Source organism: Ambystoma mexicanum, chromosome 11 (assembly GCF_040938575.1).
Source record: "Ambystoma mexicanum isolate Mex_15411 chromosome 11, UKY_AmexF1_1, whole genome shotgun sequence".
NCBI lineage: Eukaryota > Metazoa > Chordata > Amphibia > Caudata > Ambystomatidae > Ambystoma > Ambystoma mexicanum.
In genome coordinates this window covers 1,307,696,324-1,307,768,412 of record NC_090934.1, presented here as the reverse complement: position 1 = coordinate 1,307,768,412, position 72,089 = coordinate 1,307,696,324, and positions in this window count along the sequence as shown.

Below are 72,089 nucleotides of genomic sequence, written 5' to 3'. Positions count from 1 at the left end.
GCCCCGCATCATTGTAACTCCTTGGAATGGGGCACCTGTTCCCCCCACCATCCTGTTAAACTGTGTTCCCTCACCCTGCTGTAGTTGTTGGCCATGTTGCCCTTGCCGCTCAGCCCCATAAGGGAACTGATTTTGACTCCCTTGCCCAAATTGTTGTTATCCCATTCCTTGAGCCCCTTAGAATCCCTGCCCTGGAGGGGATGGCCCTTAATTAAATCCCATCCCAAGCCTGTCCCTGCATTGCCTTACAAAATGCCCCCATCTCCCGCAATACCAGCACTGTGATGTTCCCAATCCTCATCCCTGGGTCCCTATGCCCCCAAAGCCTCCTGGTTTTGCTCCTCGAAATCCTCCTCTTTCCCTTGGTGCTCCTTCATACTGCCACTGTGGGTTGGGGTACTGTCCCCGACCCCATTGCCCCTGTCCTCCTTCACTGAATAGTGCTGCAATTGTGGCATTCACAATTTGTTGAGTGTCTCCTGTCCTTTCCCCCTGAACCGGTGCCGTCACTGGTACTTGTACGACAGCCTTATTTAGTTTCTTTTCCACTAGTTTTGCCTCGTCCGTTTACCACTTCTAGACTGTCTCCCTGTCCCGCTCCTTCATTCTATTATAATTGTGGACTATTATACTTTGTATCTCTGCCAACCCTATGGCTTCAATTCCCACAATTTTATCTAGTGCCATCTGGACCTCTTTTGGTAATCCCCTCTTTACGATCAAATAGAAAAATGGTATTGTCTCAACTCTCCACATTTCCTGTAACTTAAGAATAAACCTAACTGGGTCCTCATCATCACCCATTGTGCACGGCATTAAAGAATGTATGTCAGGGGTATCTGGGTACATCCTTCATAGGGCATCCCATACCCTTGCCCTTACCTCATTAAAGGCTGTTCCATCATGTTCATTATCTGCAAGACTTACCCCAGAGTAACCAGCCCTGGCCCATATGTCCCAGCCTGGTCCCCAACTATGGTCACCAGTAAACATTTAAGGTCTCCTACTGCTAAGGCTACCCCTGCTGTTTGTTTTTCAAATTCATAGATCCATTTACTAGCCCAGGCTATAAGCTGGGGGAGAGCTTTAATCAAATGATTTGTGTCCATTTGAGACCATGGCACATACTCCTTTATTTATAAAAGGCATCTGCATATCTATTGTGTCTGCTACCCCTCTTTTCTTCTGATCTTGTACTACCACCATTAAATCTGGTCTATTTCTTGGCCTGTCTGTCCTTACTGCCTCTTGTCACAGGTACAGGTTTCTCACTGCCTCTTCTCCTTGATCTCCTTCTTGCCCTGCCTCTTCATTATTTCTACCACCTTGATCATTCCCCTTCATTACCTCTTGCTTGTTCTACTTGTTGTCTAAGGACCGTCCATACCCTCTACCCATCAACCTTTTCAACACACACATTTCTTATTGCCCCAGGGGTGAATCTAAGCAAAAAAAATCTCCTGACATCCAATCCCCTATTTTCTGCACCAGTACCTTTATTTCTGGTGATACTTCTTTGGGTTCTTTTAACCGAACTAACATTTTGTGCAATGCTCTTAACTCGTTGTCTATGTCTAGTCGTGGACCCTGGGGGTACACTAATGCTACGGGCATATTAGCGCTTGTGGATGGGTTATATGGAGGTGCAAAAGTTCTTGAGTGCCCCCCCTTTTTGCTAATCCTGATAATCACGTTGACACTCTACCACTGGTGGCTTATGGACTGGGTTTGTATACCCTACTGCAGGTTTAGGTGCTACGGGGTATATACCCTTACATTGGATCTTTTTTCACCTTCCTGATCTTCCTTATCCTGAAATACTTGCCAGAGATCTAGAATCTCTTTTTATTTTTTGGGATGTGTTCCCTTTGTATTTTGCTGCTAAGAAGATGGACATTTTTTCTAGCATGTTTCTGTTATGGGAGCCCTGCCATGGCCAGGAGCAGGACACCCCCCTCCTTTGTTTCCACTATCCACTGTTTATTTGTTCTGCCACAATACAGTGGCAGAACCCTATGCATGTATCTTATTGGTATTTCTTCCCCCATAATATGGGTGTCCCTAATGCTTCACTAAGACCGCATTGCTATGCTGTGCATGCTTCAGCTTTTTATACAAAAATACAGATAACCCACTTTTCCCCCACCCCTTTACACTTTTCCACTTTAATTTCACCCACACCGTGACTCATCTACCTTACTTCCATTTTTACCACAAAAGACAGCAAGAGAAAATATCCAAAAGTAATGGACTAAAATCCAGGCCCATTCCTTATAACAAGCCACTACTGGTTTTTCCTTATATCCTTTGTAATACCACTTTCCCAGCATTTTTTTAATATGCTAAGGATCCTATTGCTTCTATCGTCATAAAAGAATAATTCTTGGTACTACCTTTGCAACCTTTTATGGCGGAGGATCCCTGACCTCCCAGTCCTTATAAGAAGGAGCTCCCTTTTTATCTCAGTCTTTTATACACTGAGGATTCTTTCATCTCAGTGTTTTATATGATGGGGCTCCCCTTTTCCATTATAAAAAGTAGAAAAACAGAAATACGTGACAATTTCAATACATAACCCACCTCCTATCCAATCAACTCCTTAACACATCACCTGAAATCCTATCCAATCTATTCCTTATCACCAAAAGTCCTCTTCCATAATATATCACCAAAAGTCCTATTCCATAATACATCACCAAAAAGTCCTATTCCATCTATTCCATTGACCTTGTACATCATCCACATCACCATACTATCACTCACATCATCATACTATCATTCACAACACCATCCAATCATTCACATCACCGTACTTATCAGATATACATGTTCCCATGTTGTTATCACTTGCAAGTGTATACTCACATGCATGTTTCATTTGAGTTTTCCTCTGTTACGAAGCTGGCCTGTCTTTCTGGAGCCACATCCCGCTTTAGTAAGCAGAAAGGATTTCGGCTCCCACAAAAGTCGCTCAGGATACATGGGTTTTTTGATTTTGGGGTCTGATCACTATAGATGGGAGTGGCTCTTCTACTAGTGAATGGCCTAGAGCTTCGCAAAGTACAGGGGTAAAAACTAAGGTCACATCAGGTCATCACCACTGAAAGCTTTGCCCAATTTACAAGGGAACCTCTTAAGTATACGAGTACCCCTAATCACGCTCACACCAGATAAAAGTTCACCCCTCCAGGGAATTAAGGACAAGAGTCTTATCTTGAAAGGATAACACATTTAATCTGTACAGAAATGAGGATAGGGTAAAGAACTATGCTCCTGAATAGTGTATTCTGTACCTCAACCGCTCCCAGCTCCTACAGACTGGTGCCAAGCGTAAGCCTTATATACTGTTTAACTTGGTCACTGGATACTGGCATGGCTCATCCAAAACTGTCCTTCTTACCTTATAAGGGGTGCTGCAGTCTTCCTTATTTCATGGCTGGGTTTCCGTTTAGGGCAAACTACATCGCATACTGCTAGCCAATGCAAGAATACATTGTAACTTCATGTTTCATAATTTTGCTACATTATGAACATTTATATATCAATACACTTTTCCGCCATACTCTCCACACTTCACTGATTATACTCATACTTTTATCTGGTTTTACATTCTCTTTTAAACTTGATTTCATAATGTTGTATCTCGTGCAATGCATGTAGTCTATCTTTAGCACAAGCTGCATTCCTTTTGGCACAGAGCCTACTTCTGTCATGCGTTGAGATTTTAAAACTACATAGAATTTAACATTGTTACAAATATATTCAGCTAATAGTTATTTACACCTTATATTTAAATAACTGCCTTCTTTTTAGTGCCCCTCCTCCCCCCTGGACTCTTGCAGTGCTTAGAAATAGTTAAAAGAAGACTTGCCTAATTCTAAAGTGCTTGGCGGGTGCAGACAGGTGCTTGCTCCTCCCCAACATGTGCTTTATTGCCTCCCTGACTCCAAGAACTTTTTTCCTGTGTAATGGGGTACGTACTTCTGAGGTTATTGCATGTGTCCGAAAAGTAAACAGTGGGTAGGTTCCATGGTGTAGACAATGTTAAAATGATCAAATGTAAAATAAAACGTTAGTAGCCTGGATTGCTTGCTTATGTGTGTGTGTGTGTGTGTGTGTGTATCTTCAAAATGTTCAGTATACTTCCCAACATGCTACAAACGTGAAAGGTGGCATGTGGGAAGGTTCCATGGTGTAGATAATGTAAAAAGTATAACATATAAATATACCTTTGTGTAATTGTTATGGGAGGGGGGAATTTGTGGATATGTGTTTGTCTGTTCAACATGTTCAGAATACTTCACAACATGCTACAAACTTGAGATATGGCATGTGGGTAGGTTCTATGGTGTACACAATGTAAACAATATCAAATATAATTTTTTCCTGATTTTTGAAAAGCTTGAAGGGCCCTGCAATGCTTGAATATGTGTGTGTGTCTGTTTGAAATGTTCAGCATACTTCCCAACATGCTAGAACCCTGTAATTTGTCATGTGGGTAGCTTCCATCGTGTATACAATGTAAAAAGTATAACATATAAATATACCTTTTTCAATTTGTGTTGGTGTAGGAATTACCCTGCAGAGCATGGGTACAACTGCTAGTCATACATATATGAATTCACATACAACTTTCTTGTTTTAGAAAAAAATTGTCCAATATTATAAACGGTTGTAGTGTGTTGCCAATGCCCTGCACAACCTTCCAGGAGTTGTGCTTTAGCTGCTCAACCTCTCCTACTCTAGGTAAGAGGATATTCTAGGACAGGGGTCTGCTACCGTTGGCTCTCCAGATGTTTTGGACTACAACTCCCATCCGTCCTAGTCAAAATAGTCATTTGTGAGGGATCATGGGAGTGGTAGTCCAAATAATCTGGAGATTCACAGGTTGGAGACTTTTGTTCCTGGGGACCAAAGCTTGCTTAATTTGGAGAGAGACTTACCCAGGTAGTAAGCCCAGTGCCTGAACAGATTCCTTCCAATATTTACCAATATAAATATTTGTACTTCAAACACAGAACATAGCAAAATATGCACACAAGTTCATTTGTTCTTTGAATCTGTCTTGAAATACATGTTTAAAAAAATGTATTAAATTTAGCTTCTGCCATTTATTTTCATTCACTGGATTGGCAATGCAGTCCATTCTGATTATTGATTTTTTGCAGATGTATAGATCCAACGAAATGGTTAAGTCCATATTTTGTTTCAAATAATATTAGGTCATGTGCTGAAGCTATGAGGTTTATGATGATTTATAACAATGACTCTTTTATTCATAATGTTCATGAATTTGTGAAAAGTAATATTTGAGTAAAATGATTTTATTTTATACATCATAAACAACAGATGGTACATGACAACATTAAATTCAAACAATCGATGCAGAATCAAAGATGAACAATCAGAATTAATAATCAAATAAGAACTCACTAGAATGAAATTAAAAAAAATCAATGGAAAAAAAAGAAGATAGATGAGGGAAAGAGGAGAGGAAAAAAGCCAAAAATAATAATAATGGCAGACTCTTTATAGATGGCCTTCTCACATGTGGGTATGGTTAACAGTCATCAAAACAAAATGAGGTTGCTGAATTCCATACCCTTAGGATAATTTTTTTTTGCCACCATACAAGCTCGGAGTAGCCACACTTTTTTGCAGAATGGCACGTCTTCCAATGGAGATACATTTCCAAGAATCATAATAGAAACACACATTGTAATAGAGCTGTAGCTAATATTTAAAGACGTCTTGCACCCATTTTTTTGGCTAATGATATTTATTTTGCTTTTATTTTATCATGATTTTATTTTATTTCTGGTAATGGGAAAATCCTAATTTAATACAATGATTGATAGTTTATCTTTTTGTTAAATGCAAGAGACAAATATGTTTTAAATGCACTTAAATGGCCATAATGCAATGGTGAATATCTGCTATGGGACTGTAAAGATTCTCAATTAAAATATTTCTGAAATAACTGATATCAAACTTACAGTTTAGAGCTGTTGGGGGGGTGAGGAGAGGTGTTACAATTTCCTTTGTATGTTCATGGAAATTAAGGTCTAGCTCTACCCACACCACTCTTTTCGGTCACTCTAGAATATTCATGGATCACTTGGTGTCTGAGGAAGTGGGGCTGGCAGATGTACGTGTCCGAAACACCAACTGCTCTTCACTGAGTACACCTCCATGCTGCCCATTGTACATCCCTTTCCTCATATCACATGACAAATTATATAAACTCTCATGCTAACGAAAAAGGGGTACATAAATGCAAGTATGTCCATACCCTACCGTAACAGTGAATTCACTAGGAATGGCTTTTGTCAATTTTGTTGTCGTTACAAAACCTTATTCGGCGTAGAGCCATAAAAGCGTACATTGGAAGTCATTGTAAACTAAAACTATTTGAAATGGTTTAAAAAATCATTCAGGTAAAACTCACAGTTTGAAATACATTAAAATTCTCCTCAGCCGAATGTAATCATAACGTGCAAGTGCATATATATAGTGTACCGTTGAATCAGGAATTCAGTCGGCAACAAAAAACAAAACGCGGTTTGGCATCACCGTCTGGCTACTTTGTGCCCTCCTGATCCACGACCTTTGCAAAGCTTTTGACACAAATCGCACAACATTAAGATCTCCTGAATCGTTGCAGAATCTCAATGCTAACCCAGTTCCCCTTATGTTATTCAGTCTTAGAAGTGGGAAAAGATATATCACTCACAAATCTCTGTGTCCTACGCATAGCAACAGTAAATGAGAGACCGATTCCTCTGCTGCACAACAAACCAGGCAATTGGAGTTACCAGAAGATCAACATTTTGATGTAAAAGGTGCCATTCTCAGTGTATATAAAGTGCTTGTGCATACCCCGGCACAGTCACATCGAGGTACAATTCAAAACCCGGGTCAGATTTCAGATTTAAGTTCAAGCTGCCAGTGCTCAGCGACATCCATTTGGCACAAAGTTGCTTCACAACTTACACTCTTGAGTAAGTTCCTGGAAGCCATGTTAATGGATTCAGGGGATTTCCAAAAGTTAATCAACGGCAGCCTGCAAATCTCTGAGCGCACATGGCTAAACCAAGAGAGTTTGCTTGAGCCGTTCAGGCGTAACCCATGTTTTAACACTGCTTGATATTTCACCATATTTGCACCCAATATAACAATGGTTTGAGCCCAATTACACTGCTGATAGCATGAAGATTACTTTCCCAGCCTAGGCTGGCCATGGGTGCTGCAGAAGGTTGCATCAGCAATGATCTAATGAAGTTGCTCTCTGCCACGCTAAGGTGGGAAATGGTATGGTCCGAGAACTCAGCTCTGCATGTTGCTGGGGAAACGGCCTTTGTCCTGTACAAATGGAGGCCAGGTGATACAGCTCCTCTACCTTGTGTGCCATAAACCCTCCCAATACTCCCACTGTACTTTTCCAGAAACACAGTGGCTTTCAGACAGTGACCTGACCACAAGCAGGTCTCATCAAACCTTATGCACAAATAATCGTAAGTGCTCACTTGTTCCAAAACAATACTATTTGCTTCAATGTTTAGGTTTGGACGACTTGTGCCCGAACATTATGCTGTTAGTCTTCCCCACATTAATCATCATACCTAGTTGCTTACCCTTGTTTGCAAAGGTGACCACATTTTGGGGCTGATTCATGGAATTATTTGCGCCAAAAAACGTGGATTTGTGTGCCATTGTACCTGCAAATCCCCATTTGTTAAACAGGGATTTACGGGCAGAATGGCGCACAAATCCCCGTTTTTCGGCGCAGATAATTCCATGAATCAGCCCCTTTGTTTCAATCCCATTGGGCTAGTTGACAAGATCACCACAACGTCCCCGAAGAACAATGCAGGGAACCTGTCAAGGCACAATTTTGGACAGTTTATCAACAGCTCCCCGATCAGGCTGTTAACATATATACAAACGAGAAAGGGGCCCAACACACAACCTTGGTAGACCCCCCTTTCTAGCAGGGATGTCATTTCACCAAAATACCAGGTGTAGTGGAAGTGACATCACATGACCCTTGACCTCTGATGAAATCACAGGAAGGGATGTCATTTGAACCCAACCCCGAAGTGACATCATGGGAAGCACTAGAACATGACCTTTCACCCCTTTAATGAGTCTAGCAATTAGTGTATAGAATTACAGAAAGACACATTATTTGTTATTCCTATTCTTTCTGATTTAGGGTCACTACTCAAAGTGTTACATTTGTGGAACCCCCTGCTTTTTTCTATATAGAGAGGCCTCATCATAAATTCCAGCCACTCCAGAAACAAAGAGCCACATGGCCCTGGCCACAGCCCATGAGCTTTAATGTATTTTCTAGCGGTTGCAAGGGAGCCCATAGGGGTAGCAAGGAAAACCTCAAAGGATGGCCCTGTCTTCATAGCCCAATCGATTGTGTTACTTCTCCCAGCAGGCCCCACCTAAGTGTGGCCTTGTTACTGGTGTAGAGGGCCCTGATGTCAGAAAGGAAGTTCTGCAAAAAAGTTTCCTAAAATTAGCACATGTCCAATGGCTCATATCTGGCTGGGGCGTACAGTTCTCTCGGGTAGGCATGGGCCATTGGGCTTGCTGGCTAGGCCATTGGAGGGAGAGTGGGTGCTCCTGCACGAGCTCTTCTCTTTGCGCGCAATAGCAAACATCGGAGCATTGTAGTTTCAGAGCCCCTGACATGCGCAATGCACAATGGCTGGAACTTGATTCCGAGCTTCATGGTTGTTCCAGGGTGGGCTCCTCAAGACAAAGTAGCAGGAGGGACTGGGCCAAGCAAGCTGGCAAGTGAGATAGAAAATGGTGTGCATTTAGTATGCATGTGTGTCAGTCTGTGTACTGTGGGTGTGCGACGGAAGTATGGGTATCTGAGAGCCCGTTTCTATATGTAAACATATCTCTTTAAGTGTGTGTGCAGATGGTGAATGTCTATTCTCTTAATGGCCCGAGCACTGTGATTTAGAGTGAGGGGCTGCAACTTAAGGACAGGTTGCTCTTATACTGCTGGCTGAACGTGATTTTAAAACACGTTGAAAGTGCTTTTATTCAATTTTCTGATGCGGCTGCTATTAAGAATAGTGATCCCCAAATGTAATCAATTATTGGACATTTTCACCTGCTGGCGGAAGACGTACCTCTGAAAGGTGTCTACGTTACAGGTTTATAACACCCACAAGGGTCTGCTCGGAAAAGGTCAGTGCGGGAAGGGTGTGCAGGCAATTAATTCTCTTCGTACTTGAAAAATACCGATATTTGAAGTGTAGGTTGAGCTGATGCAAGACAGTACAGGGCCTCCTTACAAGTACAGCGGTGTTGGTAAAAAACGCAGTAAAGTGGCAGCAATTCTGTTACCGCCACTTTACTGCAACATTAATCCCCCGCCAGACTACGGGTTGGTGTTAAGGAGGAAGATTTTCCTCCAGAAAAAAGCTGGAAGTAAATCTTCCTCCTTACGGCCAAAAAGCAGCAGATTTACTGGTTTACTGTGCGGTAATGCCACCCAGCAGTAAATGTGCCGGAAAAATCTATATTGAGTCCAATGGACTTCAAATATTGGCAATTACCACCACATATAATCCACGTGACCAAGTGGAGGTAACAGTAATCTCATTTGGTGATTTACCACCGAATTACCACCAAACTCATAATGAGGCAAACTAGTGGTTGAGGCCGGTCCGTTCTCTCACTGAGTTGTAAATATAAGTTATGAGTGGCTCTAGGATGCTTTCCCAGTTAAAACAATTTAGTGTCCAGTTTTTATACAGCAAATAATCATACAGATCATCGTGTTTATACATTCTCCAAATGATGTCCGATTGGGGAATTCCATGTTGATATTAATGCAGTTTGTGCAGGGAACAAACACACCTGTGTTTCTTGGCCCTGTGCTACGCTAGGCATGGGAGAACAGTCTGAAAATCAGAAGCTACAAAGAACAAATAATTTACGCAGGGCTTTAAATTATACTGCAATGGTTCCCTAAAAATCAGGCTGCCGCCATCTCCTCAAGCCTAGATGGGGAGTACCACAAAGCAAATCCACTGCCTGACACACTATTTCTCTCCCTTTGCCAAATAACAATGCAGCAGATCAGATACCTTATATGCATGCCCCTCCCAATGTGAGGGTGAGTTGCAAAATAACTCTGTATATGCAAATATGTTGCCCAAAGACATTTGCTTACCCATGTTTCTTTGCAAACTCACCCTTATTTAATGGCATCTCGTTAAGGGATATCTCGTATTCAATTTAGCATCATTCAGCTTCTTTGCAATGTCTTGTGGCGCGAGGGAGGAGATTGAGCTATTCTTTGCAGTGCATCTTTGTGATCTTGGGCAAGGAATATGTATCCGCTCTTGTGTTGCATGTGGCAGAGAGCAGTAGGCCTTGGTAGATGAGTTAATAGTACTGTAGCCTTGCGGTCTTGGGGGAGTGCAGTATATCATTAGATCCTGTTATCCACGTAGAGGAAAGCTGCTAAGATTGGACCTGTAGCAGCCAAATGAATTATTGTCATGGGTAAGCATGCTATATACATAGATGACTCTCTTGTTGCTTTGCTGGTATGTCATCATCTTGGTAAAGGAAGCTTGCAATCACAAATCGGTCAAACTAACAGAAAGGAATGTTTGTTAGGTTAGGCCACTCCCTCACTTCATAGCCCCAGCTTTTAAACAGTTTCTTAATTATGTTATTTATGTCAAGTTCCCAAATAAATATTCTTCTATGGTTCCTTAAGGACCAGAACTATGTCATACTATTTAAAGAACTTCATGTAAGACACTGGTTGGTCTCTACTTTAAACCTATAATGGAATGGCTAAACTGGGCAGGCGTCACCTATTTTCCTTCCCTTCCCTTTCCTCATTTTATTAACTAATTAATCTTTTACAACACACTTGCCACCCGCGAGGGGTCTCCCATGAGCTATCCTCCCAGCCAAGTGTTATTGAACTCATGAAAACACTCTGAGCCTGCCTGCTATGGAGTGGATTTGATCCCGTGACCTTCAGGTTGCACGTCAGTTATTAACCTGCGCCCTCCAGAATTTCAGTATTTTTATGATGGCGATAGTTCACGAGCATTGGAGCTAGTAGAAGGCAGAATGATAGAAAAATACATTTTTATCATGCCCCACTGAAAATGCGATTTTTTGTTTCTTTCTCATTTTCTGTACAAGAGATATCAGCTTTCAATCTGTGCTGCTATTTTCCGATAATAAGAGACACTTGAAGTCGATTTCTGTTACATAAAAGAATGCATTTCGGATTTTTCAATCTCTGAAAGGGGATGCGATTATCTGGCAAGGAGAGATTTCGGGTGCTGCTGTATCAAAACGAGATGGAGACAAAATTCAAAACGTTACTTTGCAATAATTGATAGACACTGTGAGAGTATGGCTGTTTTGCAGGGAATGAATACTTTATTACACATCAGTTTCCAACTTCATAGCAGGCTCTGTGGAGGCAATCACCTGTATTCCAGCACCTCAAGAGACAGGTGACAGATTTATGCCATGCAAAGTCTCCTTGGTGCACGTGGAAGTCTGCAAACGAAAACAGCTTTCAAAACAGCCCTCGCGTGTCCTGCTTGCAAAGTGAGCTCAAGGAGAAGTCTTGCTGCCCTATTCTGGATTAGTTCAAGAGGGCGATGGGAGGAAAGAGGCAGATTGAGGAAGAGGATGTTACAGTAGTCAAGTTTAGAGAGAAAGAGAGCTCTGGCAAGATTGAGCTTCCATGGAGAGGTGAGGAAAGGGAGAATGCCTCTGAGGAGATGGAGCTGAAGGTTGGACTTCTTGGCTAAGTCTGTGATGTGAGGGGAGAAGGAGAGAGTCGAGTTGAAGATGACCCCAAGGTTTTTTGCCTCACAAGAGGGTGAAGGGAGGGGGCCCAAGAAGGGTGGCCAGAGAGTAGGAGGGAAGCATGGAGCAGGCCTCCCAATGAGAAGGATCTCTGTTTTACTGGTATTAAGGCAGAGATCATTAGCAGAAGGGCCCAAAAAACACCATGGGCCTCATTAGGAGTATGGCGGTAGGGCAACAACAGTGCTGGTATCACTACCGGCACCATTGCTACCGTACCGCCATACTAGGACTTCTGCTCGAAGGTGCCCTTGCAGCCACTTGGTCTGACCGGATGGCCGTACCAGCACCCGCGATCAGAAGCAACGGTACCGTCATAAATGGTACCACTGCCACCATTGTCCCCATTCCCATTGAGCCCTATGGGGGCTCAAATGGGAAGCGGGACGTACCGGCTCCGCCACCCGTGTAAGGGGAATTACCGGGTCGCTGAGGATGGATTGGCCCCGTGATTCTCCTTTCGCGGGTGCCGCAGCCAGATGTGGGTTTGGGGTAGCCTTGCCGGTAAAACCGACAAGGCTACCTCCAACCTCGTAATGAGGCCGTGTCTTGATAACTGTCAGGCAGCCAGGTATGAGAGAGGAAGAAGAGGAGGTAGACGAGGGAAGCTTAAAGTAGAGCTGTGTGCCATCGGCATAACACTGGACTGAGGCGAGAAGATGGAGATGAAGTGGGCCAGAGGGGCAAGGTAGATACTGAAGAGCCACAGTGATTGGATAGAGCCCTGAAGGACGCCACAGTTAGAGAGTGAGGTGGTGGAGAGGAAAGGGCCCAAATGCACTTGAGAAGGTCAGTTAGAAAGGAAGAAAGTCAGCCAGGCCAGTGCCCAGTCTCTCTGATTTCTAGGGTATCACAGAAACAATTTATGAGGATGGTATGATTGACTGTGTCAAAGGCAGATCGAGAAGGATCAGAACAGAGGGAGAGCTGGAATCAAGATTTGAGGTCCTCATAGGTGTTAAGGAGAACAGTTTCTGTGCCTCTGGATGCTGTGAAGCCGGACTGGTGGTTATGGAGAGAACCAGCAGATTTGGTGTGGTGATTCAGTTGGGGGATGACCAACTTCTAAAGGAGTTTGCCCAGGGAAGTGGTGATGGAGAAAGTTTGCCAGGCAAGAAGGGTCAGCAGATGGCTTTTTTAGGAGAGGGTGCAAATGGAAGTGCTTGAGGGGTTGTGGGAAAGAGCCAGTGGCAAAGGAATGGTTACAGAAGTCAGCCAAGGCAAGGGCGAGAGAGGAGATGTTGTCCTTGGTAGTTCTTGAAGAGAAGGGGAGCACCTGTTTGGAGGAGTCTTTCATAGAACAGACTACTGTAGAGACCATGTCCTGTGCAATGGGAGGAGTGAATGTGGAAGGGGTGAAGGGGTGAAGGTGCCAAGGGAGGCAAGAATGGTGGGTTGGTTGGTTTTGGGGAGAAGAGGAGAGTGAGGACAGCATGTCCTGACTTTTGGTGGAGAAGTGGGAGACCAGTGGAGTGCAGAGGGCCTGGGATGGAAGGGGAGAAGAGGAGACTACAGTTGGATTGGCAAGTTCCTTTCAGATTTTGAAAAGTTCAGTCATGTTATTGGTGTCTCCTGAAATGTGGGAGAGGACATGAGCCCTCTTCTTGGAGCAGATGGACAGTTGATATTACCTTTGGAGAAGGGGGCAGGCCAGTTTGTCAGAGGATGAGTTTGAGGCCCGCTACTTCTGCTCAGCAACTCTGCATTTGCGTTTCAGAGTGACTAAGTCAGAGTCATACTAAGAGTTGCATTTGGAGGCAGGCTTCATGAGGATCCTCATGACTGGGGCAAGGATCTCCAGAGGGTTGGAGATGGAGAGATGGAGGTTTGCATGTGCTGAGGCGAAATGATTGTCAATAGCAGGGGTGGGAGGAGGTTAGAGGCAGGCTTCATCATTGAATTCATCATCATTATGGATTAACGCAAAAAGCCACTACCCCTACACACTCTAAAGGTAGGACTCTAGATTGGGTTGCTGACTTGAACTGCAACATCAGTATCACCAGTATAACTTCTCAAATATGGACTGACCACCATTTAATCTCATTCTCTCCCTCGCTTGACTTTACACACCCTAAACCTATAATTATGGCCCTGCCACTCCCCACTAGAAGTAAAAAAGACATCACAGTGGAACAACTCCTTCCACATCTCCTCCCCACCCTTAACAATGTAGACAATATCACAGACCAACCTTACTTGTGGAAACCTATGATAGCACCATGACCAAGGCACTTGATCTGATCGCCCCTACCAAAATCCGTAAAGGCAAACAACTTTCACACCTGAATAACTGGTTCACACCTCAACTGAAAGACCTTAGAACTCAAAAAAGAAAACTGCAATCAATCTGGCGACACTCGCCTACTGAGGAGAACAAATTTAAGTTAGCCACCCATGATAAACGGTACAAATAGGAACTTATTAGCACAAAAAAGTACACTTACAACCACAGAATAGCTAAAGCCAAATCTGACACTAAGGATTTATTCTCCATCCTCCGTGAAATGGAATCACCCATACCGCAAACTGATAATACTCCCAAAAATAAGCTCCGGTGCACTAATATACTAAATTCCCTTGCAGGAAAAATTAACTGTCTTCAAACCAAATTGCAATCAAAAACGCTGGCTTGCTATTGCCAGAGGAGCCTACTCCTAAGGTACAGCCTTCCCTAAACCAGCCCAATAACACTCCTCATCCCTTTAGCTTCAAACCAATAACCACACTAGAGACAGAAAAAATCATACTCTCCCTAAAGCCTTCTAATTGTAAAGGAGATAATTGCCCTGCTCAAATTATAAAAGATGCAGTGAGAGACCTAGCTCCCTTCATCTCCAAACTGATCAACGCCTCCTTTAAGACTAACCTAGTGCCCAATAACCATAAACAGTCTTGGGTCCTACCTTTGCTAAAAAAAAAACTCTCGACCCTTCCATCCCGACAAATTACAGACCCATCACCACCATCCCATTCCTACTCAAAATCATCGACAGCGTAGCCTATCTGCAAATTCAGGATTACCTTGAAACTATCAACCTTCTAGGATCACGACAATCCGGTTTACGCCCCCTTCATGGCAGTGAAACAGCCTTGATTGATCTTAAGACTCAAATTGACGAGTTGAAGGATAATGGAAAATCAGCTATGCTACTCCCCCTTGACCTTTCGGCAGCCTTTGACCTGGTAGATCATGCAGTCTTATGCAATCATCTCGGCTCCACTGCCCATTATTCAAGCGATGCCATAACCTGGGTACAATCCTTCCTTGCTAACCAGACAATGAGAGTCTTCTCCCCCCTAGCAGCTGCTGATCCTATACAAGTCTCCTGCGGTGTCACCCGGGAATCATGTGTGCCTCCTACTATGTACAACATCTTTACCAAACCTTTGTTTGACAAGTTGGATAGACTAGGTGTCATCTACACTAACTACGCAGATGACACTCACATCCTCATCCCCCTTTCGGGTAACTTCTTGGAAGACTCAGCTTTGGCAAACAAGATATATCTCCTCATTCAGGCATGGATGGCATCACATGGCCTCTGTCTGAATGACGACAAAACAGAGATTCTGATCCTTGGCACAGAGACAGCGATTAAAAAACTTGACCCAAACTATGCCTCGTTTAACATTGACAACAATGTCATCAAAGTGATGCCTGCAGTCAAAACCCTTGGGGTCTATCTGGACTCAGCACTCACTTTTAAGAAACAAATTAACTCCCTAGCTTCCTCCACAGCCTATACTTGTAAACTGATCCGAGCATGTAGACCATTCCTAACAGAAGCTAGCTGTATTACCTTAGCTAATGCACTATCATATCCAGATTGGACTATTGTAATGCCCTATATGCGGGATCTAACAAGTATTTCCTCAACAAACTCCAAACACTCCAAAATAACGCTCTTAGAGTAGCCTTAAACATTCCTAACAGCGTCCATGTCTCTACCTCCAGAAGGAATATCCACTGGCTAAAAATTTAAGACAGGATCACCCTTAAAACTCTTTCGCTCACGTCCAAATGCCTCAACAATATAGCTCATCGCTATCTAGCAAATAGAATCAACAAGAGAATCTCAAACCGCCCCCACAAGAATGATTAACACTTATACCTTGATGGTGCCTAGATATACAAAGAGTACAGCTGGCGGCGCTAGCTTTCCAGTCATAGCTGCCCAAACCTGGAACAAACTCCCCTTAGAACTTAGAAAGGACCAACTCTACCTAAGTTTCAGGCGCAAGGTTCTTTCATGGATACAATCTAATGACATCTAATGTGATCACCCTCTTTTACTAGAACCACTCGTCCTGAGTGACACCTCCCAACTATGCCCTTTGTTAACTTTACTCCCCATAGGGACCTCCGACTACCGCTACTAGTATCAAGGAATTTCACTGGATCCTACCGGGACTACAAAACTGTGGTTGATTGTTACTTAGCTCTTTATGCTTCCGACACCTGGCATTAACTGTATAAGTATATTCAGACTGTAACGCTGCTGAACTGTCCAACTGGCTATTTTGCTTGTCACTGTAACTAAGTTCTCAAGTATCATTGTAATGTTTGCGCCCGGCTAGCTGCGGGTTTGGTTTTGCGCTATATTAAATAAACAAACAAATGACGAAGAACGGGCATGGCAGTGCAGCAGAGGCATTGCCGCGAGTCCTACAAATCCAGCAACACACCCCATCGTCCACAACACAGAAGAGGATGCTTGCCAGCGTCCACTCAGCTATCATCCATGCAACAGAAATTGCTGACCTCACAAAAACACAGAGCACCATGACTCCATCTTCATCATTTAGGCCTGGTTCACACCCACCTCCATACACATCCTAGAAGTCCTTGTCCCCGACAGCTACAGCATCCAATACAGAAACCAACCTAACAATTTAAGGTGGATGTCTTGCAGTGACTTATAGAGAGTAGCAACCCTACTTAACGTAATAGTAAACACACAGCCATTTTTTAGCTCAAGATGGCGGCGTATGACGACTCCTATAGACTTTCTAGTCTTTAATAGAACACACAACCAAAACCGTAGACTAGCAACAATCAGAAAACAGGAAGAATCAGAGGAGACTCGTCTTTTCGGGCAGACTAGCTGTGGTGCGTATGAAGGTAACTACATTGGTTTACCTCAATAAACGCTTTACAACAAATAGATACCATTTCACTAGAGTTTTGATAATGCAAAAGACATTTAGTCTCAGCGTATTCTCTCCCTTATTTCAGCATGATAGTGAAGGGCACACAAGACCGCTAATTGAATATTAAGACCGCATCACAAAGTATCATGTGTGCGAACACTGGGGAAACCATTATCCTGCGGATACCTTTTTGGATGAGTGATTTGTTTACTTGAGTTATGTAGAGACTTGTTAAAAGTATGTTACTCTGGGACACATGATCCCAATCAAACCATACCACATACTTACCCCGCAGTGACAACAAAGACGTAGAGATAACGGAAGTGAAAGTCGTGAAAGAAGCTGAGTGCGTGTTTAAATGTCTTTTGTTGGAGTACACGTGGAGGCGATATAGTCGTATTAAGGTACACTTTTATCAACTTACAGCCAATATATAAGTCAAGTGTGACTTCACGATAGTGATTCCCATTTGCATTCTATTACAGCAACTATAATTACAACCAGGGAAACCTCATAGACGAAACAGCACTGCCATTATCCAACAACTTTGCACTTTCTCAAGCAAGGAACTTCTCAGCCAATTCACTTGGGGTGAGTTAAATTACCACAATGATATTAATTCCGCTACATCTCCTTGGTTCTAGTCTTAGAGCGGGACACATCACTTTTGCCAGTGACTTATCCGGCCATAGATCATTACTAAGGGATGCTAATGAGTAATTGAAATTCTGGTATATACACAATCAAAGTAATCCTGGTTAAATCTTTTAAATTTTAGGGTACTAATATCCCTTGAGTCAGTGTGTTACGAATACCTGCTCTTGATACGATTGCCATTCCATTGTGTTTGCAAAAACTTTACTTATTCTTGAACCTAGTTTCTAGAACTAAAATTGATTTATTTCTATTAAGATTTCAGAAAGAATATCCAAGATATCAGTACCTGAAGAAGGGCTTCACGCCCGAAACGCGTAGTATGAGATAGGCAGAGAACCATCCAATGTATGTAGATAGTCATCTCCTGCCTAGATATCAGGATATCACTCCATCAGAACACAGGACAATATATATATTTTTTTGTAAACCAAAGAGATTGATTACCTGTTCCTTTGTTCAATTTTTTTTTTTTATTACCTTTTGTTGAAAACTTGTACAATTAATGCTTGATAAATAACGAAAATGTGATTATATTTTTTTTGTTAATTTACAAATTCAATGTATAAATGTATTATTTAAAGACCTTATTCATCTGTGAATGCAATTATTTTAAACTAACTTTGAGTTACTGCTTGAATAGTAATTTTTCATGAAAGCTTTTTGACAACCTTTCGGTTGTGAATGTGGTGCCACTGTTTGTATCCCAAGGTATCTCAAGGTACGATTCCTTCTCTCATCCACAAGACCCTGTGGCCCTGCACGAGACTTGATGTCAACAACATTGGCTCCTTTGAAGTCCTCTCCTGCCACTTCCTGCTCACCCCGACGGACACAGTCACCTTGCACGTCATCTACAGATTGCCCAAACCCAACACCGCCTTAATCAGAAACTTCACAAACCTGGTCACCACCATGTCCCTCACACACCAACAACATCTTCCTAGGTGACTTCAACCTTCCAGGCAACAAGGCCACCAAACCGATGAAGAAAGCTCTCCATGGTCTTCTCAACACCCTCAGCCTAACACAGCACAAAAAAGACCCAATACACAAGAAAGGTAACATCCCAGCCCTAATAATCACTACACTGTCTTCCCTCCACTACAGCTCTTCTCTCCCACTTGACTGGTCTGGCCACCTAGTCGTGCCAGTGAACATCCCGCACACCACCCCAGTTAAGCACTCCCAGCACAAACCCATCAGACAAAAATTCAGGTCCTTCTAGAACGTCTCTTTGGAAGCCCTCATGGAAGACCTTGCCAACCATCCACCTTACATGGACTGAACACCACCAACTGAACTGCACCTCTCTAGTGGGAGCACTCAACACCACACTTTCAGCCTCCATTGACGGACAACTTCTGGGACAATGCACCTGCGAACCGAAACCATCAGCAACCTGGTACATGCAGGAACTCAACCTCAGCAAACGAGTCATCAGGAAACAAGAGAACAACTGGCACTGTTCCAGGAACACATCTGACCTGGTGCTCCTCAATCAACTCTGAGCAACCTGCCGACAACTCATCAATACAGCTAAGGCCTCCTACTATCAGAACACCTTAGCAGAAGCTGACAACAAAAGCAGAGCCTTCTTCAAAGCAGCCAGGCACTGCATCGACCCGCTATCCGTCCCTGCCATAAAACACTCCATCAAAAATCCACCACCATCAACACCTTCTTCATCATCAAAATCAGCAAAAATTACCATTACATAAACACCAGCACTGCATCCACAGAGCCACCTCATGTCTATCCTCACAAAATCTCCACACCCTGGACAACATTCAAGAATCTCTCAACAGAGGACATGGCAGAAACCTTGGCCGCCCTCAAAGCCACACTGTATACAGACAACATCTTCCCAGCATACATCGTCAAGGCCCTCCCTGCAGAAGCTCTCCTTCCCTACCCGTAGATCATCAATAGCTACCTAACTCAAGGCGCCTTCCTTCAACCATAAAACAAGACAAATCCTCCCTCTACTAAAGAAACCCACTCTGGATCATGACAACCTAGGTCACTATTGCCTCATCACCCATCTTCCCTTCCTAGGTAAGATCATTGAGAAAGTGGTAACCGCACAATTGCAGCAACACACCGACACCAACGATCTCCTCCAAACCTACCAATCCATACAGGTGGTCGACAATGCCCTTAACATCTTTGATGATGGCCACCCCTGCCTCCTGGTTCTACTCAACCTCTCGGCTGCTTTCAACAATGTAGACCACCAGGGGTTTTCAGACATCCTACATTGGTGCATGGGGATCAGCAGTCTTGGCCTGTGGTGGTTCAAATCCATCCTTGCCAACTGCCAATTTGTTCAGATGCACCACGCTACATTGCCAATGTTACCCGCAGGATTCCATCCTCTCCCCAGTGATCTAAAATCTATACACAGAGCTGCTGGCAGCCCTCATAACAACACACAACATCCACCGATACGCCAACGACGCACAGCTATAAATCAAGTTTGACTCCATCAAGGATATCAATAGGCTCAAAACCTGCCTCTCAATGATCTAGCCTTGGATGTCCAGTGCAAACTTGAAACTCAACTGCTCCAAGACCAAATTCCTACTCCTCACCAACAACACCGAACACCCAGAGATCCAGACCTAGCTATCAACCATGAACTGTGAGGGATTCACACCTGAACTTACCACCAGCACCAAGTTCCTCGGGTTCCACATTGACAAACACCTCTCCTTCAAGACACACATAGCTAAGAAAACTCAGTAAGGTTGGTATCGCCTACCTCTCACAAAACAGCTGATAACCATATCAAAATACATTTTTTTGGTTTCCACTCAACCTTCCTTGAAAGCCTGGAAAATGTCAAATTCAGCACAGCAAACCATTTGTTTCTAGCTCTTACACGAAAAAAACAGGCTTCTTTGTACATCATTTTATTGGCATTTTCTGAAATAAACCCACATTTTCTCACTTTTTGGTTATTTTCTCTCACCCCCCTACAGCAAACTAGGTGGCGTTACGACCGCCTACATGTGGGAAAAAAAGGGGTGAAAGTTGGGCAAGATATCTCATGTAACAAAAAAATTACAAGGGATTGAATGGTGACACACCGAAATCACAAAAAAGTCCTTGGCACTGGGGGGGGGGCCCTTTGCAGTTAAGGGGATAAAGGAGGTGGTCACACTTTAGAAGGGTAGATATCTCCTTTACAAGAAGTGGGCTTGGGGCGATTTAGCACACTAGTTAAATCACTCTCCGTGATTGGCACAAAATTGAGGAATGGGCGTTGTTCATTTTGTACTTTGTGAGGGGAATTTGGTGTAACCTCCCCCACCTTCACCTCTAAGTTAAGACTCGCCACCCTGTCCAGAGTCCTGCCTCCTGCATGAGTTCCTATCAGGATATTCTGCTGGAAGCCTAGGTTGGACATGCTAACCTCAATAGTAAAGTATATATACATATAGCTTATTTAGATGTTAGTAACATTATTGGCTTCCCCTTATCGAGTAAGCATGCCTTGAACTACCTCTAACTACATATACCACAGACAATAGCAGAATAACAACAGAGGATAGGCTTCTGCAACAATGTATAATCCATCATTACATAAGCCCTTATTATTGGTTGGGCTTCTCTCCCAACCTTGGACATTCGGCTCGTTAGCAGCACCTAAGTAAAATGAAACCCAGGGGTGGGGAACAACATCAGACAACTGCCCACTTGGCCAATTATCCTATGATCTCTCATCAGTTAGGTCCTAAGTCTAGACATCTTCTCTGTAGTTGAACTTGCTGACTGTTCTCTTCTTCAGAACATTAAAGGGAGTGAAGGTACATTGATATCTTCATCTGGAGCTTAATGAAAAGGCCTTGTTTCCTAGTCTTGCACCACGTGTGAGGAGACTGCGATTTTGTACATTCTGACCTTCTATTTAATGCTGTTTAATTCAATTATATTGGATGCTATTACGCCTCTTGGCCTCTGGAGACCTGGTTGCTCCGTCTTGCATATGTTTTCTGCATCTTTAATTGTTCAATACTTGGCACTTGCAAATGTTCACTCCTTTGCTTAATCTAAGAGAAATATATCCTACATACATAGCTTATCCTCTTTGACTCCTTTTGTACCTTGCAATTGCTTCTTGCTGCAGCATCCTTGATCCTAAACCAAGCAAATATTGTTTGTTCTTGTACAGAGCTGTATTCCAGTGCCTGTCAGCTCTGCAGCCATGGTCCATCTCCTTTAGGCTTCTCGCTTACTATTTATACAGAGTCAGCGTCCATTTTCTCATCATGGCTGCTTTATTCGTGTTATATTTTCTACTGCAGCAAGCTTCTATATATCTGATATACCTTGCGTTTCTACTCATATACATCTACTGCATCTCTTCTCACTTATCTTCTTACTGTATATGATTTCTTTGTATTCGCATATATGTGTACTTTGTTACTTCAGTTGCATCTTCATTCTTTAAGTATTCGTATATTGTTTCAGTGTGTCCTCGTGTCTTCTCTTCATTATGTCATTTTACACTTGTCAGATTTAACTTATAGCTCTTCTGTGTTCAATGGTGTCTGCAGGCATCCTTCTAGCACGTCAGTTCGAGGGTACATTCGATATGGTTGTCTGAACGCATAACGTCTCTCATATCTTAGATGCTGTATTGGGATGATACCTTGTGGTATGCACTGTGTCTTCTTGCTGTTCTTCCAATATGATGGAGATGAAGGGTAGGCTCTATAGATGACATGTATATCTGCCTTTCTACATTCCACCCTCTGGTTGAGTCTTCACCTCTGTGGTTTCTTTTGGAATCCATTTCTTTTTCAAACCCCCTGCATTCTTTATGTGCTCACCCACATTCAATGTTACATTGCAACACTCTCCAGTCGGTTGACACCACCCAACATTCAACATAGTTCTTATGATCCTTGGGGTAATAAAATGTCATTCCTGGGGGTGCCCGATTACTTCCTTTCAGGTGTTTGTGGGTGGTGCTTTTAGTCTGTGTGTGCTTGTCGGTCACATCATTTACATTGATCATTATCTTCATCGCAGTAGCTTTCTTTGCTGTCTTGTGGCACTGCCTTATGTTTATTCTTAAAAAGACAGAATCCCAGCAATACTAACACTAGTATTGCTCCAAGCAGCTTGAAAACATTTGCCAGTCAGGTCGGAACCCAAGAGAACATTGACGAATACCAGTCTTGATCTTCGGTTTCATCTCCATTTTCGTAGGCAGAGTTGACTGCATAGTTAATGCTTCTGGCAAAGTTCCATTTTCTCCATCATGGGCTGGTGCGTACATACAGCAAGAAGACCCAATCTTGGCGCACATGCCTCCTTCCATTGCTGTAATTATGTCTAGGAAATACCTGTTCTGGTGGGTCATGAGTGTGATGGCCCTCAATACTTCTCTAATCGCATTAAATCCTTTTATTGTTGTATTAATTGTTTGTAGCAGCTCCCACTTGGTTATTTATTATAAAATAAAGGGAGCATGTGACTATGGGGAGAAGATCCCTTCAGTGGCTAAGAGTGGACGAGAGAGTACACCTTAAGGCGATGACCATAGTTCACAGATGTCTGTATGGAGAAGCCCTGAGATATTTTAAGAAGCAATTTTCTTTGTACCTGCCTCAAAGACACCTTAGATCAGAGGATAAGGCTTATCTGAATATTCCTAGAGCTAAACGTGTGAAAGGGCGGGGGAAATCTTTCCCAGTGAAGCCAGCAAAATGCTGGAATGAATTGCCACTAAATCTACGACTAGAAGAGAACTACCAGAGTTTCAGGAAATCGTTGAAAACCCACCTCTTACAATGATAATCTCATTATCTTTCTGCAGACCACCCTCTACAGCATATAATATTATGCATACTGAATTACCTCAGACACTCCCGTGCCCTGATGCGTGCGGGCTATCGGCGTGTTATAAACAAACACATATACATATATATATATTTTTAACCACTTGGTGTTTACTGCTGTCTGAATTCCTGGCATGAATATGGCTGTAAATATTGGTGCTGTTCTACTGAATAATGTACTCATCTGGAATGTCGTGATAAGCATCTATTGATTTTTCTGAAAGATCGTTCTTTCTCTTCGGTCGAATGAGGTTGAGCGACCGCTTTTTTCTTTGGTATGAGAGAACACACATAGCAGCACTCTTCTGACATTCTACATCCTTCATGTGCTGATAACACATGTTATTCTTTAAATGTGCTGAATTATCAAGGTATGCATTTATATCCTCATGATCTTCTTCTGCATCTCTGCTAAGTTGGGCAATTTTCTAGGAAATATCAGGGAACATATCACTTGTGCTTTTGTTAGAAATAAAAATAGATGTCTTGTTGCCAAAATTGTAAAATTCTCATTCTCGTTTATCAATGTGTAATTTGTGTTACTCTTTATAACAACCACCCTCTTTTATAATAAAACTTGTAATATTGTTGCAATAATGATCCTGCAAATGATAAGACTGTTTTTAGGATTTCCCAAAAATGTGACAATATCAACTTATTGTCTCACTAAAGCTGGATAATACCATACTATGTATACAAAAACGGCATGCAGAAATGTATGCAATGTTATAGGTAACATAACGTGTCATGTGCAAGCTTTGTGTTTTATCGACAATGCTTTGTCTCTTTAGGATCACTGGAACAGTTCAGTGGACTCCTTGCAAAGTTCATTAATTTTACGTTTGAACTTGGGAATAGTCAATAGTTTAAATATTTTTCACTTCATCTGTTCTTTGTTTTGGCTCTTGGTAGCTGAAACGTGTCTGTATTCTTGGAACTTCGTCTCTTGCTTCACTGTCAGAGGGTGTAAAAGGGGTAAGTGTCTCTCCTTTGTAAAGCTTTATGTCATTCAGGTGTAACCAAGATCTTCTTCCTTCAATCTTAACTGCTGTGGGAGTGACTCCCTCTACTAGGTATGGCCCTTCAAAACAGGGCTTAGTCCAAGTGCAGCAAAACTCTTTACAAACACTTGGTCACCAGGGAACACACTAGGTTGCTTCAGCAAATCTATGGGATCAGTTGTTTGGCTGTCTTCTTCAATCTTCTTCGACCCTTCACTCTCCTTTTGATCAGTTGGAAAATAAAAGAAACACTAGTGGTCATATTTGTCAAATAATCATGCATATCATCCCCTTATGTTTTTGCTACACTGTGGGCATCAGTTTATATTTCAGTGGGAGGAGCAAGGGGTACCCTCAGGGGGCATCCAGTGACCAACTCATGAGGAGTCAGGTGGTGATCTGAGCTAGGCTGGTTCCTCAGTGCAATGTAGCTGTCCCTTCTTCAAAGCCATTTTAATATTGGCTATCCTTTCTTTAAGGAGTCTGTTTAGCCTCTTACAAATACCATTCACCTGTGCGTGATAGGCAGATGAAAACATCTGCTTTATACCTAATAAAGGAGTCATCCGTCTGAACATTTTATTTACAAAATTCGGCCCATTATCAGACTGCAGGACTTTGCACATACCCCATATAGAAAACATCCCATGTACGAGAAACTTGGCAGCACATGTGGCATTGTGGTGTGTACATGAACCTGCCTCAATCATCTGGAAAAAGGGACATACTACCACTAACAGGTATCTCTAGTCATTGCATGTTTGCAACATATCCACATAATATATATGTAGATGCTGAAAAAAACCATTAGGTCTAGCGATTACTCATCTCACTGTTCGCAAATTTGCCCTGCTGTGAACTTGTGGTAGATAATGCAGTTCACAATAAACTGTCCAATGTGTTCTAAACATTTGGTGAAAAACAGTCTTCTGTGATCATGTCAGCAAGACTCTCTCTAGTCATGTGTGGGGGGTAGTGTAGCTGCTTCAGCACCACCTTCAATAATGCTAGAGGCACAACTGGCTTTCCAGTGCTATCTTATCTCCATATAGCCTCTGTGGGGGAAAAGAACACCCCATCCCTTACATAAATCCTACTCTTCTTATGGCACTTGACCTTGCAGCTAAATTAACTGTACAATGTATAATATATTAAAACCTTCCTTCACCATCATACATCGCTCTGACATTTTCTTAACACTTTCTACTTCAAAATCGGAAATATTTGGAAAATATGCTGCCCTTTTTTGCTTCAACATCTGCGGTTTTGTTACCGCGGGAAATCATGCCTGCCCTCTTAGTATGGGCTGCACATTTCACCACAGCCTTAGCCAGGGTAGCATTAATAGCTTAATGAGTTTATCCAATAGAGACGTATGTTGCAATGGTGGGCTGTCTGCACAGTGGAAACCTCTCCTTTTCCAGCATAACAATCCTGCATGTATGGTTGACGTCAGATGGGCGGCATCAGAGTAAACTGTCACTTCCTCATCCTCATAAATCGGGATTGCGGCAACAAGTGGCACTAATTCTGTTGCCTGTGCTGAACAACGTGAAAGCAATCTTGCACTTGTCACTAATTCAAATTCACCATTCTTTTTTAGCTTTACTACTGTTGATCCTGTATGTATCTCTCCAGTCGTTTGTCAATTTTTGAAGAACCATCAATGAATAGAATCCCGCGTACCCCAGAGAGAATTTTCTCTAACATGGGGAATATCATCATTATGTGCAAATCTACATAGTCCTCTTTCCCTAGTGCTCTTTCCCTACTGGTTCTGCTCTGAATGTCGCTGGATTCACTACTCTACATCTAACAATTTTGATCGCTGGGTCTGAAATAATCACTTAATATCCTGATGCTCTTTGTGTGGTCACCGTGCTTTTGGGTTTCTCTAAAATTGTGAATTAGGAATGTTCGACGAGTAATGTAATTGAGCACCCCATTGTAATACTCACAATTGTTTCAATGTGAAAGCAGCAGTAGCTAATGCTTTTTCCCAAGGATAATGTCCTTTCATTACTGGATCGAAATTCCCATGACAATAGGCTAATGGTTTATGTTCATTTCCTAATATTGTCTTCTGGGCGAGGACTGCTGTCATTACCGCTCCATTTGAATGTGAGAATAAGTAAAACGCCTCATTGTAGTCTGGAATCCTAACACAGGGGCAGTATGAATCACCCTTTTTTCAGTTCTTTAAATCGTTCAGTCATCCATCTCATCTGTCCATATTATCTCACTTGTATCTATCTGTTTTTCCTTAAGTCCTTTTAAAAGTGGTTGAGTATATGTACTGTAATCAAAAACCTAGGCCCTTAAATAATTACATAGGCCTAAATAAATTGCATTTGTCTTACTGTCTTAGGTTTCAGAGTTTTCATGATAGCGTCTGTTCTCTAAGGTGTCAATGTTCTTCCTTCTTGAGAGATTAGCTGTCTTATGTACAGGACCTCTTTCTGACAATATAGTCATTTTTCTTTGTCTACCTTGTATCCTTTCTCTGCTAGTATGGTCATTAATTGAGCGGAATTTTTTCTGCATTTTTCTTCTGTCTCGCTGCACACTAATATATCATCTAGGTACTGAATTATGGTGCTCTCAAATTATATGTTTCCTAGGTCCATCTGAAGGACCCTATTAAAGATCGATGGGGACTCACAGTGCCCCTGAGGTAATCTTGTATGTTTCCAGCACTGATTTCTATTAAAAAAGAGGTCATTTCTTGGAAGTCCTCATGAAGGCGAATTAAAAAGAAGGCATTTTTTACGTCTATAACTGTAAACTATTTGGCTTTGACAGGGATGTTACATAATATCGTAGCTGAATTTGGGACCAGAGGAAACTCTGCTTCAAGAATATTGTTTAGGGGACATAGACTCTGAATAAATCTCCACAACTGCCCTGTTGCTTTCTTCACTGGGTACAGAGCTGTGCTACATGGGGATTCTGATGGCACCAATAATCTCTGCTCTATTAAATCGGAATTTGTTTCAAATGTACCTTCCTCTGCTTCTCTACACATGGCGTACTGCTTTGCTTACGACAACATTTCTAATGGCTTAAGCTTATTTTTAACTGCTCCTGCTCCACTCAATAGACCTACGTCATATGAACTATTAGTTCATAAGATGCTTGGCACATTTTCTAAATCTTCCTGGAAAAATTGTGGTTTCTTTTTTACCAATGCCATTCTCTGTGGTATTTCATTATTCTCAACTTTTATCCAATAAGTGAGACTTACTCATCACCTGAATTCTTATCTCGAAACAGCTCCTCATCTGTCAAGTATGTTAGTCTGTATCCTTCATCAAATGCTATTGCTGTTCTCCATGCTCTTCCCTCATTGCCTGCCCCTTGAATAATCACCCTTTGCTCTCTCACTATCACTTCCTCCAAATTTATGGGGATAATCTGTCCTTCTTCATCATCCATAGGTATTTCTGGCCTAAAAAAATAATAATTCTCTGTTAAAGGGAACTCCTCATAGAGCCTTTTGGCCTGTAAAGGCTAATATGAATTCCCTCACATGAATATAATGTATTCCTGGAGTGGAGCACACTATTGCTTTGTCAGTGAAAGATATCGTCATGCTAAACATTGTCATCAAGACTTGTCCTAATATGTTAACTAGTGTCTGCCGATAATACAATAGTAGCATAGACACATCATGTTGTCCTATAGAAATTGGCAATGTGTCAGTAAAAGGAATTAAACTCATAGCACCAGAGAATCCCTGCACATTCATGGCAACGCCGGACATTAGATACTTTCCCTTTGAAACACCGGAAGGAGTCACTCCAGTGTCTACAAGGAGCGAAAATGTCTTGCCTCCTATTGTTACCCCTACCCAAGGTTCTTCTTGGGGGTCTGGTGCCACTGATACTCCTGAATACATCAGATTGCTCTGTGGGCTTTCCTATTGTGCATATAAATTAATCTCTGTGCCTGTAAAAGGATTCCATCCCACTACTGTCACACTATCCTGGGTGTGGATGCTTGTGGGGCTCCTGTATTCACATTCAATTGTTGCACCATTGCTTGTTGTGTCTGTGCTTGCTGGGCCTGTACTTGTAGTGTTTGCATAGGCAATTTCTAGGGTTGCCCTTGTGGCGACTGTGATTGCAACAGAACTTGTTGCATTTGCTGTATTTGCACGCACATGTCTGATTCTGCATGTGATCTTGGCCATAATACTCCTGTGCTTCTGTGTTATACTGTGGGGAATAGTACATCCCCCCGTTGACGCTTGTCAGTTTTGCTGCTTGCCCCCTCTATTTCTACATCTGGGCCATATGCCCTGTCCTCCCACAATTTCAACATTGTTGCGGGTGTCCTCCATTAAATCCTCCTCCCCTTGAGGGTTTTGAAATCCACCTCCTCTTCCTCTACATCCATTTCCTCTACCTTGTGGCCAAAAATCGTTCCCACTTTGATCTATAGGGTACCTTACATTGCTTGGCTGTGCTGGCTGTAACTCTTATGTGGCCACGCCTTCATGACTCGTCAATACGGCCATGGCTTTGCTTCCATCCCTACCTGCTTTTTCATCGGCCGTCCCATGGTTCTCTCGTCTCAAGATACCAACATTCTTGAATCTCCTGAATAAAAGCAACAGGATCTTTGTCCTCACCTATTTTCGTTGTCATAATTATGCCCATGTCTGATGTGTCAGGATATTGTACTCTGAGTGCCTTCCATATGTCTGGTATACAATTATTAAACGGCACTCCGTCATGTGTTGTCTTTTGAGCTGTCACACTTGCATATCCTGCTCGTCTCCAAATGTCGTCAGTTCTCTCCCGTGAAATAGCTGCTAGTTTTAATTAATTTAATGTATTTATTGAGCATTTGTTAGGTGCCTGTACAACAAAATAGTGTTACAAGGCACCACAAGGCAAGGTGGGGAGGGAACAAGTGGAGGGAAATTAAACAATAATGACAACAGAGAGAAAATATACAATCGTGGTCCTACTAGGCCTTGTGACAGTCGAAAAAAGGCAAGTGCTGTGAAGAGAAGTGCAGGAAAATTAAGGAAGAGGGAGCAAGGTATGGGCAAGTGCTGGTAAGAACATCAGAGGGAAGTGCTGAGGGTGCCATGTGTGGGACAGCAGGCTAAGTGCTAGGTTGAGGGAATCCCACAGGTGGGATGAAGAGCCGCACGATTGGGGACCCACAAGGGCAATGCTAGGTGGTGCTGGTGTCGACTGGGCAGGGGCCTGGTACCCGTGAGATTCATGAGTGACCAGGCTGCCATTCTCAGCAGCAGTGGGGCGATTTGCAGGGAAGGGAACGAGGGAAAGAGGTAGAGCACTTAAGGACTTCCAGCTCAAGTCTGAGAGGGGCAGGGAGGATGTTCCAAAGAGGGGCACCAGCTAAGGAGAGAAATTTGGCACCCACTTTCTGCTTGGAGACAAACAGAGAGTTGAAGTTAGAAGAGAAGAGGGCTCTAGCAGGGAAGTATTTTGGGAGAGAAAGTTGGAGATATCATGGTCCCAGGCCACAGAAAGCCTTGTGGATCATGCAGAGGGTCTTGATATTGATCCTTGAGGCCAGGGCAGCCAGTGGAGAGATTTAAGGGCTGGAGAGAAACGGCCCCTGGGCTTGAGGCCAAGGATAAGTCTTGAAGCCCTGGCTTAACTGATGGGGGTGCAGGGAGGAAAGGGGGGCATTGAGGGATAGGCTGTTGCAGTAGTCCAGCCTGGAGAAGACCAGAGCTATGGAAACATTGAGCTTCTGGGGAAAGGTGAGGAAAGGGAGAATGTCAGAGGTGAATCTGGAGGTGGGCCTTCTTGGCAAGGTCCTGAATGTGAGGGGTGAAGGAGAGGGAGGAGTCGAAGATGACCCTGTTTTTTGTCGGGCCCAAGGAGGGCAGCCAGAGGGTAGGAGGGAAACAGGGCAGAGGTGTCATGATAAGAAGAATCTCTGTCTTATTAGCATTAGGACAGAGGCTGTTTGCCGTTCACCATGCCTGGATAGCGGTCAGACAGTCGGGCATGAGAGAGGAGGAAGAGGAGGTAGTTGAGGCAAGTTTGAAGTAAAAGCTGTGTGTCATCTGCGAAACAGTGGAAATGAGGAGAGAAGGAGGAACTCAGGGGAGTATTTGGGGCAAGATAGATATTGAAGAGCCATGGCAACAGGATAGAGCCCTGGGGGATGCTGCAGGTAGAGAGTGAGGAAGATTTGCAAGCATGTCTTTGCAGGTGTTCAGGAGAGCAGTTTCCGTGCCTCTGGATGCCAGAATCCAGATTGATGGTCATGGAGTCAACCAGCAAGTTCAGTATGAAGGATCTGTTGGCAGATGACCAACTTCTCCAGGAGTTTACCAAGGAACTGGGTGCTGGAAATAGAACAATAGTTGGCCAGGCAGGAAGGGTCATCAGATGTCTTTTTTAGGAGCGGGAACACAAGGGAGTGCTTGAGGGATAGAGGGAAAGAGCCAGTGGCAAAGGAGTGGTTACAGAAATCGACAAGAGCCAGGCCGAGAGAGGAGATGTTGTCCTTAATGGTTCTTGAAAAGCAGGGTAGCACCTGTTTGGTTGAGACCTTCATAGAGCAGACAACTTTAGAGATGTCATCAGGTGCTATGAGCAGGAGGGAGGAGAGTGCGGGGGTGGAGGCTGGGGAACCAAGGGAGGCAGGAGGGGGTGTGGAGGTGGTAGAGAGTGAGGACAGGATGTCCTGAGTTATAGATGGGAAATGGGAGGCCAATGCGGTGCAGAGGGCCTGGGAAGGAAGAAGAGAGATGGAGACTGCAGTTGGATTGGCAAGTTCTTTACATATTTTGAAGAGTTCAGCCCTGTTGTTAGTGTTTCCAGAGGTGCAGGCTTGGATGTGTGCCCTCTTCTTGGAGCGGATAGAACAACAATAATGCCTTTGGAGCAGGAGACAGGCCAATTTGTCAGAGGATGAACCCGAGGTTTGCCACTTCCGTTCAGCAACTATGCACTTACGTTTCAGAGATGCTAGATCGGAGTCATACCAGCAATTGCATCATTTGGAGGCAAGTTCCAGGCGGATCCTCATGAGAGGGGCAAGGATGTTGAGGGTGTTAGAGATGGCGAGGTGCAGGTTAGCGAGGACAGAGCCAGAGGGGGAATCAGAAGCAGGGGTGGGAGTGGGGATGAAAGTGGAAGCAAAAGCAGTGACTGACACTCACTTCATCGTTTGAATGATGGTGAATGAGGCTGCCACTACAGGGGGTGGTTCAGACAGAGGGCTGAGGGGCCACAAGCGGGAGGAGAGGAGAGAGTGGTCAGACCAGGAGAGGGGGTGGTGACCGAGTTAGAGATAGGGATGTCTTCATAGATGAGGGCATTCAGAGTGGGTCAGGCCAGAATGAAGAATAATAACAGAGACTCAGTAGAGTTGGGGCAGATGTTGAAGTCACCAAGGAGGCATTTTGGAAGAAGAGGTCAAGAGGGAGAAGCTAAGGACGGCCCATTCAGAGAGGTAGAGAGAGATAGGGATGGGAGCCTGTAGATGGTGGCAAGGGTGATTGAGAGAGTAGGAGAAACCCCAAGCCTAAGACGAGGCATTAAAATGAGGGGTAGGATTGAGTAGGAGTGATAGAAGCAGGGACCCAATCACCAAAAATCAGGGCCACTCCAACTGTTGGCTGGTTGGTCCTGGGTTTGGAGAGGATTGCGTAGGCCTCAGGAAGGAAGCGTCAAGAACATTGACAGAGCTGGCATTGAACCACGTCTTGGTTAGGGTGATGACGTCAAGATCAACGTCTTCAAGAAGGAGACAGATGTCAGAGGAGTGTTTGACAGCAGAACGAGCATTCAGACCACCTAAATGAAGGTGATGACCACCTTTGAAAAATTTCCAAGGAGGGGTAAAGGGGCGCAATACTCCTGTCGGTGGTGGTGGAGAGGATAGAGGGGAGGAGGAAGGAGGAGTAGCAGGAGGAGGGAGGAAGTTAACTATAGTGGGCAGGCTCCAGTCAAAGTGGAGAATAGTAGGTTGAGAACCTTCGGCCATGATAGTGCCATTGTGATAGACATTCACTAATGATGCACATAGAGGATGAGAAGTATGCCAAGAGTACTTCCCATCTAGTGCCACCATTAATGGGTAAGGAGGAGAAAGGGAGAGAGTGTAGGCCAAATGGGGAGTCCATAAGTCAGGGGAGGGGACAGAGAAGAGGATGTCGGTTTTGGTCTGCCTGGAAGTAAAACTGACGTAGGTGTCAGCAATAGGTAGTCCTTGATTAGAGGTCAGGAGACCTTATCTTCCAGACCTCATGAGAGGGATAGGATAGGTGCTAGAGTAGCAGTTATAGTAAATAGGGTAGATAGAGAGTGTCATGTAGTGGGGGAGAGACAGACAGGGAAGCTGCACAGTGCACAAGCAAACATACTAGGTAGGCACAGATGAAGGAAGTGCTTTAAACAAAATATGTACAGGAGAGCAGAACTTAAGAGGCGCTTCAAAAATCAGCTTTTCAGGAAAGCACTAAAATGCAGCAAAAACACTCAATGCGCAGGTTTAGATGCACTTATAAATTCTACTTTTTAGGGAAGCACTGAGAAGCAGTGAAAACAGTCAATACACAGATTTAGGGGCACTTCTAAATTCAACTTTTCAGGGAAGTACTAAAAAACAGCCAAAACAGTCAATGCGCAGTTTTAAACAAGAATCCAATTTCAGGTGAAGTCACAGAGGCCTTTTATGTCACCCACTTCTAGCGTCATTCCCGATGTCATTTTCTCTAACTTATGAATCCATTTTCCGACACCTGCAGTCAAACTGGGTGATTTACATTTCAAATTATCTTTGTCAATTCTTTTCCATGGTGTATATTGTGCTCATCCTTCCCCTTTCTCTAATAACGGGAACTGTGTGAATCCTGTTCTACAATCGTACCAATCTACTCTTCTTGTCTTTGAGGTGCAGCTATATTCACCAGTTCTTCTTCTTCCTGGCAAGGACCTTAATCTACTTACTTAAGGTGGGAATATATCCCCTGTGCTGCCCAACCGTGCTTGTGATCATTTAGAATATGGTGTTGGCTCTGGTGTTTTTTCTTTTGGGACTTCTAAAGCTGACCACTTTACTCCTGTTTTTATATTGGAATCTATTGAAAAACTGCATGTGCCTTCTCTTTGGACTTTTTTGTTTTATTCCCTGTCTTCATCTAGCCCCAGCTGTTATGGCTATTATCCCTTTCCTCATTATCAAGTTCTAGTCTGCTTAGGGACAGCGTTCTATGCGTGTTTATCATTATGCCATCCAATCTTTTTCCTGTTTCTTTTGGTGGAGATCCTTTGATGCTCCCTTTGGTTTTGTAACCATCTTTCTCCCATATTTGCCTATATAAATTCCCAATCCTTTTCCCTATACATTCTGCCTCATGCTCATCAGCACATGTCTGTATTCTCAGTATCCCATGCAGCTCCCTATGGGGCTGTTGTGACCCTCTCACTTCTTCCCTTCGTTTTCATGCTTCAATTGGTATTATACATCTATTAACAATGTGATCTATTTTGTCATCCCTTTTTCCCCGCTCCTTCTCATTTCTTCTTCACTACTTCTCATTTCCCTTTTCTCGTCTTCCTATCTCTTTCTTTGCAACCTACGTTCTTTCAATCTCTGTGTTTCTATTTCTTCACATTTCTTCTCGCCTATTCTCTCTCTTTTTTCTGTTCTTAATACCTTCTTCATTCTTCCTTTCGCTTCCTCTCTTTTCCCTCTCTTCTTTGTATGCCCTTGTATGCCCTTGCCCATTCCTTTTCCTTCTTTTCCCGTTCCTCTCTTTGTTCTCTTTCTCTAACATCGTCAATACACTTTCCGTCTAATTTGAGTAATAGCTGTCTTCCCATGCACTTATTCTGTACTATTGTCACTTCATTGACTTTATCCTTCTTTCCATTTTGTCCCTTAGCTTCTTCTTCTATCTCTATTTGTCTGTCCCTTCTTTCATCACGCTCTTTATGTCTATCGCTTGCTGACATATTTTCATTCTTTAATATTGCCCTCTTTTATATTGTCATCACTACTATAAGTGGGGGGCGCACATTTCGGATGAACATACCCCGCCGCTACGTTTAACTCCTTTAGAGGATAAAATCCCTGCTTGTCCTCAATTGTACTATCATTTATAGGAGGAGAAAGAGGAGCCAAGGGCATTACTCATTTTCAGACAGGTCTTCTTTCTCACTAATTTTCCATAGTTCTAAAATGGATAACCTTTTCGGTAACTTCTTCCCTGTTTATGCAGCATGTAAATATGTTGTCATGTGTTGAAATACTGTTTTTGATAGCAAACCTTCTTGTGGCCATGGCATGAACATATTGTCAGCCATGCCTTTTACCCATTCGGCCTGGTATTTCTTGATCTTTGCGTGTGTATCTTGGTAGTGTTTTACAAAGTGCAGTAGGGCCGTTTCCCCCATAATGACAAGTCGGTTTTAACTGTCAATACTTGACAGTTAGTCTATCTGTTATTAATTTAATTAATTATACCAAAACAATTAATTCAGGCCAACACCATCAATTGCCACCCATTATCCTAAAATATCCACCCAAACCATTTCCAAGCCTACACAATAATATTTTCTTTGTTTGATCGTCTATGGTTCTATCGATACGTACTATCCTGCTTTTATTATGGACAATCTAAGAATCTTATTTTATTCTATTTGCTCTCAACTGCTACTCTCTTATGATTCATTGACACCAATCGCTTGTTTTTTAGAGTCTAATAACTAGTCAAATTATTTACTATTGTTCTTTAGTTGTTAGACTAAAACCTATATTATCACAATCTAGTGCAAAGTACCTCAACTTTTTTCACTATCCGCAAATAAATGTGCATTTTAATTTCTATGATGGTTTTCTTTACTTTCTCCAGTAAAAGTATCTCATCTCTATTTTGCTCCATCTTGGAGTGTGACACGGGTTCTTCATATCTGTCTTGCCTCAGGAATCCACTCTAAAAATACCCCCTCTGGGAGTGTAATGCATACCATTCCACCTCCTTGATGATAGGAAATGAGGTAGCTTGCTTGCACTCTTTCTTAACTCGAGCAATAGTGTCCTGAGTTAAGTGAAAAGAAGGCTTGGGCCCCCTAGGGAAAACACCCAGGTAGTGCAAGGAAAGCCAGGCAGCAGTGCAGGAAGGCCAGCAGGCAAGTGCGAGGGACTGGACGGGTGGGTGTCTTGGTGTCCTATTTGACTCAGAGGAGCACCAAGCAGCCAATCAGCATAACAATGCAGTAGAAGGGGAGGCTTAGCAGAGGAGAGGCAGAGGGAAGGAGGAGGGGAAAGGTTAGCAGAGGAGAGGCAGAGAGAAAAGGAAGGTCTTGAGGAGCTACCAGAATTTAAGGAGAACTGGCTCAAGACAGAGAGTGGCAGGAGGGCCATTCCAGAGTGAGGAATGTGTATATGGCATCCTAAATGTTGACCAATTGTGCGTGTTAGGTTTATGTGTCCTTTTACAATTAGAATTGTGCTAATCATAGATGTGATTTGATGCAGTATTGGGATGATGCCTGGTGTTGTGCAGAGTGTCTTCTTGTTGTTCTTCCAAAATGACAGAGGTGAGGGAGCAGGCACTATAGATGATGCGTGCATCTGCCTCTCTACAAACACATTTCACTGTTGTATTAATTGTTTGCAATAGGTCCCACCTCGTTAGCTGCAGCCATTTTGCATTTGCAACTGTCTATAATTTGGGAAGAAACATGGCTGAGAAAACCATTGTTGTCATGATGAATAACTGGTGCTCCTCTGGTATGTAATAGTAGGTGTTAGTTGATTTTGTCGAAAAATAATTTTCCCTCTTAACACGTTCGAGGGTATGGGACCTCTTCTTCCTTAAATGGGTATCAATTTTAGGGAAATCTGTAATGTGTAAATCGCTTTGGGTACTATCAGAGTGGGTATGTTTATTAGCACTATGGAATACAACCCTCCCCAATTTGGGGCAACTTCATATATGGTCTGTATCCGCGAGTCCTATAGTGATCTATTAATACTGCTGTTCCTGTCTTCATGTCTGGTAAATCAAAGATACGTTTCCACTCAGTATTTTTCCAAACATTTATTCTACCATTATTTCAGAAGCATAGGGTACCATTTCTCATGGGTATTATCTACACTGGTCCCCTCTCATCGTCGACCCATGTAAGTAGTTTTGTGATTTTGTCCCACTGGTTGAGGCATTGTTAATTTGTGTTAACCACAACCTCTTCCCACTGTTCTAGCAGTGCTAGTGCCTTGCATACCACTAGTCCATCAGTTTACCACTCAGGTGTGAATTATTTGTAATTGCCCTTGTTCCCAACATCTGGGTGTTTCTTTCCCTGTCTTGTCCTTGCAATGCAGCATTTTATTTTCCAAAAGCTTAATCTTAGCTTTGTTAGTTCCCGGTTGCTCATATCTTATCACCTGGTTAAATGGTTCCATTTTTATCATAGATTTTATCCCTTGTATATAATTATCAACTTGATGCGATTTTGCTTTATTCACCCACAGTCGTGAAGCAGTCTGGCCTTGGAATTGTCCTCTGTCTAGACAGAGTGCAAGGTGTGTCAGGCAATGGGGCTTTTTTGGGGGTACTTCTGTGGCTATAAAACTCTGGAAGTGCACATGGCATAGGGAATGAGGGAGCACACATAACAGCTCTCATAAGATGTCCCGATCCCTACTTGGCTCATGTGCTGGTACCACATATTTTTAGTCACTTGGGCAGAATCAGTAATGTATGCATTTATGTGTTGGAAATCCTCCATCACATTTCTTTTCATTCTTATTATTTGTTTATTAGCAGCAGAGAATGCTTCAGTTTCTCATTAATTTGGTATAGTAATAGGGGTCCCATTATTACACATGGATTTAGATAGATTGTAGAAAAACAGCTCATGCTGTAAGCCCTAAGAGGATAATAACATAGGGGCTGCAAAACGTAAAAAAAGCAACTACAAGCATCATTGCTAATGTATCAGCGTTATGTACATAAACACATGCCTTAGGTTGTGTGCGGTCCAAAAGCATTTATCTGACTAAATGAAAAATCCCCATGTTCTTCTTTTCACTGAGTTCTTTATGGTATTTCCAAACTGTTGGGGCCTGATTCACAGAGTGTTTTTCAATGGGATTGCACCATTGTAAAACACTTCTGTGAATCAGACCCCTAGTGTCTACAAGAAAAACTGCACAATTATAGCAAGAAGAGCTCTTTCAATAATGAAGCAAGTCTTAGGATTTCCTAGAAGAGCAGCGAGAGTTACATTCCTTGCACTTAAAGCAGGATAAGTATTAACTATATGAGAGAAAATCATAAACAGTCATACTTGCAAGGGCAGCATTTCGTGTCTGTAGTCTCCTCCTTGTAAAAGTGATATTGGACCCCCGCTTTTTGGCCTACTTCATTGGGACCCCTGCCCTGTCCAGTGGACAAAGTAAAGAACTTAGGGGTCATTCTTTCCACCTCCCTGTCCATGTCAAATCAGGTCTCAGCGGTTTGCCAATCCGCCCACCACCAGATTAGGGTACTTAAGAGGGTCCTCCCTATGATCCCAGAAGCTATGCGCCCTCCTGTGGTGGCTGCATTAGTCCTCTCAGGGTTGGACTATTGCAACTCCCTGTACCTCGCTCAGCCGGTGGGCCTTCTCCAGCGTCTCCAACGCATGCAGAACCTGGCAGCTAGACTGGCCACAGGTTCTCCCTATGGAGCACATATCTCGCCAGTGCTTCGCCAACTTCACTGGCTTCCAGTGGCCCAGCGAGTTAAGTTCAAGTCACTGTGTATTGTCCACCGGGCAATCCAGGGCCTAGGAGCTGAGTTTCTTCAAACCAAATTTGTCTGATATATCCCGAAATGCAATCTTCGCTCCTCGACCACCAACCTCTTGGTGGTCCCTAGGTACAACCGGAAAAGACTCGGTGGCAGAGCCTTTTCCATTGCTGCGGCCAGGCTGTGGAACACCCTCCCACTGCTACTCAAGTCTACCTCTAACCATTTGGCTTTCAGGAAAGCCCTGGAAACAACTCTATTTTAGCTCTCTGGCTACTACTGTTCTTCCTGCTCGGTAGCTTCCTCACCAGCGCCATGATGCCCTTGGGCGACCGTGCTCTTGACAAGTCCAGGTAACATAACATAACATAATATATTTTATTTATTTTGTGCAGGTAAAATCTTTTCATTTGCTGATTAGGAACAATCAATGTATTATCTGTCTCAGTCTGCTGGTTGCTGTCTGTTTCTGATAGCAGACCTCGTCTGAACATGGGTTGTCTCTTCTTCACATTCAGATTCAGTGAGTAACGGCAGGGGGGTCTCTCCTTTTTAGGGTTTGATGTCAATGAGGTGCAGCCAGGCTCGTCTTCCTTGAATCATGACGGCTGTGGGAGATACCTCCTCGACAGGACAGGGACCTTCAAAGCATGGCCTTTGCCAGCGCCTCGTAAAGTTTTCAATCAAAAACTAAGTCTCCCGCTTACAGTGCTGGGGTACAATACTGGGGGCTTTAACAATGTCTCAGGATTAACTTGATCGCCATCTTCATCATTCTTCTTTCACCTCCCCTAGCAGCCCAGAAGATGTTGAGACATAAAAGCAACACACACTGTCATAGCAGTCAAGTATTCACGCACTTCAGTACCAAGCACATTAGAAACAGTATGAGCATCAGATTGCACTAGAGTGGGAGGAGTAAGAGGTACATGCATACAGCGTACCGTCACCAGCTTGTGAGGAGTCAGGTGATGGTCTGAGTTTGGCAGGTTGCATAATGCTGATAAAGTTGTAACATCGAAGAAAGTCATGGAGAAGATCCTACCATCATGGAGAAGATCCTACCATCTATCCCGACCTAGCCTTCACTCAGCAAAATGATCCAGCTCTTGCTGAAGCTTTCTACAAGCTATTCCGGAAGGAGAAGATACAGAGAAAGGAAGCCCCTTTTTCTTCCTAAAACAAAATGTACTTTATAGAAGAGAGACATCTACGGAAGGCTTAGTAAATACGCAGTTGGTAATACCCAAGAGCCACCGAAAGATTGCATTCACATCTTAATGGGGAGCACTTAGGTCATTCTAAAACCCAGGCTAAACTAATATGTATTAGTGGGAAGTTTTACTGGCCAGGTATTCACGCTAATATAAAGACCTTTATCCAAACATGCAAAATATGTCAAAAAACTACCATGCACATCCCATTACCTGCCCCTCTGAACCCGTTGCCAATCATAAAAGTGCCTTTTTCAAGAATCAGAACGGACATAATTGGACCTCTAGAAACATCCAGACTAGGCAACAAATATGTCCTTGTGATTGTGGACTATGCAACCCGATATCCTAAAGCATTCCCAATGCGAAATAATACCACACAGCAAATCCTTAAACACCTCCTACCATATTTTTAAAAGTTAAATAAGTATACTAAGTTTGTAAAAATGTTTATTTGGGGGGGAGTGCTTGTGGGATTTAAGTAATGAAAAAAAAAACTTGAAATTCAAGGAAAAACCTTTGTTGCACGGATGTTAAAGTGACAACTTAATGCAACAAAACCACTGAAATGCACCTGAAGACACCTTAGCTTCGTGCCCCCTTTTGCACAACCTATGATCACAATTGTGACATCACCAATGACATCACTGATGACATAATTAATCACCTGTTCTATGAGATCACTGATGACATCACAGATTGCACAGGTGACAACAGTAATTACATTGTATATAACAAATTACATCAATAATGGCATCAGACATCACATCATTAATAATTTAGCACATAAAAACTTTGATTATCTTAATATCAATTTAGGCTGTGGACTTGGCCCTGACAAAGGATGTGGTCACTGGCCATCACTAAAGGCCATAGCTGGTGGTCTGTTAGTATTATAAAATATACAGTGGTCATAGCTCAAAGCCATGCATAGGGGCCTGTTATTGTCTTAAAATATACAGTTGGAAAGGTCGAAAGATGCAGCAACTGGCCATGGCTAAAGGCCATGGCTAGTGGCTGGCTAGTGTATAATATGCAATGGGCCATAGCTAGTGGCACATTAGTTTTTTTTAAATATACAGGGGGCATGGCCAAAAGATGTAACCATTGGCTATGGTCAAAGGTCATGGCTAGTGGCCCATTTATATGTTAGAATAAACAGCGGGCATGGACAGTATTGTGTTGAAGGCCATGGCTAGTGGCTGGTTAGTGTATGTAATATACAGTGGATACAGCTGAAGGCCTTAGCCACTGGTGAGGGTCAAAGGCTATGGTTGGTGGCCTGTTAGTGTTTTAAAATATACAGTGGGCACAGCTGAAGGCTATGGCCATTGTCCATGACCGATGGCCATGACTACTGTCTCATTAATGTGTTAAAATATATCTGTCGTATGTCCTTTGACCGAAGGATATCCAGGGGATGATCTTTGGATTGACTAAAACCTCTAGGGCACTGGGCCATGATGGCACCTGCAACTCTCTGATGAAGGCGGACTCCGAGCTCTGGGCACATGCCCTGCACTGCCTCTTCAAATGTTTTCAGTCAAGACAGTCGATCCCTAAGTCATGGCGGGACAGCATAATCATACCTATTTTAAAGAAGGACAGACAAGACAATTCGAATAATTACCGCCTGCTCGCTATGCTAGGCATGCCTGCCAAAATGTTTGCCTTGGTCCTATTGAAAGATCTAGAGGACTGGGCAGAAACATTTGATTTTATTCCATTCAACCAAACTGGCTTTCGAAAAAACTCCAATCTGGCATCAATGTTCTAGCCCTTACTACAATAATTCAGCAAGCAAGAAGTAGAACGCTCCCGGTCTACGCAGCATTTATTGACTTTAGCGACACATTCAACACAGTGGATCACACGAGGCTCTGGCAGAAACTGACCAAATACAAGATCCCACATGGCCTACTCAGAATGATTATATCACTCTATTCTGAGACAAAAGTAAGGATTAGACTGGACCAGCAGGGCGGTACCTCAGCCTGGATAGAGACGAACAAGTGCCTTAAACAAGGCTGCACGCTGGCTCCTATCCTATTCCATCTTTACCTCGGTGAGGCCCTTGGTAACGTGATCACCACACCACCTAGAATTGGAGTCATCCCAGTACAATGGTTGGGATATGCTGACTACCTTGTAATGTTAGATCTAACGTTGGGTGGTCTGCAAGCTACACTCTCGAACTTGATGTCCTATTCCACAGAAAACTCCCTGGCTATAAACATCCCTAAATCCAAAATAATGATATTCGATACAGGGAGGAAGAAAATAAAAATTTGAGCCTGAGAAATTGAAGGAAAAGAGCTGGAGGTGGTACCCTCTTACAAATACTTGGGCATGTACTTGAATTCTAGCTTGAACAGTATAACTAATTTTGAATACATCAGTTTCAAGGCCAACGTGTCCATGGGGGGCATCCGCTCCTTTGCGCAAAGAGGAGGAGGATTCTCGACGTGATCAATGATCAACCTCTATCTGACCTAAGTATTGTCTTTGTTACTATACGGAGCAGAAGTCTGGTCACTTTACATCCTAGAAGAGCTGGCCAGAAAGGAGAGAAGCCTGCCAAGAGCCCTAGTGTGCTTGCCCAAATGCACCCCAATCTAGAGGGTATGGTATTAACTAGAATTTAAGGTAATGTCCATCAAAGCAGAGTCATCTTAAGCTGCCTGACCACACGTTGGAAATTGGCCAGTGACCAGCCAGCACTCTGCTGCACTTGAAGTGCACTGTGCTAGTATCACCTTGATGGCAAACAGCAGTATGGGCAACATCAGCACTTTGGCCAACAAATGGCTGCTGTTTGCACCAGAACATCTGCTTGAAAAACCTTTCACGACTTTCAAGAAGGTAATGATAGATATCCTGGTTGCATATGACCACGAACAAGCAGTGGCCAATCTTAGCACTACAAATCTGGCCACAGAATATGTGGCTCACATTCTGCTTAAACAGAGAAGATCAACATATATTTAACAATATTTTTGACCAGGCGTGCAGAACTCATGATTCCACCGGCACCGTTATTAACGGTGCCGGTGCAACCATGCTCCCGACCCCCATTCTACCCTATGGGGCAGAATGGGGATTGGGAGGTCAGCCATTCCAGCAGCCGCAAATGGGCAATTACCGGGTCCGCCAAGCATGGCATGACCCGGTTCTTGCCCATTTGTGGGTGCCGGAAAAAAAGCAACTCCGGCGGCAGCCATGCCCTTAATAAAGGCACGGCTACCACCAGAGTTGTAATGAGGCCCAATCTTTTGCTTTTCTTAACTGCAGTAGTGCACACAATTAAAATAGCACCATCATGTCCTCCTCCTCATCATCAGAAAATGGTAATTCAGGGGAAGGGAATTGAGAAAGCTCATCATGCCTTTCAGTGTTTTGTTAACAGCTGGAATGATCCTTAGTGTGCTGCCTTTCACACTCTAGGCTGGCTTTGCAGTAGGTATTGTAACATCAAAACTGACTGCTAATAATTTGTCACAGTTGAGTAGTAATGCTATTTTCCTATTACCGAAAATTGTGTACAAGTTTGTGATAGGTATTGTAGGCTTCCACTATTTCACATACCACAACAATGTGTAATTGGTCATGGGAATACAACGTCTTGCTTATCTTGACAAACATGAGACGTAGGAGGATAGCCATCTTCCTTTAGCATCTAATTGACATAGCAGCAAAGCTATAATCTACCAATCATTTTGACTTTTAGGATTATTAAGCATGTTTTAAGCCATACTTTTTTTGCTTGAGTTGTTAATTTAGGGTTTATAGCGAATGCTTTGAAAAGTGTCTTCTACGTGGATGAAGCTGCACGCAAGGCAGTCAGGAAAGGGATGATTTGACGCTGATCATGAAGCCGAGAATGAGGAGATCTTTTTAGTAAAATCTAACCTATTCCAAGTGGATGCGCACCTGACAACCCACACACAACTCTTGATGTGTGGTTCTGTTTCCAATGCATCTCCTGCCATCCGCACTAACACATTGATAATGCAAAGTTGATTCTCTAGCGTGTTTTGAAATATGGGACAGCCCTGATCATGATTTCTTTATTTCTAGGAAAAAGATACATTTTCAGGCAATTTTTCAAAGAGGCTACGGATTAGCGCCTCTTATCATGGTTGCCCATAAATCCACTCATTTTATTTTATTATCACAGCGCCAAGGTGCTGCTCGAACACTGAGCTGCGGAGCTATAAAATCAAGCCTCCCAAAGCCATGGTAATTGAAATGTCAATCTCCACGTGGACTTTAAGAGCGAGATGAAGTGCTTACCTCAACCGGGCCATCCATCGAACGGGCTAGTTTACGAAACATTCAGAATCGATTTAAAATCCTTTCTTTATAGCTATCACACAAATCCGAAACATCATATTTTCTATTAAGCTGTCGGGCTGTAGCTCTGTTTGGAGGACATGACGATTTGTTATCCGCAATCTTTGTTACTCCTTCGCCCAATATGCTGCTATCAGAGAGGATACAGATGTTTGCATTCTGAGCAAACACATGCAGCAGGCAATTTCACTTATTGTTCATTTTGCACACTAGCAACATTTGCAATGCTCGGATAATTCTCTCCAAGGACACGTCCATTAAAACCGTGGCTCGTGGAGCGGTCCGGTACAACAAGATCTAAAGAAGATCTTTCTGGTAAAAGAATGCAGCCTTTTGAGTAGGCTCCATCATTGGCAATATGGATTCCACTGATTGTTTACAATGGTTTAGCATCATCCATACTGTATTACTCCACTGTTGAGAGATTTTTAGATACCTTGAATCTATTTACACAATGTGGTGAAAAAAAGACTATTCCAACAAGCATCAACACATTCATTGACTGGTTGCTTTGCAAAGTTGCTCCACATTTCTTTCTACGTATTTGGCATAGCACAGTTCGATGTTAACACAAAGAAATCGCAGGATCATTTACAGCAGTGTTGTCCATCTCCAGGCCTCGAAGGCCTGATCCACGTTGGATTTTCATGATTCCCACCATTAATATTCATGTGGTAAATTTGCATACAATGATTCAAAATGTGTCCACATTTTTCTCACTAATATTAAAGAGGGACAGGGGTGTTATTAGGTCTGGCTAATATTGGGACTGTCGGGACTGAGGGCTAGCTAACCTTTTTGGTTGTAACCCCTGAGCTTCTATCTGGGGCTACGACCAAAAAGCCTGAGGCTATAGACCCCTCAGGCCCCGCTAGCAACGCCTCAGAGGGATATCATGACAACCCATAAGGTTTCCGGCCCTGAGGCCTGGAGTTGGACAATCCTGATTTACAGAGAACATTTTACGGTAGCAGAAGTATCTCAGACCTTTTATGCTATTTGTTACTATTTATTAGCACATGGAAGTCTTTATGGACCTCTTGAGAACCAAGTAGAATGCTTGGAGACAATCCATAATGTCTGGCGTTGACTTAATTCTGTTCATTCTGATTTCAGAAGCAAACAGCTAAACTGCAGAAAGCATCAGAAACAGCAGAACATGTTTCTGTGCATTTAAGAAAGAGCCAAGCAATTTATCAGCAATATTTATTTCAACAAGATACTCTGGCCCCGAGTCTCAGCTCATGATAAAATGGGTGTAGAAAGGCGGTATTTTCTCCTCCAGTTTTCAGCACCGACATTCTGAGGTGGGTGGAAAGGTTGGAGGGCAGATGTCATGCTTTCCAGCTGTAAACGCTGATAAACTCTGTCGTGGCCAGCATGTGCACCAGTTACATTGAGCGCATTTCTGAAAAGTCTGCAACTTTTCTTATTTACGAAAGTGTCCTTGACCCTACAATAAATAAGAAAAGTGGTGCTGCAGACTGAGAGATACCTTCATTATAAAGGAAAAAGTGTGCAGTAGATGTCATTATGTCAGTGGTGCCATATTTTAACTCTTTTTTATTTTACATCCAAAACCGGGGCTCCCAGAAGGAGAAACCCCTTGCAGTGCCTGTCCTGTATTCCTGATGCTTGGTAGGGCTGTTATCAAACTGTAAATCAGTCACATGCAAACATTGAGGATCTGATAACAGGCTTTCATATTCTCACCTTGACAGAACATGGAAAAACACTTTTTTTCTTTTTGCATGAACCTCCATTTCAAAATTTAACCTAAAACGAAAAATGCGCTCCCTTTCATACGGTGAAAGCATTTGCTTTTACATTACAGCCAATTTACAGTTTATATTTAAACCCGTCAATTTCAATTAATTTAAAATGTTTACCTGATAAAGATAACCCTGTTATTTAAATACTACAAAATAAATTGCAATTGAATTTTTTGACGTTTGTCCATTTACATTATTCGCTATTTAACTAGCATTTGTTACATGGAGGGATAATTATCACATATACCATGTGGAAATGACCCCTACCTTGATCTAAAAGGCTATATCAAGTGCTCTGTCACAGATGCATGGCCTCATGGTGCTGCATTGTATCTTGCCTGTGCTCAAGGGTCGCTTATAAAGTAAAAAGCCAAGTTTCAGAGCCTCCCTTAAAGAAAATTAGTTTCATTAGATGTTTGATTTGAGGATAAACATTCTCCTGTGTGTGCTTGTGTAAAGTGTGAAACAGTGGTATTCATAAAGCGGTGGTCAATTTATCATTCTCCAGAGGCATTGGTCTACAAATCCCATGATCCTTAATCCCTAAGTATTCTGGCTGGGGTTGATGGGAGTTGTAGGCCGAAACTCCTGTTGGGTGGCAGGTTGCCTACCCTGGGTTAAGTCTCAATGCCCTTTTATGAATTTATGAATTCATTCTAGGCCATTGGAAGGCTAGAGCAAGGTTGTACATAGATGTTTGCTTGATAGAAAGTTTCTTAGATCAGGTACTTTTTTCAGAGGTGGTGTGTATTGAACAGTATTGTGTGTGTCGTCTGGATTACATAATCCAGGAATGTTATTTGGAAATAGCTTTACAAAATGAGATTGGACCCTAAGTATTGCTACACCGTACACTTTTTTTTCTCCCCAGAATCACATGATTTTGTGGTCAAATGGGACTGTGAAGATTAGAACATGTGTCAAACATGTGTCCACTGGATGACCTCTCCTGCTATGACACCTTAGATGTCAAGAGAAGGTTGTTTTAAAGTTACAATAGGCATGTACTCGAATGTTAACACTTTCAATGTATTCCCACTTAATCCAGCACAAGCATAAGAACACAGAGACACACTGGAACTTTAAGCAATCTTTATTTCAACAGCACAAAATCACCTTGATTGTTAAATTGTCTGGTTACCAGAGGAAGGGTTGTCGCAGGATGCATGTGATTGTATGATTTCCCACCATAGATTGCAACCTGAATTTAAGTCAAGGATTGTATTAAATTATTCATTGTTATTTCTGATGAAGGTTTATTCATATATCGATTTTCTTCTTGAAAAACAAGGGCAATTCATTTGGAGCATTTTTGCATAGCACTAATTTTGAACTACGTATAGTAATTTCTGGGTGTGCACTTACCATTTCATGTACTTTTATACCATGTACATTTCTTCAATAAGTAAAAAGTCAATTTTACTACATAAGAAAAAACAAATAAAAAAAGACACCTAGGAAGACTGCCATAACGAAAAACCAAGTAAAAGTGGATAAGATGTATGTCTCCACATATGATGTTGACTTTTTCTGATGCCAATACTTGTCCATAGCTTGGGGGAAACTCCAGATAAATGCTCAATTGAATTTTTCTCTGAGGCCAACATTTGGCGGTGAAGCTGGAGGAAATGAAACGTATATTAAGTTGTCTATTGCTGATGAAAACATTTAGGGGATATTGAGGCCGAAAAGCAACAATGATTTGAAGGTACATTGTATATTGTTTTCTAGAATAGAAGCTAAAGAGATTTGATTAAACACATGGAAGTATGTCTGCATTGACAAGAAGTGAGAAAAAACAGGCAATTTTGTGTGTCCATTTTGTAGATAAGCTGCCTGTGATTGTATAATATTGTTGGTGACTTCTCCAACATTACAAAAGGGAACCACCTTTGGTTTTGATTTACTTTTTCAACAAACCTAAATGTACCAATCAAATACAGCCTGTTTCTTGTCCTAGAATGTTGGGGTTGGATTGCATACTATGATTGTATGATTGTTTATTTGTATAGCGCCTGTACACAATGTGTTTCAAAGCGCTTCAAGGAGGGAGGGGAACAAGGGAGACAACAGTTACATTCTTACAGGTCCTTGAAACAAATCAGAATGTGAGAAAGCTATCATACCATAGCAGACAGTAAAGGTGCATGGAACAATAAGGGAGAGGGGAGGAAGGAAAAAAGGGAGACAAAACTAGCAGTAGCATTACTATGCCTGGCGACAATTGTTGCAATGCAAGAGTCACAAGAGGAGGGGGAGGAAGGGTGGGGAGGGTGCGGTCGAAGGGAAAGAAGAGGTTACAAAACAAGGACTATTTTAAGGGTCAGCAACTGACCAAGGTGGTGCTGGGGAGGGCGAGGGAGGAGAAGACAAAGTGGAAACGGGGGGGGGACGGACAAGCTATTTTCAGAGGTAAGGGACAATGATAAGAGTAAGTGCTAAGATAAAAGAGAAGTGAAGGGGGAAGGGGATGCAGAAAGGAAGGCAGCTACAATTACTATGCCTAACGGCAATTTGAGGTAGTGCCAAGCTTTCACAGAACAAGGGGAGGGATAGGTAGGAGGGGAGGGCAGGCAGCTGCAGGTCAGGAGGGGGAGGAAAAGAGGTGGGAAATTAGATACTAAGCAAGCAAGGGGTGAGTGGGGGCAAAGAGATCATCCAGGGTTTAGAGAGGACCAACACGGAAGGCCATTGGTGGGTAGGGGGGAAATAGAAGAAGGAAGGGGGCAATGGGGGCACACAAGCAACTCAGGGGGCAAAGTAGGACAGACAGTGCAGGGGGCACACAGAAGGACTCAGGTGGCATTCACAGAAACACGGGATGCAGGGCTGGTGAGAGAGGGCATTCACGGGCACACGGGGGCAGGGTGGTGGGAGGAGGTATTCACAGGCACACAGGGGCAGGGGTGGTGGGAGGGAGCATTCACAGGCACACAGGAGAATAGAGGGTGTTAGCGCAAGGGTGCCATATCTGTTTAACAAAGCTTTAAAGCTAGCATATTCAATAAACCATCTGCAAACTATTGATTTTTTCCTCATGTATTCTGATCACTTAACAGGTCTTTAGCCTTCATACATTGTAATTTGCATTTAAAATGGTTCTTTCCCATACATGAATGTTCTGTTTCAATTGTGCTACTACTGCCTGAGGAAGAGACTGATGGTATTGAAAGAGAGCAAACAAAAACATGAGTTAGTCTACAAAAACCAATCACCTCTATAAGCTACTTTTTTAAAATAAAGAACAAGCTGCACCTCTTTTTTTAACTATTTGAAATGCAAAAAGTTTGATTTTCCATTTGTAATAATGTTCAATCAAACAAACTTCAATATAGAGGACCATGGTTATGTTATGTGATCTTATGTTAATGGTATTTATAGCATTGACAATCCACTTTCGGTGCATGAAATGACTCCCTGCTATGACATTCCAAAAGACTATCTCTGCAAAATGTTATAATGTCTATTTATAAGCAGTACAAACTGTCCATATATTTGAAACCTTAGTAAACACCCAGGCAAATGTACTGTTATACACGTTATCTGCTTGTCATGACCCAGGTGTGGGATTCTTCCAGAGAAGATTATTGTAGGAGAACTGCATTATTTTATGATATATGTATGCGTGTGTGTGTTTGTGTGTGTGTGTATGATACATAATGCAATATGATGCCTAAAGCTAGAGCTTTGTACAAAAGCTGTGTGGTTTGCTTCTAGCAACAGACTGAGGTGGAGCTAGTTTGTTTTTAGTTGTACTGGAGATGGGGGAACAATGTAATTGTAGGAGGTGGCTTTCCGCAATTCATCCTATTATATAGTAGCAAAGGGTACATGTTGGCCGATATTAGAAATGTCAGTTGCAAGTACTGTAGGTGGACAATCCAAACAAGGATACAGACCCATAGCAGCCAGTGCTGTTAAGATATCACTGTTTTACTGTTTTTTTTAATTTTAATCAAGTACCATGGAATTTCGCCTCCTTTAAAAGGAGTGTGTGGCTTTTTTCTGATCGGCAAGGCTGTCCAATCTGTCATTAACTCTGAGCATGGGAGAGTCTCTCCGGAATCTGATCAGAAGAGTCAATGCCCCATTGAAAGGAAATGCAGGAGTGCTTGATTAAAGAACAGGACTTTCAGGGCATTCGCTGGCAACTTTGCCTCTTGCCCCGTCTTAGTTTCGGCTCATAAGTGTTGCAAAGTGACAGCTATTGAGGCAAAGCTATTGGCATGAGAGTGTAATTAGTGGAGAGGTGGCTTTGAGGAAGAGCACACCCTTTCAGTGATGTTTGACTGTAGAAATGAAAACAGGCAATTTTTGAATGGAGGCTTTCCATGCCTAACCCAATGATTCTATTGTGAAACATCTATCTCAAAAGTTCTTCCACAGGATCAGCTTTATTCTTCCATAATTAAGGCAAGGTCCTGTAGTGAGCATAACATGGATTTTTTTAATGAGGATTATATTGAGCCAGACTGTTTGTGTCTTTATTTTGTAAGTCAAATTTGCCATAAACATTTAGTAAAACCTGCCAGAATCACTCAGAATCATGTGGACTCCACAGTAGTAGATGGGGATGTGTACAGACTAGAGTGTTGCAAAATGTTTGATATCCCACAGGATAAGGCTATTTCACTGGCTCATCCACTCGGAGCTGGCGGTGCTCTAAGAATGACATTGAGGGGTGTTTGTTTTTTTAATTGTAATTGGTTTATTTCAAGACTTTACAACATCAGAAAATTAACGCTCATTGTAAATCTTTAGAACATGCATATCAAAAATAGAATCAAATCAAAACTAGAATCAAATCAAGTATCGAAATTCATTAAAATGCATACATAATCTAAAATCCTAAAGTTCATAACATAGCACCAACTCATTTTCTATACATAATCTAAATATTATAAATGATCATACATAAAATCATTTTCTCATAATAGGACATCATATCATGTACAATTTCTCATTTACACAAAATGATAATATCTTTCATCCACACATTATGCAATTCGGAAGATACATTTAATCTGTGATTAATCCAATCTATGCGGCCTCAAGCACCTATACCAAATAAAATCAGAATGTACACAATGGTCATTAGTTATTTTTTTTTAAATATAACATATGTAACCAAACTAATCGAGTGCATTCATGTCTAAATGTCTGAATGTTTCCATTGCTGTATTAATACCACACAATCGACAATAAACATCCTTCACTTCAATCAATTTCCATTTTAAAGGTTTATAATACATTCCATCTAAAACGCAACAGGTTCTCTCTATGATGACGATTAGGAAATATAGCTAGATAATCTTCCGTGAGTCCTCTATTTGGATGTCATTAGATGGATGCACTAGGGAGGGATATTTATGAAGGAGATCCACCCACAGTAGATGGCCAATCTAGTTGTAACAGTGGCTCTTTTACTTTCATAGGGTTTCTCTCTAGGTCGGTAATATTACAAGCAATTTCTTCTCAAACTTGGCTACAAACAGATTGCCAAGAAGATTATTTCTAGTCACCAATGTATCAATATTATTACCAACTTCATAATACAAAGTCCGTTTCTTTGCATCCCGAAACTTTATGAATAAATCTAGGGGTATCATTAAGCCAGAGTGCTCCTTGGGGCTCTGAAATACTTTTCGCAAGCTTAGAGAAGGGACTCTACACGTTAATGGCACAAGTGCAGGCTCGCTATGCATTCCTGTTCACTCAATTCAATGGAGTGTTATTGGAAAGATGGATAGATCCACAAGTATTTATCATGGCTAGTCAATATACATCTTGTGACACTGACGTATCCTTTATAAATCTATTACTTTCTGCGCCTGCTTAACAGAGAACACATATTAATTTGCATTTCAGCAGCTTTCCCATTTATGCCAATGGAAAATAGTGAAACACTTTCAAGGCATTTCCTGTAGTGTATGGCATAGAGTGGTTCTCTTTCCAGGTATTTTCTGTAGAGTAATGTCTTTTCTACTGTGAATGTGCAGTGATGCAGATCTGAAACTGTCCTTCAACATTATTCCTATAGGCTTAGGAGACAGAGCTCTATCAGGAGTTGTACGGTATCCCGTGTGGTAAATCCACAGGTAAAGCGCCCAACGCAATTAGCGTTAAAGCAACTTAGTCCGGCGCTATTAGCGTCAGATCACAAGTTGCAGTGGAAAGGTTTTTTTTCTGAGTACATGGGACTCAATGGGGCTTTTTCGGCGCAATTACTGTGGTGGTAATTGCGCTGTGGTAATTGTACCAAATATGGGTGGAAAGTCAACGCATTCACCTCCAGCTCACAGCTGGAGGGGAATGCTCTGAGTTTCCCCCAAGCTTGGGATTGGGCGGAGCAGTAATGGCGTTACTGCCACATTTTTACCTCTCCGGCCAACTCCTGATGATGCCCAGCGACTAGTCACCCAGTTCTCAGAGGCTACAAATGACCCCCTATCCCTGAGTTGGCTCATTCACAAAAACCCGGGCAACACATTTATGCCCGAGGCGGAGTCAAGTGGGGGCTAAATGGTCTGTTGTGGTCACTACCTACTTGCTACTAGTCACCAGGCACTGAGTATTTTTTCGCTGTCCATTGTGAGGAGGAGCCAGCAGCAGCAACGTGTAGACAGAGCCCATAAAGACTCAGTTGCAGAATGGAGTGCGCGTGGATTCAAGTGGGGGCTAAGTGGTCTGTTGTGGTCCGTGGCAGGCTGGGAGGCAGGGAGAAATACTATTCTCAGCCCTCCGCCGATGACAACAGCAACATGGGCAAACGAGTGTTCCAAGTAATAAAAAAATAATAATTCATCTAGCGAGATTCAGCTGCAAACAACGCTACTTTAAACTCATTGGTTTTGGTTCACACAGGGTGCAGACTGACGTAGTAAACTGGAGACTGTTGGGGATAATCCCCTTTGATCCCAAGGAAATAACCTGTGTCTGACCCTCTAGATTATTATATCATTGACATTAACCGAGAGGGGCGGTCTGAAGTCTGCTTGCCCCCACTAATCTTCATTAGTCTAGAGGAAACAATAAGGTCAAAAACGAGTAAGACTTTTTAAAGGCACAGCGCTTTGAAAGCTCTAAAAACTTTGCAGCAATCCCATACATGAAGATAGAAGAGCGCCCGAATGGGAAGAGCTGGTAGCAAGACCTGCAGGGGGTCAAAATTATCAAAGTGATCCCATTTCTGCAGGACCGGCTACAGATACTGTATTGGGAACAATACAAAGTATCCAAGCCATTGTACATGCAGAGGCTGCCCCTTTGTCATCGGGGATGGGGGGAGAGGTAGAATCAGAACTCAACCTCGTCCCTCATAATTGGAAAAAAGGATTAGAATACACAGTTACTACAAAAAAAAAATCAAAGGAGAATTGAAGATCACTTCAGGAAGAATAGAAGCAAAAGTGTAAATGATGAAGAGGTATCATTAAATAACCAGAATGAAATATAATCAGTGAGGAAAGATAGAGAGGACTGTACTGGATCGTTGTCAGTACTCTGTCAAGAGGAAACCTCAGTTGAAGTGGGAAAATTGAACATCTCAGATGAGGATATGGACAAAATACTGACTCATTGATAGAGGGAAGAAAAGATTTCAAAACGGTTATCCAAGGAGGTGACCCCTGTAGCCCTCATCCAACCCAAGAAGGTGGTTTTGATATTCAAACAAATGCAAATACTCTTTCAGCTCTCAACTACGTGCTAAATTCCTTAGTATCGGTCTTTGAATTATTAAGAGGGGAGGTTCACTCTCAAGTTAAATATACAAACTCAGCTAAAATAATATTCTTTTTACATACCTACCAGGGTAATTTTTTATACACCCTGGAAGGCCTTATGTTGCAGGAACTATGGGTAGCCAGTAATAATTGTTTTATCTTGATGTGATTAATATGTTATCCTTTCTTTTGCACTTGATATATTTGTGATTAATGTTCTGTTTTTCTTTATTTGTTCAATTGCTCTATTCTATTTATCTTTTGTTTTAGAAATTGTGTAAAATCTCAAAAAAACTGTGTTTTCAACAATAAATTTATGGTTAGCACTTCTTAGACTGCTTCCTTGGTGTATCCTCAGTGATTTGCCTGGCAAACACTAGTCTTTATACTACTATGGAGATTTAACTTGAATGTTGGACAGTATCTAGGACTGTCTCGAGTGTGAGTACCCTTTTGTTGGTTTTTGTAAATTTTTCACTCTCAAGTGGGGACATTGATAGAACTAACAAAGGAAATAGCTAATTTGGACTGCACCGCGGTGGGTGCAGCAATGCAATAAATTCCCTTATAAACCTGAAATTTACAGACCTAAGAATTGAAGTATCCAAACAAGGTTTAGATCTATCAGCAATTCATTTAGCACCGGTTGAAAAAAGAAAGATGATGATACACACCATCTACTGATGCAGAATATTTTGACGCCAATAAGTGACCTGAAACAAGGAACAGGGGGGCGGCAGTACAAGAATGAATCTGGAGGATCAAAACTTACAAATGGATGATACACCCTTGTCTGAATCAGTCCTAGAAGAATTTTGGAGACTGGCAAATATGGAGGGGGATGAACAAGAGGAAGATTTGTCAAAGTCAGCCCCTCTGGAGAATCATCAGGACAAAGAAAGAAAATCATCTATCAATGAGGTTGAAGAATCCAATCTTTGCCAATCTATGTGTAGAAGAAGGCAAAGGAAGAGAGAGGCACGAAGGAAGAGAAGATGCAAAGAGGGAGCATCCCCCAAGAGAAATCAGAAAAAAACCAAGAAATAGAAAACACCAAAACATAAAAACCCTGAATAAACAGCGTTTGTGAGGGCCCTTACTAGGGCTTCAATGGCGACAATGACGGAGGAAGATGAAGTACTAAACTCCACCACCACTTCTCTGAGAGAGATCTATGGGACCTCAAAGACCGAATGTGGAAAGCCCAGTCAACAATTGAATGAGCCACCAACCAAGAGTGATATCCGAGAGAAGATGGGGATCAAAAAAGTGAGTGTCGGCCTACAAACGGAGAATCAAGGCCTGGGAAACTGTTCAGTAATAATGAAAACTAACAGGATTTCCATAGAAACTCAGGTTGAGGTTGGAACAAACCCTAAAAGTAAGGATAACACAAATAAACAAATGATAAAAGGAGGGCTGTCAATAGCCCCAATCTTCCTGGGGACAAAGCAAAAGGCGCAAGTGGGGAATCAAATTGCAGAATCTGCTATGAAAGGAACATCAAACATCAATTAGGAAATTGCTCCAATTTTTTTGAAATATGGACAGAGAAAGATAGATACAACTGATAAGTTGTAAGAAATTAGACTGGGAGAAGGGAAATGTAGCATGATTGAAACAGACTATAATGGAGAAGGGAAAACGAGAAGAATAGAAGTACCCACAGAGCAATCAGACATAAAAATGAACCTACAGAAAAATGAAAACCAAAATGGTTTCAGAGAGAATATGAGAAGTTCAACTTTTGCAATGCCAATAATTTGGTTCTCCTTGAGTTCGAATAGAAATAACATGAAATCGCTATGCAGGGGGGGGATCTTATCTATGCTAAAGAAAGTACCCACTCTATATCTTCTGAAGTCACATGACATTGAATCTGTCCGCTTCCCAGACCATGACCAGCCTTTGGTAGCGGAGTTGGGAATATCATCAAGAATAGGCTATAAGGCAATAATGGGAGCAGCATCTGATCTAAAGAAACAAGACCTTTTGGTCTCCACCTCTCAACCGTTTGGGAATGGGAATCCTGCACTATCTCAATCAAAATGGACCTCCAAAGTAGGCTTTGAAGAGCCCAAAAAAACAACAGTTAAGACAAACTCAGGTGACTTGGAAGTCCCAGAAATGTATTGTCGGGAAAATCCACTGGCACTACTTCCAGAAATTCTGACAGAGGTTTTTCAGAGACTGGCATTAGGCCAGAAGCCTCTTTAACTGTTTGGGTTTGAATGTGATTTGCTAGAACATGTTGTGTCCAAATACTTTCACCTCCAAGAATATGAAAGAACATTTGTTTAGAAAAGGGGATGTCCTTATGTTTCAAGAAACCTGGCTCATCAATCCAATTATGGTAGAAGGCTATACAATTTATGTCCAGCCAGCCTTACAAAAAGCTAAGGACAGACTAAGTGGGGGAATGCTCTTGGCATTTAAAAACTCCATATTTAAGGATATCACCCCAATTGTTAACACCAATACAGGTATTCAAGCCAGTAAAGCACATCTCTGTCTTCAGGGAAGATCCTTGGAGGTGATATTTGTTAATATATATTGGAACCCCGCATGTTCACTACTGCAACCTTTTCTGGATGACCTAGCAATAATGCTGGAAACTGTTCAAATGAAGCTTGGGGAGGGGGGCGGCAATAGTTTTGGGCGGTGATTTGAATTCACAGTGTATCCAACTTATAAAAGGGAAATCAAAATCCACTACACGGAGGATATCTGAAAAGGGTAGAATCTGGGTGGAGTTCCTCAGTTCCTCAGAGAATTGGGATTGGTAATGGCTAATGGGAAACTGCCAGGGGACATCACAGCAAATTCTACCAGATTCCAGGGCACAGTAAACTCCACATTAGATTATTTCTTCATGTCACTGTCACTATTTGAACAAAAGGCATCCCTAAACATTGTACAAGGAGGAGCAGTGATAATCACCGCCTAGAATTCCCATTTCCGGGACTCCAATTGGACCCCAAGGAGAAGTATAATAAATCAATTATAGCACGGAAAGGAAGAGTGCGGCAAAAAAAATACAAGGGGGTGGGTGCGGAGGGAGCTCAATGACCGCCTGATGGGGATCCCAAAAGATAAACAACATGAGAGTTGTAAGCCGGGGAGCTTCATCAAGTTTGTGTGGTCTATCTGTCCCCCATCGGCAAAAGGCGGTGGGAGAAAACAGGTACACCATCACTCATTTGATGAAGAAACTATGTCAAAGAACAAAAACATTAATAAAACACTCAGAGGTATAAAAAAATCTTCCATGAGTGATGAGAGGAAGAGAAAAGAATCCAGATCCCTCTTGCCGAATTACAAATCCTGGTCGGTGTCTAGAAAAATCTGGAGAATCCAGCAAGATAGTGAACATATGTTGAAGAAATTGGGGAAGAGAGATTCTGGAGACTTTTGGGCTGTGATTCATCAATTGGAAGGGAAAACGGAATCTAGACAGTGTAATCTAGTATCCGAAGCAGACTGGACTCTGCACCTAAAGGAGGTATTTGGGAAACTGCAAAAAACTATTATACAGAAGAAAAGGGATGTGGTTTAGTGTCTCACTTTTGATGAGCCATATATCATCAACCTAATTGGGAGCAGTTCATCATCCAGGGCAGCAGGACCAAATGCTCTGACTTATCAGGTGTTAAAAAATGATCCACCTCTATGGGCCAGGCTGTTTAATTGGTTATTTAAGGAGATCATGTAAAACAGGAATTTCCAGTGTCCTGGAAATCTGCTATTGTCATCCCACTGTTCAAGGGGGGCAATCGGACCACGGCAACCAACTACCACCCGATTGCCCTCCTTGACATAGAAAGCAAATTATTTATCAGGATTTTGATGGGTGAGCTTGAAACCGGGGAAAGGAGGGTGAGAGTCTTGTCAACATGTCAGACGGACTTTAGGAGAGGGTAGTTCACAGAGCTAAATGGAGTGGTGATAAATCTTATGACAGAGAACACAGGGAAGAAAGCAGGGCAAGAACTTTTTGGGGATGGATGGACTTCTCCAAAGCCTTTGATCTGGTGGATAGAAGCTGACTGTAGCTAAAACTCAGACATAAGGGCTTGCCAGAAGGAATTTTGGACATGCTCATCGAACTTCATAGGAATACAACAGTTAGAGTTTGGTTGAATGAGGAGGGTCACCTATCAGATCCAGTGGGGGTAGAATTGGGAGTCAGGCAGGGATGCCTGGGAGCGCCTCTCTTTTTTAAATTTTTATCTATCTGATATGGGAGAGTACCGTGTGTCATCTGCATTGGCAAGTCCAGTGCTAAATGGTGTAAAACTCCACTGGCTTGCCTATGCGGATGATGTAGTTTTACTCGATAAAACAGCAATTGGGCTCCAGCGCTTTTTGAATAAACTAAATTGTTATGCGAAAGAAAATGGTTTGGCCATAAATCCTATAAAATCAAAGATAATGATATTCCGACATAGAAATAAAAAGGTTGTATTCCCACAGTGGATGATGGGAGGTCAGCTCATTTCAAGGGTTGAAGAACTAATCTACCTTGGTTATAAAATATATGCCTCCCGGGCTGCATATAAGGTTGAACAAGATATTCTCATGAAAATGAAACAACTTGTGGCCCGAATGAAAAAAATCTTGGTGAGATATTGTAGGTTTTCTCTGTGCCCACTTATACAATTCTATCAGGCCAAAGGCATCCTAATTCTGCTCTATGGCTTAGAAGCAAAACCACCTATTTGGGAAGGGAATTGGCAAAGATGGGAGGGTGTGCTGTGGAAGGATGTCCTTGGGTTGCCAATGTGTCTTTTTGTTGCAAACACCAGGTTCGAATTGGGCCTAAAATCCTTGAAAGCTCAAGCTGGACGAAAATTGGTTTCCCTTTTTCGGCTTATAACATTGGCACAAGAAGGATCACTATATCCAGATATTAGAGCCATTTTGGGAACAACAAATCGAAACACTAACTGAGAATCCAATAAAAGCGAAAAAACAATGGGATGAAATGGACTGGACAAATACTATTGATGAAATACGATCTGTGAAAAATCCGAAGCAATTGCAGAAAGAGTACACAGAATTAGGGCACCTCAATTAATATCTGATAAAGTTGCTGGACTGGAGGATTAGAAAGAAATTCCTGAGACTGCGTCTGAATGTAGTACACACTGGGGAAGTCCTCGCAAAAAGAGGGCAGGGGGACCTTGCAATTCATCTATGTAAAATCTGCAATAACCCAGAGGAACAAACTACCAAACATCTACTACTGGACTGTGAAGGAACGTGGCCTGCAAGGCGCACCTGGTTTGGAAAAGTCGGGATTGAATCCCCCCATTACATATCAGAAATGTTCTGGGATAGGTTGATCTCTGGATATTCACCTGGTCTGACAATAGCAGTGATTCGGAGCTGGAAAGCTGCAATATTATTGTTTACGATCTGAAGAGCTTACGTTGGTCTTTAAACAGGGAAAATGAGCCCACTTACCCCTGTTTAATATATACTGAAGATGGATATGGAAGGGAAGGATGAATAGTAAGAGCATTTATAAATTGATAGGGAAATATTTTTAATCTGTTAGTTTGTCTGACTTTATATTCTTTTTAACCTCCTTTGAGGATGATGGAAAAATATGAATTGTGGAAATGTATGTGTTTTTTGTTTTGTTAGTCCTATTCGAATGTTACTTGTATATACTCTGCTTCTTTTTCTTTTTCTTTTTTCCTTTCTCCATTTTCCAAAAACTGTGGATTATATTTAATGTGTTTTTTTTTCATTCTTTTTTTTGTATTTCCTTTTAATTTTTGTAAAAGGTTTTGTAAACCAAATACAATTAAAACAATGTATGCCTCAGCACTGTGAGAATGTATCATATGTAATTAGTTCAATGTGGGGGTCTTGATGTTTGCAATTGTACTGTACATTTACACCTCATACTGTAATTATACTGTACATTTTTACACCTCAGCCCAGTTCAGTAATCCCCATACACCCACCTTCCCTAGCTCATACCAGCAAACCAGACCCACCCACCTAGCTCATCCCGGCAACCTACCATTGCTCATCCAATCAAATCCCTAGCTGCAACACCCAACCATTCACCCACCTAAGCTCACCTAGGCAACACCACATTCACTCATACCAGCTCTTCCAAAAAAGCCTTGCTCTATCAAACCCCACCCATCCTAGCTCACCGCGCAACCTCTAAAAACCAACCATTGTTCTTGAGAGCTCATCTCAGTGATACACCCTCACTAGCTCACCACATGCAGAGTCAGGTTCACCCAAGTAAACCAGCAAGCAAAGCTCACCTCAGCAACCCCAAACACACCACTTCCACCAGAAAATCCCCTACCCTCTCAGTTCATGCGAGCAACCCCAGCTTACTCTCATAATATGAAGAATGACAGAGCCTACACAATCTGCAAGCTATTGCCCTGGTTCCAAGCCCACCCCCTACTAAATACCCTTTGGCCACTCTTGCACAGCATCCGCTTTCTTCTCACTGGTCTCACACCTCGTTTCAAACCCTCACACAACCAACACTAGTCAAAAATTTTACTTAATGTAGCACACCACAACTCCACAGTTTCTGACTGTAACCTACTGCCAAAATTGCTCACCAGTCTTTAGACTGTCATTTAAGGTTGCAAGCTATTGCAAATCCAGTTTATCATATGTTCATACTACACCCAGTTAGGTGCAGTACTGCCCGAGCAAATACTCTCACAAAGCTCAAGGGCATGCCCAGGACAGTTTCGTGTTTTGCAAATACCAGGTAGAGTAACATATGCCCCCAATCTTTCCAGGGTTCTGCAACCTTTGACTTTCCAGATGTTTTGAACTACACATCTAATGACCCCTGTCCAGCCTAGTCAATGGTCATCATAACTGGGAGTTGTAGTCCAAAACATCTGGAGATCTAAAGGTGGCAGACCTGATAGTGTGTGTGTACATGATTTGCACACTGCATTATGCTTTAAGAGTCTGCGGGTGCACAAATTCTGAGCAGAGAAGTGAATGTGTATGTGTTGTGAAGCCCTCTCTTCTTCTCCCCATATTTGCTCAATCAAATGCTGAATTCATAACTGTCAACCCAGATTGCAGACTTTCCGCTCGATGGGCTACATTTGTCACCTTCCTATCAGTGTTACACTCCAGGCCCAGACCTGTATGCTCCAACATTGCCAATGTGATGCTCCTGCTCATGCACTAGCAATAGCCTACCGAAAGGTTTGCATACCGAAAGTTCGTGACACAGAATATAAAGCCCCAGGATGGGTAATGCATGCCTTGAACAAAAAAATCATGTCGATAAACAGCAAAAAGGTCTAACTTTAGCTTGGACATTTCTGACACATCTGAATTATGCTCCAGGTGGATAGCTCATAGGTAAGGGGGCCCCCTCTGCCAGATGGCAAGCCTGCACTTTACAAGTTTGTTTCCACAATGATCAACGTAGTGCTTAATCATCCTGCATTCGACATATTGAGACCCATTATATTGGGGGTAAAAAGAACAATTATTACAGTGCTTCCAAACTGGCGAATCCGGCATGAAGAGCTATAAAAGCCTGATATTGTTATGTGCATGCTTCAGGGATATTGCTGGTATGGCTCTGAGAAGCTTTTCTATTAAGTCGGAGCACGTAACAAGCTGAGAACAGTGTAGTAGTGTCCGCGCAATGCTTATAAATAGCAGGGAGGCTTAAGGGGGTAATTCATAGAACTTAGCGCACATGTTGCGCACGCGGCTGGCGCACAGTATGCGCGTGCGATTGTCTGCGCCAGCCGCTTGTGCTAAAATCCATTTCCGTGCACAGCGTATTCATGGATTTCAGCTACCAAAACCAGCCGTGGCACAGAGTGGCGCAGCAACCCTGCAGTAGCGCCATTTACGCCCCCAAGAACGCCCCTCGCGCAAGGAAAAGCCATCAAAATCCCCAATCCAGCGCAAAGGGCTGCGCTAACCCTGGACCAGTATACAGGGCGGCAACACAGCACAAGGCAAGCGGGGAATGTGTATTACTGGGGTTCGCGGGAATTTTCAAACGCGATAGGCCCTGTGCGAGTGGGGTACGTGTATTACTGGGGTTTGCGGGAAGTTTCACATGCGATCGGAGCAGGGTACGTGTATTTCGGGGGTGCGCGTGAAGTTTCACACACGATCGGAGCAGGGTATGTGTATTTCGGAGATGCGTGGGAAGTTTCACACGCGAAGGGCCCTGTCCTAGTGGGGTATGTGTATTACTGGGGTTCACAGGAAGTTTCACATGCGATTGGCCCTGTGCGAGTGGGGTACGTGTATTACTGGGGTTCGCAGGAAGTTTTACACGCGAAGGACCCTGTGCGAGTGGGGTACGTGTATTACTGGGGTTCGCAGGAAGTTTTACACGCGATTGGCCCTGTGCGAGTGGGGTACGTGTATTTCTGGGGTTTGTGGGAATTTTCACACGTGAAAGGGCCCTGTGCGAGTGGGGTACGTCTATTACTGGGTTCGCGGGAAGTTTTACACGCGATTGGCCCTGTGCGAGTGGGGTACATGTATTAGTGGGGTTCGCGGGACGTTCTACACGCGATTGGCCCTGTGCGAGTGGGGTACGTGTATTACTGGGGTTTGCGGGAAGTTGTACACACGATTGGCCCTGTGCGAGTGGGGTACGTGTATTACTGGGGTTCACGGGAATTTTCACACGCGAAAGGGCCCTGTGCGAGTGGGGTACATGTATTACTGGGGTTAACGGGAAGTTTTACATGCGAAGGACCATGTGCGAGTGGGGCGCGTGTATTACTGGGGATCGCGGGAAGTTCTACACGCGATTGGCCCTGTGCGAGTGGGGTACGTGTATTACTCGGATTCGCGGGAAGTTTCACATGCGAAGGGCCCTGTGCAAGTGGAGTACGCCTATTACTGGGGTTCGCATGAACTTTCACACGCGATTCCGCTGTCAGAGCGTGTACGTGTAACTAGTGGGGTGCACGGGGAGTCCCACACATGAATTGGCAGTGTGGGTCCTCCCAGGTGTGCCCTCCACCCCATCCACGGCCCCTGCAGGCAACCCACAACACAGGGGACTACCCTGCACCCCTGGCCATGCCCCCAGCCAGCACACAAGTCACCTTCCACTAGTGATCACCAACTCATGTCCCCCTGCACCCCCACCCCCCATCAGTCAGGGGCACCTGCCAGCAGGCCCCCACTCATGTCCCACTCATGTTCCCCTGCACCCCCACCCCCCAGCAGTCAGGGGAACCTGCCAGCAGGCCCCCACTCATGTCCCCCTGCACCCCTACCCCCCAGCAGTCAGGAGCACCTGCCAGCAGGCCCCCACTCATGTCCCCCTGCACCCCCACCCCACAGCAGTCAGGGGCACCTTCCAGCAGGCCCCACTCATGTCCCACTCATGTCCCCCTGTGCCCCCATCCCCCAGCAGTCAGGGGCACCTGCCAGCAGGCCCCCACTCATGTCCCCCTGCACCCCCACTCCCCAGCAGTCAGGGGCACCTGCCAGCAGGCCCCCACTCATGTCCCCCTGCGCCCCTAGCCCCCAGCAGTCAGGGGCACCTGCCAGCAGGCCCCCACTCATGTCCCACTCATGTCTCCCTGCACCCCACCCCCCAGCAGTCAGAGGCACCTGCCAGCAGGACCCAACTCATGTCCCCCTGCACCCCCACCCCCCAGCAGCCAGGGGCACCTGCCAGCAGGACCCAACTCATGTCCCCCTGCGCCCCCACCCCCAGCAGTCAGGGGCACCTGCCAGCAGGCCCCCACTCATGTCCCACTCATGTCCCCCTGCACCCCCACCCCCCAGCAGTCAGGGGCACCTGCCAGCAGGCCCCCACTCATGTCCCACTCATGTCCCCATGCACCCCCACCCCCATCAGTGTGGGGTACCTGCCAGCAGACCCCACTCATGTCCCACTCATGTCCCCCTGCACCCCCACCCCCCAGCAGTCAGGGGCATCTACCAGCAGGCCCCCACTCATGGCCCCCTGCGCCCCCACCCCCGAGCAGTCAGGGGCACCTGCCAGCAGGCCCCCTCTCATGTCCCCCTGCACCCCCACCCCCCAGCAGTCAGGGGCACCTGTCAGCTGGCCCCCACTCATGTCCCCCTGCGCCCCCACCCCCCAGCAGTCAGGGGCACCTGCCAGCAGGCCCCCACTCATGTACCACTCATGTCCCCCTGCGCCCCCACCCCATCAGTCAGGAGCACCTGCCAGCAGGCCCCCACTCATGTCCCACTCATGTCCCCCTGCACCCCCACCCCCCATCAGTCAGGGGCACCTGCCAGCAGGCCCCCACTCATGTCCCACTCATGTCCCCCTGCGCCCCCACCCCCAGCAGTCAGGGGCACCTGCCAGCAGGCCCCCACTCATGTCCCACTCATGTCTCCCTGCTCCCCCAGCTACCCCAGCCCCCATCAGTCAGGGGCACCTGCCAGCAGGCCCCCACTCATGTCCCACTCATGTCCCCCTGCGCCCCCACCCCCCAGCAGTCAGGGGCACCTGTCAGCAGGCCCCCACTCATGTCCCACTCATGTCCCTCTGAGCCCCCACCCCCATCAGTCAGGGGCACCTGCCAGCAGGCCCCCACTCATGTCCCACTCATGTCCCCCTGTGCCCCCACCCCCCAGCAGTCAGGGGCACCTGCCAGCAGGCCCCCACTCATGTCCCCTGCGCCCCCACCCCCATCAGTCAGGGGCACCTGCCAGCAGGCCCCCACTCATGTCCCACTCATGTCCCCCTGCGCCCCCTCCCCCCAGCAGTCAGGGGCACCTGCCAGCAGGCCCCCACTCATGTCCCACTCATGTCCCTCTGCACCCCCACCCCTCAGCAGTCAGGGGCACCTGCCAGCAGGCCCCCACTCATGTCCCACTCACATCCCCCTGAGCCCCCGCCCCCCAGCAGTCAGCGGCACCTGCCAGCAGGCCCCCACTCATGTCCCCCTGCACCCCTACCCCCCAGCAGTCAGGGGCACCTGCCAGCAGGCCCCCACTCATGTCCCCCTGCGCCCCCACCCCCCATCAGTCAGGGGCACCTGCCAGCAGGCCCCCACTCATGTCCCACTCATGTCCCCCTGCGCCCCCACCCCCAGCAGTCAGGGGCACCTGCCAGCAGGCCCCCACTCATGTCCCACTCATGTCTCCCTGCTCCCCCAGCTCCCCAAGCCCCCATCAGTCAGGGGCACCTGCCAGCAGGCCCCCACTCATGTCCCACTCATGTCCCCCTGCGCCCCCACCCCCCAGCAGTCAGGGGCATCTGTCAGCAGGCCCCCACTCATGTCCCACTCATGTCCCTCTGCGCCCCCACCCCCATCAGTCAGGGGCACCTGCCAGCAGGCCCCCACTCATGTCCCACTCATGTCCCCCTGTGCCCCCACCCCCCAGCAGTCAGGGGCACCTGCCAGCAGGCCCCCACTTATGTCCCCTGTGCCCCCACCCCCATCAGTCAGGGGCACCTGCCAGCAGGCCCCCACTCATGTCCCACTCATGTCCCCCTGCGCCCCCTCCCCCCAGCAGTCAGGGGCACCTGCCAGCAGGCCCCCACTCATGTCCCACTCATGTCCCTCTGCACCCCCACCCCTCAGCAGTCAGGGGCACCTGCCAGCAGGCCCCCACTCATGTCCCACTCACATCCCCCTGAGCCCCTGCCCCCCAGCAGTCAGCGGCACCTGCCAGCAGGCCCCCACTCATGTCCCCCTTCACCCCTACCCCCCAGCAGTCAGGGGCACCTGCCAGCAGGCCCCCACTCATGTCCCCTTGTGCCCCTACCCCCCAGCAGTCAGGGGCACCTGCCAGCAGGCCCCCACTCATGTCTCACTCATGTCCCCCTGCACCCCACGCCCCAGCAGTCAGGGGCACCTGCCAGCAGGCCCCCACTCATGACCCCCTGCACCCCCACCCCCCAGCAGTCAGGGGCACCTGTCAGCAGGCCCCCACTCACATCCCCCTGCGCCCCCACCCCCCAGCAGTCAGGGGCACCTGCTAGCAGGCCCCCACCCATGTCCAACTCATGTCCTCCTGCACCCCCACCCCCCAGCAGTCAGGGGCACCTGCCAGCAGGCCCCCACTCATGTCCCACTCATGTCCCCATGCACCCCTACCCCCATCAGTCAGGGGCACCTGCCAGCAGGCCCCGACTCATGTCCCACTCATGACCCCCTGATCCCCCACCCCCCAGCAGTCAGGGGCACCTGCCAGCAGGCCCCCACTCATGTCCCCCTGCGCCGCCACCCCCCAGCAGTCAGGGGTACCTGCCTGCAGGCCCCCACTCATGTCCCCCTGCACCACCACCCCCCAGCAGTCAGGGGCACCTGCCAGCAGGCCCACACTCATGTCCCCCTGCACCCCCACCCCCATCAGTCAGGAGCACCTGCCAGCAGGCCCCCACTCATGTCCCACTCATGTGCCCCTGCGCCCCCACTCCCCAGCAGTCAGGGGCACCTGCCAGCAGGCCCCCACTCATGTCCCACTCATGTCCCTCTGCGCCCCCAACCCCATCAGTCAGGGGCACCTGCCAGCAGGCCCCCACTCATGTCCCACTCATGTCCCCCTGTGCCCCCACCCCCCAGCAGTCAGGGGCACCTGCCAGCAGGCCCCCACTCATGTCCCACTCATGTCCCCCTGTGCCCCCTCCCCCCAGCAGTCAGGGGCACCTGCCATCAGGCCCCACTCATGTCCCACTCATGTCCCTCTGCACCCCCACCCCTCAGCAGTCAGGGGCACCTGCCAGCAGGCCCCCACTCATGTCCCACTCACATCCCCCTGAGCCCCCACCCCCCAGCAGTCAGCAGCACCTGCCTGCAGGCCCCCACTCATGTCCCCCTGCACCCCTACCCCCCAGCAGTCAGGGGCACCTGCCAGCAGGCCCCCACTCATGTCCCCCTGCACCACCACCCCCCAGCAGTCAGGGGCACCTGCCAGCAGGCCCCCACTCATGTCCCACTCATGTGCCCCTGCGCCCCCACTCCCCAGCAGTCAGGGGCACCTGCCAGCAGGCCCCCACTCATGTCCCACTCATATCCCCCTGCTCCCCCACCCCCATCAGTCAGGGGCACCTGCCAGCAGGCCCCCACTCATGTCCCACTCATGTACCCTGCGCCCCCACCCCCCATCAGTCAGGGGCACCTGCCAGCAGGCCCCCACTCATGTCCCACTCATGTCCCCCTGCGCCCCCACCCCCCAGCAGTCAGGGGCACCTGCCAGCAGGCCACCACTCATGTCCCACTCATGTCCCCCTGCGCCCCCACCCCCCAGCAGTCAGGGGCACCTGCCGGCAGGCCTCCACTCATGTCCCACTCATGTCCCCCTGCGCCCCCACCCCTCAGCAGTCAGGGGCACCTGCCAGCAGGCCCCCGCTCATGTCCCACTCATGTCCCCCTGCGCCCGCACCCCCCCGAGCAGTCAGGGGCACCTGCCCGCATGCCCCCACTCATGTCCCCCCCTACACAAAATAATGAAGCACAATCATGGCCCACTTCTACACCAAAAAACCAAATCACGCCACCCCATTCTTGAGACGCAATGATTTCCCAATCCACCCCACACTGACATGCCTATCTCAAGACACAAACCAAAAGTCAACTATGTACATCAACACATGTCCGTCACACAGATACACTGGTTGGCATTGATTATGTAAACCCACATTTTCACATGCATCAACCCAATGAGCAAATCCCACACATGGAAATAAAATATGAAAATGTATTATGTACAAAAATAAATAAATGAAATGAAATCACACAAAAATACCAAACATGAAATGAAAAGCATGTGCAAACGATGAGTGAATGAAAATTATAACCAATCCCAAAAAAATCGAAAGAAAAACAGCCCAAACTCATGAAGGCCCTGAGGGAGGAGCATGCTTCTCTCAGATCCACTCTGGGTGTCCTTCTGATGTCCCAGAGGGAGCGGGCAGAGGAGAGGTTTGCACAGCTTGAGCGTACCATCTCGGCTGAGCTACATGCTTGCCGGGAGGTGCAGCAGTTGTCAAGCCAGGCCTTACACGTGCTACCTTGCAAGAGGAAGCACGTGTATCACGGGAGGTTCTGCATGCAGACCTACATGTCATCGCCACACAGAACCAGGCTCACCCGTCCGGCAGACCTGCTGCCGACGAGGGGCAAGCTGCGGCTAGGCCTGGTCATGCTCCTGTGCCACGTCCTCCTTTCCAGGAAGAGCCAGACTCAGATGGCAATCTATCTCCCACATAGGTCGGGCTGTGCAGCCGTTGAGCCCATGAAGGTTTTTGTTTTCCTCAGCATCATCGCATGTGGGTGTTGAGCAGCACCCTGTACCTCCCCCCTCCTTGGTGCCTCCCCCCCGGGTCATATATGGCCATTTTTGATTTTTCTTTTAGTTTAGTTAGTTAAGTTTCTGTTTGATAGTTTAAATATGTAAAGTAGGTTTTTCATAGTTAGTGTAATTAGTTAATATAGTTTAAAATTGCTAGTCTTTTGTGCTGTCATGTGACGCTGTGGTGCTTTGTGGCTTTTGAAAGCATCCACTGTCTGTTCCAGCTGGGCTCTTCAAGCTTGGCTTGTGTATGTGTTTGCTGCTTGGGGTCCTTGACTCACATATGCCACTCCTGCTTCCCTTATCCATGGGCTCGCAAGGATTGTTCGGTGTAACAGCCTATTACACAAGGGCAATGGACTGTCATATCTGTGGCATGTCTGCTGCTGTGGAACTTGTGCTAACACACCTAGTGGGGATGATTGGGGTGTAATTGTCCACTGTTCTTCTTTTGCTAGATGGGGTGTTTAATGATTCATGTGTACATTCATTGCTATGCATTGTGTAGTATGTTTCTTATCTTTAATGAACATGTGCTTGTTGCAAATCATGCCGTAGATAGTGTGTTCCACACTGTTGCTGTGAAAGATGGACTGATGGTGTGATTTCTGATGTACGTCTCTGACATGGTCCAGTCATGTAATGCCTGAAGAGACACACACAGATGAATATTAAGCATTAATCATGTGTTTCATGCACTTTCTGCAGGGGGATGAGCCTCAAGACCACCTTTGCCAGCAGACATGGGCCATTGGACGTCTGGAGTCAGGACACGTTTGGTGCTGCTGACATGCGCATGTGTGCGCAAGCAGAGGCACAGTGATTGCGATCATACATCCGAAAACCGATGACGTGTTTCAAGGGACTCCAGGCAAGGTGAGCAGCACAGGGGGGTCACAACACAGCAAACCTTCAACCTGGCCAGTTGAACATGCATGCTTAGTAGCAGCACTGACGGTGCACTTGGACAAATATTGGTGTAGAAGCGCACAATACAGCTCAGATGTGTTAGTGGACTGATGGATAGTTGATGTGAAAGTTGTCTGGGGCACCTGCAGGGACAGTGGCACATACCCTCCGGTCCACCATGGTCCATTGAGGCACTTGTATTAGCCATGTAGCGTTCCGAGACATGGAATGAAGCAGCTCACAGGGACAGACAGCAAGGGACAGACTCGGGTGCAGTGCATTTCATTTCCAAGTAGAAATTGATACATGCACTGGCTACTTTATTTTGGTCATGGTGGTACAGGACTTGTTCTGAAGTCAGACCTTGCTATATGCGTCTGTCTGCTTGCACAGGGAACATTGCATGTTGTGTGAATCGTGACACATTGGTGTTCCATTTGCCACGCACCTACCGGTGCCTGACTTACTGCATTGGCTGTGTATGAACCATCAGAGGGGTGATGTTACGTATGGGTATGAAGCATCCACACAAGTTTGTCTGTTTGTAGTGTATTTTGTTACTTTGGGGCATATTTGGTGGTGTGTTTGTGTGTTTTGGGCACACACAGATTATTAACTGTGGCTCTCTTTGCAGCATTGAAATGCTCCTGTTACCGGACCTGAGAGTGTGCAGGCAGGAGGCCAACACTCACCCCAGAGATAAGTTTCTCTTTGACTTACATTTGAGTAATTTGGTGCTATGTGCATGTGAACAAGTTTGATCTAATTGTGTGTGTGTTAATGTGTGTACTACAGTTTGGTTCATTCCCTACTTTCCCGTGTCAATCCTACTCCCCTCTCCTGCCCCTCATTCCGGTTATCCAGTATGCCAATACCTGTCCCGACTACAAATCCCTGACCCTCCTTCCCACCAGGGTCTCAGAGGCCTGTGTGAGTTAGACCTTGTAGGCACCCAGACCACGATGGGGTTGGTTGTTTGTGCCACTCCTGCGCCTGTACACGGGAGCTGTGACAGTACACATCCGTTCGTGGTGCATCATTCTATGTTATGTACCACACATGGTTCAGATCCTGTTGTGACATTGTTTTACTGTGCTACCTTGGTTGTTAACATCATTGTGGTAGTACTTGTCCTTTGTGGCGTACTGCTACTTCAAGTCATCTACTAGAGGCTGTTCTGGTTTGTTTTACTGCCTGCAGGCTATTTGCTTGGCTTCTGTGTTGTCCTGCTTTGAGTTGTGTTGGATTTTGTGCTTTTGCAAATCTAGGTGGACTCTGAGGGTGCTGGCAACTTTTTACACACAAGGTGGGAGATGGTGACAAAGGGGAAGGGTGATCCTGTGGCGAGGTGGAATTCAAGGATGTCGAATGAATAAGCCAGATGCAGTTGTTCAGTGGGTCGTGGTGATTTGTGAGGGGGGGGGGGTGTTTTGTTGTTGATAGTTGCCTTGCCCTGCAGTGTGATGGGCACCCTGAAGTTGTAATTGTGCTTTCCTATTTAAATGATGTATTCTGCTGATCAATGCCTGTTCATGTGTTGTGTTTACCTTTCAGGTGTGAGGGGATAGTTGTGATTTGACATGCTGGGGTATACACATGGTGAATGTTCACATGTGATGTGTAGAGGACACTGATGGTCACTTGATTTCACATGCATATGTTGAGTGCATGTCCCTACTGACCCACACACTCGCACTATGATCCACTACATGTACAAGCACCCTTCCATGTGCACGTGTGCACTCTGTTTGCCTTCTGGTGCCCACTGTGTCCCTGCAGCACATGTTCTATGACCATTTGTGGATCCTGTACATGCCTAATTTTTTTTTTAATGTAGTGTGTCGCTTAGATCTGATGCTCAGGGTGTGCATCACACACAATGGCTGTTCACTGTGCTGTGCGCTGAGCAGTGTGTTGAAGGAGGTGGACACGGCACACAGTAGCTGCAGTGTTGATTTTGCAATGCACATTGTGCATGTGGTCAGGCATTCATTGTTATGTTTAAAATACAACTTTTGAAATGCATTTGGGTATGACTTATTTTGGGTGGGAGGTTGTTGGTCAGTCATTTCATCTGAATCCATGTCAGGCATCATTGTCTGATGCCCATTTACATTTTTCACAGGGAATGTGTACCTTATTGGTACTGTGTTGGTGTATGGTTATTGCTTGCCATGTCATGTTGTGGTTTGGGAGGGTTTGAGTGACATACCAGTGATAGTCATGTCCTGTTTTGCAGGTCTACATGATTCACACCTTGCATGTGTGCCTTTTGGTCACACGGGATTGCTTGTGTTTAAGTAGCTAGGGATGCACACAATGGGCCTCATTACGACCCAGGCGGTAAGTTACCGCCTGGGTCGTACCCTTACCACGTTTACTGCGTTTACACCATGGTGGATGGCGGATTTACCGCCCCATTCCAAGGTGAGTGGGCGGTAAATCTCCATTTCCCATTTACCCTTCCCCATTCCCATTTTTGCCCCATAGGGCATAATGGGAGTGGGGAAGGCACTAATTAAGCCACCGTAAATTACGGTTGCGTAATTAGCACCATGGTCCCTTAGCGCCATGGATTGCAACGCCTGCAAAAAGCAGGCGTTAAACTCACCATGGCGCAAAGGGACCTCGGAATCAGGCGTTAAGGGTTGGCGCCGTTTACGGCGCCGTTAACCCCTTAACGCCTGACTCGTAATGAGGCCCAATGTGGTAATTCCATGGCAACAATCTCAGGGTGGTAAGGTTGTGACAGTTGACTGTCTCTTTGTCATCATCGATTGTCACCTGGTATGTGCCAGGCATGTGTGCACTCTGTAGGGTTGGGAGTTTAGGTAAAAAATCTGGCCACAAGCTGGGTCCGGGCTTCATCGCCACGTGCCCTATCCCCTCCCATGGGCAGCACCTGTGCCTGTGGTTGGAGATGTGGGGGCACCACCATGTCCACCGGTACGCCCTGCCGTGTTGCAACATTGTGCAGGACACATGCTGCCACAATGATCCTGCACACTACTGGGGGTACATACAGTAGCTGCCCGCCAGAGCAGTCAAGGGAGCGGAAGCGTGACTTGAGCACTCCGAATGTGAGCTCCACTATGGCCCTGGTTGCAATATGGGCCGCATTGTATCTTACCTGGGGTGGTATGGTAGGGTTCCGCATTGGCGTCATCATGTGGTTGCTCAGAGGGTAGGCCCTGTCCCCTGGAGAGGTGATAATGGTTGTGATTATTGGGGTTTGTGTATTTGTGTGTGTGTGTGACATGCATGCATGTGCACGGGCATTTGTACTCACCTAGGAACCATGTGTCGCCATGCTGCCTAGCTTCCAGGGCCCGGCTCAGGGCGGACATTCTATATATGGAACTGTCATGGGTGGCGCCAGGGTAGTTTGCATAGACAGAGGTGATGATTCCCTTTGCATCGCATACCACCTGTACATTGATGGAATGCCAGTGCTTGTGGTTTCGGTAGATGTGCTCAGTGGCCCTAGGTGGACGTAGGGCCACATGGGTGCAATCTATGGCACCGAGCACATTGGGGAAGTGAGCCACCCTG